This window comes from Lagopus muta, chromosome 9 (genome assembly GCF_023343835.1).
Source record: "Lagopus muta isolate bLagMut1 chromosome 9, bLagMut1 primary, whole genome shotgun sequence".
Classification (NCBI taxonomy): Eukaryota; Metazoa; Chordata; class Aves; order Galliformes; family Phasianidae; genus Lagopus; species Lagopus muta.
In genome coordinates this window covers 15,830,631-15,902,151 of record NC_064441.1, presented here as the reverse complement: position 1 = coordinate 15,902,151, position 71,521 = coordinate 15,830,631, and the positions used below count along the sequence as shown (strand labels likewise).

General features: G+C 42.0%; 1 protein-coding gene across 2 annotated transcripts; it reads left to right on the top strand.

Moving 5' to 3' along the window:
- Positions 1–11,346: 11,346 nt before the first annotated feature.
- ACSL3 (acyl-CoA synthetase long chain family member 3) lies at positions 11,347–54,890 on the top strand. 2 transcript variants are annotated; one of them, XM_048955611.1, is made up of 15 exons: positions 11,347–11,472; positions 28,398–28,819; positions 34,376–34,553; positions 39,092–39,201; positions 40,897–41,035; positions 42,671–42,821; positions 43,371–43,494; positions 43,724–43,795; positions 44,604–44,743; positions 44,879–45,051; positions 46,062–46,136; positions 47,085–47,276; positions 48,565–48,679; positions 51,211–51,368; positions 53,187–54,890. In XM_048955611.1, the coding sequence occupies exons 2-15, from the start codon at positions 28,469–28,471 to the stop codon at positions 53,348–53,350; spliced, it is 2,142 nt and encodes a 713-aa protein (XP_048811568.1). In that variant the 5' UTR covers positions 11,347–11,472; positions 28,398–28,468; the 3' UTR covers positions 53,351–54,890. The 2 variants fall into 2 exon arrangements, with proteins under 2 accessions (XP_048811568.1, XP_048811567.1); XM_048955610.1 differs by lacking the exon at positions 11,347–11,472 and adding an exon at positions 12,881–13,035.
- The last annotated feature ends 16,631 nt before the right edge of the window (positions 54,891–71,521 follow it).

Here is a 71,521-nt window from a genome sequence, read left to right as displayed (position 1 = left end):
AATCTGTAGGTTTCAGGAAAAAGTGCTGATCCAGTTTGCTTTGCAGACAACGTGGGCTTTGTTTGTTTGACTTTCAGATTTGGGGTCCTCTTCAAGCCCTGCAGGATCATTTCAAGACCTCTTCGCTTCTCAGGAAGTGTTCTTTCAGGAGATGGCCTTTTGCAAGGCAAGGCACTTGAAGTTTTCTCACCACCCAGATGGTTCCATACAGCTCCATGTGTTTTAGGAGCAGTTGGGAATATGTGTATTTCCGGAGCCATCAGCTGCCCAAGGTGCGGAGGACTTCAGTGCTGTGCCATCCTCAGCCCTAATTCTGCCCTAAAATCGGGCACTGGCCTTGTGAAAAGCTACTTTAGACAATGGATGATCAGCTCCAGAGGATTCCTTTTCCAGCTGCTGATGGTGTAAGAGCCTCCCTCATATCTGAACGTAAATTTCAATGGAAAAATAGATCTCCTGCTGGCTTTGGGATCCCTTTAGCCAGGGGCTGGTCTGGGACTCAGGATCAGGGTGGACTGGGGAATGGGGAATCAAAGGGCGTTTGTGACAGGTAAACCAGAGTTCAGTAACTGCCTTATGGTCAGCCTGGGCCCTTGTCCTGGTGTAAAAGCAGAGGGCAATAAGGTATTGTGTGGGGCCTGATCCCAGCGAGCCCTGAGCACCACATCTTCACAACCCAGCGCTGGAAACTCGGCCAGCCAGCAGTCTGCAGCTCCTCTCTGTTTGAAGAAAACCACTCATGGGTGTGAAAAGCTCCGATCTTTATCTCTTGTGGGTGTGCTGTCAAAATGACGTGGAGGAGGTAAAAACAGAAAGTGATAGACACCAACCTCAGCCTTCTTCTGTCAGTATTGCTGTTTACCTGCATGAAGAGGCAGCTCCCCAATTCCTCCTTTGGATGATAATGTTTGTTTTGAAAGCTGGCTTAACTACTAATTGGTATTTTACTTAAGAAACAGGAAAATGAAACACACTGTTTATAGTTAGAGCATTAGTAAAAAGCAAACTATGTAAGAAAATGATCCACGTGAAAGATCAAACCCAGGAAGTATTAATTAACATAAGATGACTTTCAGGTTTAGCTAATTGTTTCACTAGCTGGAATCCTGAAGACTTGCCTTGCTTCTACAACAATCTCTTCCACAGATTCTGGATGTCGATAGGCTGGCACTCCAAACCTGTGGGGAAAGGGTAGGTGCATGGAAATCCCCGCTTTTAAAAGGTTTCTTGTCCTGTTTGTCTGCAGTGCTTCACAGTGGCAGCTGGTTATTGGTGCTGACACATCTGTATGGCACTGCTGTCAGCTCTGCTGATATTATATGTGATGTGTCCTTTTCAGTATTCAAAGGATATTCTTGCAGTACCGTGTGACCTTATTGCTGTATTTTTTTTGTGTGGGATTTCATAGTGCATGATGGTAAGTGCTGGAGAAAGCAGAGAAGAGTGTGACGTTGGCTCTGTTTAGAATTGCTAAAAAGACCCTTCGTGCTTAGCACACAGTGGCATCAAAACTTCAGGTTCTGCCTGCAGTGAAGGTGGGATCGTGGGGCTTTCATGACACCAGCCTCATTTTAAATGATAGCTTTTCACCAGCTCTCCTGGTTCTCTCTGTAGGCTCCCACAGCCTAACTCAGTGTTGTAGAAAGCAACCTTGGGATTGCCATTGCCCTACTGCAGCCCAGACCAACCACACATAGGTGAATGTTCTGACCCAGAACCGTGATTTCAGCTGCTGTCAGACCATTCCCCTCCAATAAAGGTAAGTGAATGAGGCCTGAACAAATTAATTCAGCAATTCTCAGCCCTAACGTGGTGCAGTCCAATGCAGAGGCAGGCTGTGTCGGCAAGTCTGGGTGTTCTCACTGCTCACTTGTTGCTTGTGCCTCTTCCCCGATGGGAAGCCACATCTTGTTTCTGGCACTGAGCCATGCTGATGGGACAGCTGGGTGAACTTCTGCAAGGGGGGGAGCTGCACGGAGCCTGAGATGTGAGCCTGTGCCACTGGCTAAGGGAGAGCAGCATGGCACAGCCTGTTGAACTTGTGCTCCAGTTCAGTTTCACTTAGGAGATGAGCTGGAGAGAAGGCACATAAATACCAGCAGCAAGCACGCTGTTGGCAGGCAGCGGCACAGAGCACGGTGCTGACTCACAGGCGGCCCCAGGTGCCAGCAGGGCCGTGTTGGCTGTGGGGTGCATCGCTCACACAGGTGTTTGCTTGTGTTCCTGAGCTGGGCTGTGAATCCCTTGGATCAGCAGCAGCCAGGGCCTGGTGAAGCCAGCAGGAGCGTGGCTCCAATGAGAAAGGTGTAACTGTGCTTTTTAGCTAACTTGTGTTGCATCTAATTGAACCTGCTGCAGGGGAGAAAGGCTGATCTTAAGCTGATAATTCCGTGTTTAGATGTGACTTAAAATAACTGGCTTAGTGGAGAAGCAGTGCCTCCACTGATCCCAGTGAGAAGTTTTCTTCTGCCAATGCTGGCCACAGGTCCCAGAGAGCAGGGAATTACTGCTCTGAGTGACATCAAAGGCCAATTATCCCATCTTTCTGTCACCCACTGAAGAACCAAACTAAGACCAACAGTGAGAATTAGTGCAAGCCAACAGGAGCAAGGGAGCTGGGATCGGTCTGTAGCACTTCTCCTCCCAGTTCCAGCCACCCAGATTTGGCAGGATGTTGCAGCAGAGCTGAGGGCAGAGAGCAGCCATTGAGCTGCGGTCATTAAAGCTGTTGTGAAGAGGGGCTATTACCACAGTTAGTGCCAACGACATGGGATGTGGATGCATGAGCTTCCAAAAATGGCATCCAGCTTTCTGTGTCAGTACAGGACATTTGCAATTCTTACTGTCACATTTGGAAATTTTAGCTCCTGAAGGAAAAATAAAAACACAGAGGGGAGCTGGCAGTGAAGGCACGGGATGAATCTTTGCATGCTAAGCTGCTCTGTTGGCATGAACACATCTCCATGCACTCGAGAGCTACCAATCTGCATCCTTGTTACTCATCGTCATGTGTCTAACCATAACCTTGTTTTCAGTTACGTGGCAGCAGAAGCATGCACGTTGTTTTTCAAGTATGAAAATGCCTTTTCCTTGTCGTTGGTGTCTTCTGTGCTAATTTGCTGACCTCTAAACTTTGATCCTAGTCTAGTGCAACGTTGTGAGATCAAGGGCACTGCTGCCTTCACAATAAGTGATGGGGACAGGGAAGAAAAAGGGCAAAGGTGAGTGATAGCAGGGGTTGCAGCAGCTGAGATACGTGCATCTGAGTTATCTACTCGAGCGGGTAAAGTTGTTCATGAGGACTGCAGTTCTTACAGGGAAGGAAAAGCAGGAGATGAAGCAGAATTTTCAGGAGACCCAAAAAGTGCAGTCGAAGAGGAGGGGTACCTGGTTGTTGGCCTCTCTTTCCTTGGCACCAATTTCGCTGTGTTCTTTTAAAAGAGCTTTTGTTGGAACATAACACGTCTGCCTGGAATTGCCAGCGGCAGTTCTGCTGTCTGCGTGTTCAGCAGGGCACAGCTGCAGGCCTGCACAGCTGGCATTCAAACGCGGCTTCTCTGGCACTTACGTTAGTCAGTTCCCATGATATCATTGCATATATATATTTCCTAAATCAAGGCCTGGGTTCTGTGGGCTACAAGAATTTCTTGAAGGCCACTTTGTAAGTCTACAATTAAAGGAATATATATTTACTCACACCACAAACAATCTGAAAAAGTGTAGTAGTGTATTTAAGATCGCATTCCTTCCATTCTGGATTCTGAGCCTGTCAGAACGTCAGACTTTGTTTACACAAGCACTGAAGTCTTATTGCTGGTTTTTGGGTTGGTTTGTTTTTTGTTGTTGTTCCCAATGAAGACTGAGTGTTTTGGACGCAGTAATGTTTTTCAGCAGGGTTGGAGATCATTTGGTGCTTTAGAGTGAGGCGTGTGGCTACTCAGTATTACTCTATGAAAGATAATTGCTAAATGTAATATGAAATTAGCACATAAGGGCGATGGGGTGTAATCTGCTCCGTGCTGCATGATGCTTTGTATATTTGCAGAGCAGCACTAACCAACATCTCAATTCAGGCTGCAAGCTGCATTTTCTCTTGCTTAAAAAAATAACTGCTTTTTTCATGGCGCGATTGCTGTGCTGTTGGTTGTTACCTTCAGAGCTGTGTGCTGAGAAAGGGCTGGAGTAAAGAAAGTCTCAGGAGGTCATGTGTTGCTGCTGCAAGCAGTTCAAGATAGAAATATAGTTCAGTTAATCACCTTTTTTTTTCTGTTTTGTTCTTTGAAATATTTTATATTGCTATAAAATCTGTTATCCTTTACACAAGAAAAAGGAGATACATATTTAGGGCTTTTAAAATTCAGTTTAATAACTGTTCTCGGTGATCTGCCATGCTTTCATTGGCTTGGCAGGAACAAAGCAAAGGGCACCTGATGGCAGCTCTTCCAGCTGATCGTATCCCAAAGGCATTTGGATTTCACACACACATGAGATGTTCCACCGCGCGCTTTTGGTGACTGCATTCATTGTTCACCATTGCATGTACGTCACTACCAACTACAGAATCACAGAGTACTGCTGTCTTTTACAGATTTAAAACCTTGAAAAAGCGGTGCTTCAATTTATTCAGAGAGGCCTGTGTGCTAAAACAGTTTGCAGCCATCTCTAACAAGTTAGCACACTACAGAACTAATTGCTCAAACACAGGAGACAGAAGCGTAGAATGACTTTTTTTATCAGGTCCAAGATCTTATAATCCTGTGCATATCCTAATATCCTGTGCATATTTTCAAGGAATCAATAAAACTTTTATCCAGGCCTCCAGAACACGTTGTCCACATTCGGTTAAGAAGCATTCACCACCTAACGCTCCCCGGTGAATTGCAGTACCTCACTACAAGCAAAAACAGTGCTGCTCCCTGAGCTCGCGTCGAATGTGGAAGACAAGGCAGCTGACTCAGTAGGTGCAGCTGAGCTCTGCAGTCTCTCTCAGAATGTCTTCCAGGAGCAGAACAGGTTGTGTGAGAACTTGACCTGGGTGAGCTGCGCTAATTAGAACATTTGAAATTCCAAACTTTTGTCTCAGCTAGAGAAACGGATGAGACAAAATGTCTGTTAAAGGCAACCATAAGAACATTAAAAGAAGTGCAGATATAATGTGAAATGCTGTTAGTAACCAGGTGATGACAAGCTAAAGTGTGTTCAATTCTTCCCAAGCTGTCATAGCACAAAAGGTTAATAAACTAAACCCACACCTGCTGTGTTTCTGGAAGGTCTCTGAATGCCTGTACCGTCATGCTGTCAGATGGCAGCTGGCTGCGGAGGAACGCAGCACTCCTTGTCTGCGCGGTGTGTCTGAAGACAAGCCCAAAATGGATTTTGTGAGCAATTTATAGCTGGGAGAGGATGAAGTCACGTTTGTTGTTTTGCCAATGGTAATGTGCCTTTGGACTGGGGTTAGAACTTCTCTGTATCTCCAGCATGCAGCGATCAGCAGGACACACAGCTCGTGTTTAAGGCGCATCACCCCTTCGGGACTTCAGATTTCTTTGAGTCACAGCGTTCTCCCGCAAGTTTGGACTCCTGCAGATCTTTGGTCTCTTAAGGTAAATGGATGGGGAAACAAACCTTTAAAAGCATTAACTGCACATACAAGCTGTTGTTTCTGAGTTGTTATACGTATTCTCACACACTCAACTTTTATTTCTCAGAAATGCTCGTGTGCTGGAAATATCAGAAGAGATAAGAGGAACGTCGTGCAGTGTTTTGAAGAACACATGATTCACTATCCGGCAATGCAAACACTTTGTAGGGGTGCAGATCACGGTATGTGGATGTCCTCGTTTATCTGCTGGTAAGGAAGCGTGGTTGTAGCCTTCCTCACACATGAATTGTCTGCCTTAACCTTAATCCTCCTAATCTTTAGACCTTTCCTGTGTCAGGAGAGGATGAGTTCCTCATGTGCTCTCAGATATTACTGACCTGTTTTCCTGAAACCCAAGCCACCCTATATCTGAACTTGGAGCGTTGTATCACTTTAATCATGAAGAGATCAATCTGTCTTCCATTATTTATGCCTTCTCAGATTTACTTCAGAGTGATGCCAAGATGTAGGAGCATAAAATCATATTTTCATTATTGTACCTTCCAGTGTAAATTCTTGAACAAGACTTTTATCTTAAATCCTCCTGCAATTCTCTGAATATTTTCCTTCATTTCCTGATACTTTTTAATTTTACATATATACATTCTGATGTTACTGCGAGCGCTCAGCTCTGCATTAGTAACTTTTCAATATGCTTTTACAATATAGCATAGAATGCTGGCATGCATGTATCAGTATTGATTTAGAATTTATTAACAGTGATCCCCTTCTTCTACTGCAGAAAAACAACCTTAAAATTTATTGAACTTTGTAATTACTTTTTATTAGGAACAGAAAATCTATCTGCAATTGAAGTTCTATTTCATTGCCTGCTATCTCTGATACCAGATTTTCAATGACTAAGTAATCACAGTGAAGGAATGGAGTACATACATCAATTGAAACTTCAGTAAATCTCCTGGTATCATTACTGAGGAGTAACTTGAAGAGTGAAGATTCCCTTAAGCAGTAGATTGAATCATTTATCTGAGGTAGTCAGCAGGGAGCTCTGTAAATATAGAATTGAGCAGATCTGACATTCTACTCAGTGCTGCCCAGAAGAACCTATGGACACGGAAGTCCCTGAACAATCGCTGTTTTTACACACATGCAACTGACATAAATTAGTTCATAAGGGAAGGGCTAACTTTTCTTTCTCCCACTGCTCCCAGCACATCTCAGCTCGCCTACTCTGCTGCTGCGTAGCTCCAGCTTCCAGCTTGCACTCTGCATGGCCTGCAGAACTGCACACCTCTGCTGTAGCCCTGACTTAGGGTAGGATTTGCTGGTCAAGCTTAGTCAAATCCGTGTGATAGCTTACTTTCCTTGATTCTGAAAGGGGGAGGGTGGCTGCTCCTCCTACACTCAGCTCGCTGAAAGGCAATCATTTGAAGTTTCACAGCTTTATTGAAGCAGTGCTGCCCTTCAGTACAAAGGAAATCCAAGTGTAGTCCATGAACTTATTATTTGCAGACTAAATTTCATGGGTATTAGAACGATTGATTTGTTATGCCAAAGTGAAATCAGATGCACTTGTTAGAATTCAAACAACTCCAGATTCAAAATCAATTTCATACATGAACGCAAAACGCGGTTTGAATGGTCAGACCCTGGATGTATTGATCAACAGCACTCTGGTCTCTGTGAGTCACCCAGAGCTTGAGCTTTACAGCCCAGACCTGGCACTCACTGCAACAGCTTTCCTTTTTAAAAGAAACTTTTGTTTCTTACACATTACACGAGAGAACAACTGTCTGCTCTTAGAGAACTCCTTGTTTTTTCCAGGAAGAATTTCTCTATAATTGTATGATCCTGATGGACTCACCCTGCACAAATGATTTTGCAGCTTGCTTTAAACTTCAGGCAGAACTCTAAATCCTTTCAGTCCTACTTTCATAATTCTGTATGAATTTCCAGGATAACCACATTCACCATAAGGTAACTTACTGTTATTATACTTAGTCACGAGATTGTGTCTGAAATGTGCTGTGCTCCATCCAAAGCATCTGTGTTACTTACCTTCACCTAATAACCCGGAGAAAGAAAATTATTCATTCACCTCTGTTTCACTTTTCAAGTTTGAGTTTTTCTTGTTGGTAAAGATTCCCTTAATTACATGTTTGAAGCAATGTTATATAAATATGACGGGGGTAGCAGTGATTTCTGTCATGAAATTGTTACACAGACTTGCAAATGTGTTGGGAGGGTTACCTTGGGGATTCTGTTTGCGCAGAAGACATAACAAGTGGGGGACGCTTTCCCCAGTGACATCTTGGGCTACTCATCAAGTTACAGTGTTTCCCAAACTGTGGAGAGCTCAGTAGTTTTCCTCAATTAGTTTTCTCCAATAACCCAAAATATCTGACTTGCACAAGAGCTTGAATTTAAGCTCCTGTTTTGGAAACTCTTGGCCACTTTTATTTCCTGGTTGAAATCTTGCACTGTAAAATGCTTTTGCTTCATGAAAACATTGCACAGTAATTGACTAAAGAAAATCCACTAAATAAAGGCAAAATGTCAGAAGCCTTTGTAGCTTTCACTTGCTACAGCAGGAAGGCACACTTTGATTACTTGAGCCACTCGCTGTCTCATTACAAACAAGTTATCATCAACTCCATCTGTAACACTGCTTCATTACTGTGCTTATTCATTCAGAATTGTGGAAGAAAGCAAGTCTGCCCTGGGAGCGGCCTTTTCTCAAATTGCAGGTGGGCGCAGGGTCATCTGGACAAGTCTGCTAAGTCTTATCAATGCAGTTTAACAACCCAGATCTCCCAGAGCTGGGCAGGCTGGCAGTCACTGCTGTGCAGGTAACACAGGATGCTGCGGCACCCAATGCTGCCTTACCTGTAGTGGCAGCAGCTCTGCAGCCTTAAACCTGTGGCACGCCTGGGAGAGCCGAGGCTGCAGCAGGCTGTGGTGTGCCTGCAGCACCCATGTGCGTGGAATGCAGCTGGGACATGTGGCAGGTGTGTGCATGTGAATGCTGCATGGCTGCCCCTAAATATAGGCTATGGGCTCAGACCTGGGCTTGGCCAATTCCATCACTGTTGTTTTTGGAGCCTGTAAGGATCACCTTTCTTCTGCAGGCTGAAGCCCCACTGTTCATTGTTAGATGCTTGTGATTTCTCTTGGCTGACTTGGTGCTGTCAGAGTTTCACTGGCCTAGAAAATGACAGGAGGCTTTTGAGCAAGAAAGATCAAGAGCAGAAATAAAATGTATTTTTAATCCTGCCTCTATTTTCCGTGGGCCACGCAATTTCTCATAGCGTGGCAGTTCTGGAGCACGTGGTGACACAGAGCGCTCCTCGTGGGTTGTTGCACAGATTTACATGCTTTCCCCCAGCTGGAAATTTCAGTCTGGAGGAGGTTATCGTACTGCTAATACTTACATGGCACTCTGATTTATTGCAGTAGGTTGGCAATATATATGTAGTAACAGAAAACATAAGAGAGGCATTTAAAGAAGTACTGGAGCATTAACAAAGCTGAACCACGTCAAGTGATGATGAATTTTACACTGCACCCTTGATCACCCTGTTATTAATGCCATCAATCTCTCTCTGTGAAAAGTGGCAGCACTTATTAGCTCTGGCTACGACCACAATACCAAATGTTCTACTAAATAATTAATCATTTAAGGTATGATGCCACAGTTTGCCTCTTTCCAATTGAAGCGTATCAACTTACTCATTTGTTCCTTTATTTGGAATCAAAAAGCTTCACGGGCAAAAATGAGTCAAATGTACTGATATGTACGTGCAGACTATTCAGCATAGAGATCTCATGCTGTTTCTTCCAGGAAAAGCAAAAGCCAAAAATCAAAAGACAATCCATCCTTTAAAACACCACCCCCAAATTAATAGTTCTGGGAATGATGACCTTAGGAACATAAGCCGTCCCTGCTGCCAGAGCCCCATCCCAGATGGCTTCCCCTGCTTCTGCACCATCAGTTCAATCCTGTCCCCATTTTAAGAGGGCATCTGGAATGCCACACTACCAGGATATCCTTAGAGATGGAACCCTGCAATGCTGATTTGATTGTTTAATTAAAAAAATCGGGTTAAGTGCCTCCTTTGATAAACTGGTTATCGTCTGTAGCTAAGACAAAATAGGTTCCAAACAAACAGTTTAAAAACATTATCTTCTTTTTAGCTAACGTCCATTTAATTTAGAGTAAGGGTATATTAATTCGTTGTGCTCAATTATGCAGTGAGTCATGGAGAAAGATTACTAATTATGGGGTCACTGATTTTTCACAAGTTTGAAGGCACACAGAAGAAATATATTCTATCCAGACCAAGAGGTTTGTCCTACCCAAGTCCTTCTTTAATCGTCCCTGCTGGTTCACATAAGTCAGTTTGGTTTTAGTTTCAATGTATGTATCTTCTTGAAGTGCTTAATTTTGTTTGTGTTCCTCCAGGGAATTTTAGCTAAAAGCTTTCACATCTGTTATATCTGTGACAGTTTTTTCCCCCTCTGGCTTCTTCCTCAGTATCAGTACACAGCAGTCTGCTCATCAAAGATTAATGCCAACCTTCCACATGCATTTACCCATTCATAGACTCTCCTCTTTCAGTGTAGCTCTTTGTTTTTGTTAATTCCCACTGGATACTAGTTAGAATTGGCCACATTTAACAAGATAACATTGGTTCTCTGTTCTCTTTCCCGATGAGTCAGTTGACTGCATTTCCTAATCAGTATTTTCATAAGCAATCTTCCCTGCTAGTTACTACTTGCTATTCATCCTCGGTTGTTGATCAAAACATATGGCAGTGTTCCTTTCCCCTTGACTGGATGCCTGGAACTTTTAGAAGTGAGAATAGCTAATGAGTTTTGCTGACTGGAAATTAAAAACAATAAACAAGCATTTGTGAATACATCAGTGCAATCTGTAGCAGCCATTACGGATTTTGCAGCTACTCCTTAACTGCCTGAATGCTCTAGGGTGACACAAAAGCTTTTTAACTGCCTTTAATTGTGCTATTGTGTCTTTTTATATATATATAAATCAGCTAATATTTTTACTTGGTAGTTCTTATTGTTGTATGTAGTTTATATATGAAAGGTCACAACCTCCCACAGTCACCTTGTCTTATCACAGTGTCTTACCACAGTCACAGTGTCTTATACATTTTGTGTTTTATACAGTGTCTTCTACAGTTTGAATTTCCAATTAGAAACGTGGGTTATCAATCATTCTGTATGTGATCATCGGTTCCTATAAATCCCCAAGTTCTTTAGTTTTCCTATGGGTATTCAGCATAGAGTTGAACAAGAAAAGTGTTAGGTGTAAAGCACTCATTACATTGATATCCTCCCAATCCTCCACATCTTTCCTACGCTTTACCAAACTGTTTCAGTTAAAAGGTATGATACAATCAGTGAAATCAATATAAGCTTTGCCTGTACTAGATGTTAAACATCAGGAATCTATAAAGATGCTCAAGAGAATGCTGAATACATGTAGACATCTGTTTAAATCAATATGCTGTCATGTATACAAATATATATGTGTAAATGTATATTTAAACCTTTGGTGTCTCTAACTCCAAAGTTGCTTAATCAGCAGGGACTGCTGATAATCTTTCACCTCTGATGCTGAGCTGTGAGTGAGAAACTGCAAGGTGTGCAGGAACCAAGTTATCTAGCTTAGACTTTTGCCTTTGGCAGCTGTCAGCACTGAGCGGTACAGAGGGCAGTTTAAGGGATATCACTGCAGACTAATGGAATTGGACACAGTTGAGCCTTTTTAATCAGAACTCCTTAAAAATTGACATGAACGCTGGTGACTGAAAGCTTCAGGACCAGTCAAGATCTCCTCATTCTTTGTAAGTGTTTTTGTTGTTATTTGAACAGCTGAGTTCTGTCTAAATAATCTTAAGATGTGGTGTGCACTGGACAGATTTTGGGGACATCAGAAGTGCTCTTTGCTGAATGTCCTGCATGTAGGACATCCAGGTGGGGTTTGACAGTTGGTACTTCCAGGGCAAGGGAAGTACTTCAGTTGCTTTGGTTTCCATAACAACCTTGTGAGATAATCAGCTGCAGGCATGGAATAATCTACGTTATCCGCAGATGCTATCTCACTGAATACTTCAGTAGTGTTCAGATCTAGCAGTTTAATAAGGGTCGTGTTTAATTGCAAGTTGTGCATTTCATGCATTTCTCAAAGAGAGGTCTTTGCTAGGCACTGTAGTAATTGCCAGGAGCAAACACGTGAACAGAGGATTCAAACTTAGACTCAATGCCGAGCAGATGAGCTCTGCCCCATGCCACCATCCAGTGTTAAACCTCCCATTTCCCTTCACGTAAAATAGCTTTTGTAGCGTTATCCTGAAAATTCTTTGTCTGGAATGAAATGTCAAAGATTACATGGCAGTGTAGGACTGCTTCCAGTGTATTAATATTCACATCATATTCATTAAGTTTACTTTGTCTCTACTGACGTAAGTGAAACCACTGGCAGAAAGTGATGTGAATTCTCTCCTGTAGCAGAAAGGCCCATGTTTGCCATCCTTGAAAAACAGTTTCTTCTCCTTCCAAAAGTACTTTTCCTTTTCCTGTTTTTTCTTTCTTTCTTCTTCCAGCAAGCATGAAACTTTTAAACAGAACCTTTCTGTGCTCCTAACCCTATTTCAGCTATTTCAGCTAGTATCTTTTTTGGTTGTGTAGTTCATAACCTTTGTAGCTCAGTTATCTCCTGTGGAGAATATTTCCCACTTTTTAGAGGCCAATGGTCTTCTCTTGCATTTCAGTTCTAAATACTTGGAAGCATTTTTTCCAGTAACCGAGGTGACTTCTGTTGCTCCACGGATCAGAAGTGTCTACTCTGTTAATTAACTTCCAGCAACACTCGGTATGTTCCTGCCACTCTAGGGCTCCACGCACAACCAGAGATGTGAACCTTCTATTACAAAGGGCCATTTGCAGGATCTGGAGGTGTCCGCACGGACAGGCTTTCAGTAACGGCTGGCAGGAACCGAGCCCTGACCAAAGCCTGCTCCGTCAGCCACAGCCGCTGCGACAGCTGACGTCAGGCTGCCTGCGCCCGGCCGCTAACAACGCGGGCCCCGCAACCTCCCCGCGCCTCACAGCCGCGGGACCGCCGCGCAGGCGCGGTGCGCAGCTCGACCCCTCCGGCTGCCCGGCCCCGCCTCCTGGCCCCGCCTCCTGGCCCCGCCCCAGCGCCGCGCCGCGCCTGACCTGTAGTAACCCCGCTTCGCCTCCCCCCCGCCGCCATTCCTGCGGAGCCCGGCCCCGCGCGCCACCGCCCGGCGGCCAATCGGGAGGCGCCCAGCCGCATACGGGATGAGCGCGCCCGGCGGCGGGCGGCTGAGCCGGGGCTGAGCCGAGGGGTACGCCGGGACCCTCCGCCCGCGAGCAGCGCACCGGTGAGTGTCTGGCGGCCGGGCGTCCTCGTAGCGCCGAGCGGAGCGGGCGGCGCGGGGCCTGTAGCAGCTCCCGGCGGGGTGGCCTCACGGCGGCCATCCGGGCCGGAGTGGTGCTGAAGGTGCCGCGGCGGCGCGGCGGGTCGGGTAGGGCTCGGCTCGGCTCGGCTCGGCTCGGCTCGGCTCGGCTCGGCTCGGCTCCTCCAAGGGCGGCGTGCGCTGCGCTTTGTGTGGGGCGTCCGGAGCGGCGGCGAGGCCGGGCCGGGGCAGGTGGCGGTTCGGGGCCGGCTGTGCCAGCGTGGCGGGCGGCGGGCTCTGGCTCGGATTCTGGATCTGGCTGCGGCGGCCCCCGGCCCGGAGCTGCCCGCTGGGAGCGCATCGCGTGCGGGCTTCGTTGTGCGGTCCGAAACGCGCCGCCTGCGGGAGCCCAGCGGCTGTGCGCGCTGCCGGCCCGTGCTGCCGTACCTTCGCATTCCGAAGGGCTCCGTGCTGCTGCGGTGTGTGCCGCGGTCAGCCCGCTGGGCGCTGCCTTTGGCAGAGGTGCGCGGACAGGAGCGCGTTCCGGGGCCTCGGCCGTCGCCGTGAGCAGCGCCGGGCTCGGGCCGTGCGAGCTGGGCACGGAGCTTCTACAGTCACGAGGCAGAAACCGCCGGGAAAATTAGAACCGTGGGCTGCATGAAGGCAGCTGGAAGGAAGCATTGCTGGGTTGTCTTCTGAGCTTTTTGAAGCAGCACCCTCCCCAAAAAAGCCCCACCACTATGTAACTTTATATGTAATGGCATGTAATCAGAAATGGTGGGTGCCTAATCAGGTTTTGATGTGTCCTGAAAGGAAGGCAATAATCTGGGTGAACCCGTGAGACTTGATGTCCATTGCTATCTGCACCACAGTGAGCTTGAATGTCATATTTGCATGTCCTGCATGCCATGAGAAGGTGAGGAAAAGCATTGTTGCTCCTGGTGGTCACTTCATCATGTGTGCTTCAGGAGTGTCTGAAGCTGAACACTGTGACCCAAAGGCTTGCTTCCCTCTGTATGTTTGTAGTTGTGAGTCCCTAGAAACAAGAGGTAGAGCCAGATCTGATGCTTTGTTTGATATTGATGGCTGTCTGACAAACGGATAAACCTGGTGGCTCTGCTGTTCCCTGTGCTCAAGGTAGCTGAAAGGCATTGGGCACTGTGGTACAGGTCTGCTTCTGGTGACTGCTCAGAGCAGCTGGCTTCTTACTACTAGAAACAATGCCACTGGAAGAGAAGCAAACCTGCCACACTTGTTATAAAATAGCCTGTTTGATCCACAATAAGCTGTCACTTGTTTCTGAGAGTTATGTTGTCTCCAGGCGTCCCATTCTGCTCGGAGTGATTGTGAAAAGGATGAACCCTCAGCAAACAGTGACATCAGCTGATACAGGATATTTCACAGTTGTGTGTCTTGCTGGTGTGCTGTGATGTTTTCAGAGAGAGCTGGCTTCAGGCTGGGGCAGGATCTGTGCCTGGTGGCTATGCACAGGCCTTGGGCCGTGGGGTGAGCTGACAGGGCACAGGTGCTGGTTCCTCTTCTAAGAATGGTGAGGAGTGCTTCTGTCTCTTTACTCTGTCTTGCTTGTGTGAAGGGTCCTAATTACGTAAGGCTGCTTGAGCAGAGCATCTTGGGATGAGTGTGCTGGCACATGTAAGTTCTCAATTTAGGGTGCTTTTATAAAACTGTAATACTGATTTCTGTTTGAGGAACTTCTCAAATGAGGAGTTCTGGCTCAACTGGAATCGTTAGAGACACCAAAAGGGCTCTTAATGGAAGATTGATAGTCTTTGAAGAACTGGATGTGATGTCTTTGTGCGCTCTTATTTAAGACATGAGCTCAGCCCATGTTTACTGCTGGTCTGGGGCTTTTACTTTTCCTTTCAACAAACCAGTGAATAGTTTGAGCTATAATCATACTAAAGACCAAATCTTTATCAAAGGATCAGGAACAAAGCAGCATGTGTGGCTTAGGACCAAATGTGAGAGAACTATGGGTGGAGCATTCATGTTCAAGGAGACCCAGGTATGGAGTTGTGTTCCAGAGGAGAACATGAAGAATTGGGTCCTGAATTGTTTAGAAATCTGCTTTTTGTTTAAAAGTACTTTTTTTTTTTTTTTTTTTTTTTCCCGTGGAAGAGTAACAAAATCAAAACTTACCTTGACAAACTGCTGCTTCTCACCACAGTGATGAGACCAAAGGAGTAATGCAGCCTGAAGTGGTGCTGCTGGGCCTTACAGATAGGGTTCAGGCGGCTGCAATTACACTGAATCCACTTTTCCCAGACCATGGAGAAATCCAGTTGTTTTTGGAGAGCAGTTCAGAGAATTTATGTAAGATGCTGAATGGGGAGCTGACTGAAAGCCAGCTAATAAGAAATAGGAGGCAGAAGGATTTATGTGGAATTTAGGGCATCTGAATATGGCCCTAAGATGCGACTTAGTACTACTAAGTAAGGTGTATTAACACTAAGAAGACTTGGCTTTGATTTCTATCCATTTCGTGTGCTGTCGGTTACTAAGCAAACTCACCCTTTGCAGGGCTGTCCTGGTGGGGTGCAGCCCTGCAGCCCTACCACTGGGTCTCACCTGATGGCCCTGTAGCAGCAAATCATCCCCTTCCTCATGGCTCCAGAGCATTGCAGTCCCATCTCTTTCCTTGGAGTTTTCGAGATGTAATTGTGCAAAGCCCTCAGAAGGGAGGTCTCATCCCCTGGGTCACCCTGCTTTGAGCTGAGGGTGGAACTGAAGATCCCTGCAGTCCCTTCCCCTCATAGTCACCCTGTGTCTCCAGGTAGCTGCTGCCTGCATGGTGGATGTCTCTGAGCTGCCTTATTGAGAGCTGTGTGCCGTTCTGCAAAGCAGGTTTATTTCTTGTACTTGCAGGAATATTGCAAGCACTTCAGGCAATCTTAAGAGGCTCTCAAATGGCAAGGCGTTATTTGTTTAATTTTGCAGTTAGAGTTGAAAGAACTGCTCTCCATTCTGAGATCCTGATCTACATGGTGGCTTGCAGTGTAGTAAGGCCTGAAGGGCCCTTGAAGATTTCAGTACTCTGCTTCAAGGTGCACTTTTGAACATGTTGAAGGAAATGAGCTGGACAGGCTGTATCCCAATTGCACCTCCTGCATGACCGTTATTAAATCCAGGGCTACAGGTGAAACAAAAATTGAAATCTCTGAAGAAAGCTCAAATCTCATTCTGCATTTGCTTCTAGATCAACTAGGGAAATACTATTCAAAACTCGTGAGTTGTTTTGCAGCAGTCTCCATTGATTCTTGGGAAGGAATTGCCTTCACAAGTGCCTCCTTGTCCCATGAACGAGTCCCATGAGCTCGTGGGCAGTTGTAGTGCTGTTTGGTGTATGTAATCCCATAAGAGGAGGTGGCAGTTTGTCAGCACACGTGTTTTGGGAAGTCGTGTGTCAGTGTTTGTGAGGGTTGTCATTTAGCAAGCCATGCTACCTCATTACAACATCTGATGTGGGACAGACCGGCTTCTCAGTTTCATTAGTTTCCTGAAAAGCAGGGAAGATAATGCAAGGCTTATCAAAAGTTACTGAATTGTGGTTTTTCACAGTCAAAAGCAGCAATAACTAAGTGCAAGCCTTTCCCTATTTCTCTTAACAATTGGAAATGCGATACTCTGTTATTGAGTACTGTATAAGCATCATCCTTGCTTGGAATGCTTATATCCACTAGATTAAGCAGTGTAAGACCTGGATGGGGGAAGAGATGACTTTGTGTTGATTAAGCAGTGAAATAGCAGTGGTACTGCAAATCCCATGTCCTGTCCCATATCTGTTTGCTGCTTTACATTCCTGTCTCTGGAAAACACTTCATTCTTCTGTGATAAACCCATTGTAAATGGAAAGTAGAAATGCCATCTAGCAACAACTTGCCTGTATCTTCAGAGAAAAGTATTCTTCCTTTCTCATCTTGCTCTCCAAAGCAGGATGTAGAACTTGCTGTGTCTTATGCAGGTTGACAATTGAGAGACATGTGGGAAACCTCTGTGTCCATGGAGAGGCTTTACTTGGGTTCGTTGCTTCCTGAGCAGACACAGAGCAGTTAGTGCAGTGACATGCGTGTGTGTGTGTGATGACCTAAGTTTATTGGACCAAGCAAAGTGGTGTGACTTCTGAAAAGCAAAGTGAAGCAAAGCAAAGTGAAGGCACATTGTATTCTGTGAAACAGTGGAGCATGCTCTGCAGTTGTTAAATCAAACTTAGTAAAAATCAAAATGCACAGACTCATTCTCTGGGAACTTAAAAGAAAAAGTTAGAAAGTAGAAGATGTATGGTGAGCTGTTAACAGTTTGGTATGTGTGTAATTTTGTGTTTGGTAAAGAGGCTATCTGTTATCTGTGTTAAAAAAGTTTAGTGTGTGTGAAAGTTAGAAGGGAGCAGGGAAGAAACCAGAAGTTGAGAATGCTTTGTGGAAGGGTAGGAGTGGTGTACACAAGGATCTATAATGCTTCTCTTTTTGTGTCTCCAGACATCATAAGCATTTGTGGTGAGTATTGAGGAGGAGAGGGGGACGGTAAGGCAGCAGGCATAGGAAGAAGGCAGTAGCCTCAGCAGCGCTAGGGCAGGGAGCTTGCTTGCATGTGTGGGAAGATGTGAGCTGCATCTGCTCTGCTGTCATAAAGTTCACAGTGATTTTGGAAGTCCTGTCACCAGGGCTTGTCATGCATGTATAGCTGTGTGTTTAATGGTTCTGATGAACCGTAGAGTCATTGAATGGCTTGGGCTGGAACAGACCTCAAGGATCATCAAGTTCTAATCCCTTGCCACAGGCAGGGTTGCCAACCTTGCACTAGATCAGATCAAGTACTAGATCAGATTGCTCAGGGCCCCATCCGTCCTAGCTTTAACTGCCTCCAGGGCAGGTGGGGCATCCACTTCTCTGGGCAACCAGTGTTCCAGCAGTGCGCCACTCACCCAGTAAAGAACTTCCTCTTGACATCTAGCGTAAATCTCTCCTCCTCTAGTGTAAAACATTCCTCCTTGCCCTATCACTATCTACCTTTGTAAAAAGCTGATTTCCCTCATGTTTATAAACTCCCTTTAAACATTGGAAGGCCCCAGTGAGATCTCTCCACAGCTTTCTCTTCTCCAATTTGAACAAGCCAAATTCCTTCAGCTTATCTTTATAGGAGAGGTATTACAGCCCTCTGATTATCTTCATCACCCTCCTCTGGACCCTCTCCAAAAGCTCCTGTGTTGGGGACCACAGACTCAGATGCAGAACTCCAGCTGGGCCTCACAAGGGCAGAGCAGAGGTGTACCAACACCATCACTCCACCACAGAAGGTCACCAGACTGGTTAGGCGCAGCCTTCCCTTGGTGAAGCTGTGCTGCTTGTCTCGGATCACCCGCTTGTCCCTCATGTGCCTTAACATGCATTCCAAGTGGATCTGTTTCACCATCTTCTCAGGCACAGAGGTGAGGCTCCCTGGCTTGTAGTTCCCCGGGTCATCCTTCTTCCCTTTCTCCCAGATGGGAGTGATGTTTCCCTCTATCTAGTCCCTGGGGACTTTGCCTGACAGCCCTGGCTTTTCACATGTAACGGAGTGGCTCAGCAACCACATCAGCTATCTCCCTTAGAACACTGGGATGCATGTCATCTGGCCCCATAGACTTGGGCACGTTCAGTCTCATGAGGGGATCTTGGACTTACTCTGCCCTTATGGTGGGGGGAAGTTTGCTTCATCTTCCTGTTTTAAGGAAAGAGTGAAGAGGGAAACTATTTTCCTAATGGACAGCTCTGAGATGCTTAAAAATATATTTTCTACCTTGGCAGCTGTGATAACTCTGTAGATTTTATTTTTCTTGTATAGAAACATGCTTATGGAGATTTTTATCTGGTTTTCTTACAATCCACATAATTAGCTTTGCCTAATAATGTCCAGGATTTTCAAGAACAAGGTACAAATCCCAACTGAGTGCAGTGGGGCTATGAACTGCCATGTGAGTGGCCTAGCATGGAGGTTTGGCCCAACCAAGGCTGCTGGTGGGCAATGGAACATGGCCTTAGGGCCTTTCGCCAGGAACTTAAGAGGACATTCACAGGGACACATGACAGCTTCTGTTCCTAAAAATCTGTAATTTACCAATACAAGTTTTATTACAAAGAAAAAAAAATCCTGTCCACATTCTATGTTATGCATTCACAGTATCTAGGGCATGATAGAGTGGAGAGAGCTTCCAGCCTGGTATAGATGTTTCTGTATCTAAAGTACGAGTTTAAAAGTATAATGGTTGAAATTGTATTTTCATTACATTGTTAGCTTTGTTGTTCATGATGATTTGGGGGATTTATTTCTTTATTGAAAGTTGTGGTTACTTTGTTGTTTTTAAATGTTTGTAGCTCATGAACCAGATAAAATTCTTGATTTCTGATCTTAGATTCTGGAAATACTTAATAGCTTATTCTGGACTTCCAATTGTCAACATGTATTAATCTAATCTGACCATTTGAATAACGCAGGCAAAATAAGTTTGGCTGAGAATATACACAGAATTCCTTCAATTGCAGTTGGTACAATGGCACTTTTCTTTCTTTAAAAACAAGAATGTTGACCTTTTTAAAACTTGTGGTGCAGACTACCCAGAACAGGTACTTGAATGTTTCGATCTTGTTTATGTACTTGGGGTCTGAGGGCTCTTTGTTTTCGCTGAAGAGAGAATTCCCTTCTGCAAGAGACTCTTTACCTATATGATATTTGTGTACTGATTCGAAGGACTTGAATTAACCTCTGTGAGTAGCTAATTGCCTCCTCAGCTTAATCTCCTCTGGCCCCCAGCAGTGGGTACTGGATGTAGTCCTTTGACTTTCAGTGCTTGGGTTTGTAAATTTATTTTTAAAAGGTCATGAACAGGGAGCTGAAGCTGGGGATCATGCTCTTAGTTCTTATCAGTGCTCTTAGAATAAATGATATTTAATTTAACGAGTTCTTGTTTTGCCTTTGTTTTGTATTCTGGGGTTGTCAGGCATGCTCATCGATCGTCCTGCTTGCCTTTGCTTACAAGAAAGGGAGGGGATTATAAAAAGAGAGAAAAGGGTATTCACTCAGTTGTAGCTAAGGAAAAAAGTAGCCCTCATGTCCTCTTATGTCTAGGTTAGAAAATAGGGTGATATTTCAAATGACCATGGTAGGCATCCTCATACCTTACTTATATAAGTTTCAAGTTCTCCTGCTTTCCCTGGAGAATCAGAGCATCCAAGGGTTGCAGCAAAGCATCCTGCTTGTTTGTGTTTTAAGCTTCCCTGCAACAGCCCAATGTCACCTCTATGCACTTCTTGAGTGCAAGGGGTGCTGTCTGCTGTGGGGTTACCTGGACACAGGGCACGGGGGGATGGAGGGCAGAGCAGCTGAGGCAGCCTGCTGTGGAGCCCTGCTTGCACTTCTGAAAGTGCTTATCTCAGGGAGCTTTTTAGCCAGCTGAGATGTTGCAGAGAACAAGGCTCTGCATCTGTGACAAAGCCCTGAGTTCCTAGCTGGAACTAGCTAGTGACTAGTGACCTAATGTCATACCTGGTGTCATGCTTCTGCACGTGGCACACATTTTGGCACTCGTGCAAATAACTGTGTTCTGCAGCATTCGAGTGTATTGTAAGTTACGGCTTAGCTTAGTTTGAGCCTGCTTGAAAACTGAAGTTAAATAAGCCATGTGATAATTTAATATTAGGTTCTGAGGAGAAAAACAGTGTCGATACACTGCTGCTCAAGTGGACTATATGTTCAAATGTAACAGTATTTCTGAGAAGATGCAGCTTGGGAGTCAAGGGCAGTTGTCTGTGAAGTTCTATTTGGAGATGGGATTTCACAGTTATTAATGTATGCAGTCTAAAACGAACAGTCTTGAGGAAACTGGGATGTTCAGTCTGAGGGGGAGGAGGTTCAGGGTAGACCTCATCGCACTCTACAGCTGCCTGGAAGGAGGCTGTGTGAGTTGGGGTGATCTCTGCTCCCAGGTAACAGCAATAGGATGAAAGGAAATGGCCTCAAGTTATGCTGGGGATGTTCAGGTTGGGTATTAGGAAGAATTTCTTTTTAGGAAGAGTGGTGAATGAGTGGTGAAGAGTGGAGTCACCATCCTTGGAGGTGGTCAAGGAAAGGGTAGATGTGTACTTGGGATGTGGAACAGTGGGCCTGGTGGTGGTTGGTGGTTGGTTGGACTAGATGATTTTAGAGGTCTTTTCCAATTTTAATGATTGCGTGATTACGAAAAATGTACTTGAATATTCCTTATTCACAGAACTTAGGATATTGTCCTTTTATTTGTGTTCAGGAAAACCTCCCCATGTTGTGCTCTGCATTTGTATGGTTGCTGGAGTGAAGTACCGCTCCTTGTATGTCTTGCTTAACCCTTGTGAGAGGCTCACTTAGTGAGATACCAAATGCCCCGAGGCTTCTGTGCAAGTAATGCAAGTACAGCACTGCTTCCTGCATCAGTGACTTTCCAGTTTATGTGATAGCTCATGAGCATTGTGGTAGCTCTCCTGCTGAGTGGCTTGGGGGTATCCCTTCCTTACACTGAGTGACTGGTACAAAATGCAGCCTGAAACATGCAGTTGGGCTTTGGAGCAGAAATCCTTCGCTGAAATGTGATGGTTCCATCTGGGAACCTCACAGCAACTACTGCTGCCAGAGCAGGGATCTTCCCCTGGTCTGGAGGTGCAGTCACTGCAGCAGAACATGGGGGAAGAAGAGCTGATGTTCCTGGGGAATTAATTCATTACATTTCTTGCTGGTAAATTCTTGTAGCTGGCTGGACACAATTATGTTGGGAAAACAAAACAAAACAAAAAAAGGAATTAGAGCCTGAACATTTATTTGTTCTTCCAAATAGAAAGTGTATTTAAAATGTTGGCAGCTCAGCCTGTCCAGTTAAGTGGTGAAATGTGCCACTTCATCAATCCACTGTCTGATTGTGCTGTGGATATCTTTATCCCTTTAAAATGGATTCAACTCCTCTTGAAAGTGTAGTTCATCTGGCTGGTACTTTTCTTGTGAAGAACATCTTTAAAGATTTAGAATAAATCTTTACTTTTTCTTCAGGAATCTATAACATCATTTTGGTCTCTAGGTATGACTGTGTTGATTGACTTAAGTTTATTTGTCTGCTGCTTGCTCTTTAAAGGCCTTCTGAATTAAAGTTATCCCTAGCAGAAGCCCATGACGTCAAAAACAAATGTTAAGGAAGACAATGGCATAAAAACACAAGGTCTTACCTGACTTCAGGGCTGGCCATACGTTGTGGGTTTCTTTTTTAATTCATTAACCTATATTCCCTTAAAAAATGTTTTCTGTCACATTATGGGAAAAGCAGCTCATCTAAAAGTAAATGAGAACATCTCTGTGCATGCTGGAAGTTTCTGATATTACATTCTTATCTGACAGATATGACTGTTACGCAATGCACAGCCAGACTGACATAGAAATCAGTGTTCTGTTTCTGTATTTTGATTGTTTTTCGTTTGTTTTTCATCTATCCCCCCTTTTCCCCCTCCCCACATACACACAGAAGCCTGTTTCACAGCTTGGCATTTTAACTTTCCCAGAAATAAGAGAAGTGAACTCCGGCTGTGTTTGGCAGTAGAAAATGCATATCACACCGTTCTGATCCTTCCGTTCTATTCATATGGAAAGCAGAGTCTGCCTCTCAGTGGACGTACTTAGCAGGACTGTCTTAAACGATTGGAAAATGGCAGTAAGTTGAAGTTTGGAGCAGGGTAAACTGGCAGTGATGCCTGGGCCGTACTCCCCCTCTCCAGTAGCCAGAGCTGGGGATAATGTTGAAGCTTCTATTTAATTCTTATGTGGAGTTCTTACTTTATGTATAGTGGTGTTGGTGTCTTTGTTCAACTGCTCTTTGATGCATAATTTGTAGCTGTGGTTCAAAAACCTAATACTATATTTGGGAAGTTGTTGTTTACTTCTTTTTGATGTTTACTATGTAGATACCGAAGCTACTTGAGCATCTTCAGTTGTAGTAAGGTACTTAGTCCATCAAATTTGCTACCTTAGACTTGATTTTAATTACTCTTATTAGTGGAAGATTGATTGGCCAATCCATTTCATTAGGCTTATATAAGTTAAAAGCTTAAGGTAAATACATTTTAGTAGGAACATTGAGGAACAACTGAGTAGGAACATTGCTAAGATCAGAATTGCAGGGAAGGCTGTTTTTTCAACTGATGTTAGTATCTTCAAAGGATGTTTATAGGTGACAGTAGGTTCAGGAGTGCCTGTTTAGGTGTCTGTAGCATTGCCTTTCTGTTGATTTAGGTTCCTGCAATGATACCCTAGGCTCCAGAAAGCACCAGAGTTGATACAAAGGGAGGTCCACCCTTCTGGCTTGACAAGAAGGTTTAAAGTGGATCAATGAGCTAATCGGAATTGTTCCTAGCCACACAGGCACTAAAGTAGTGGGACAATGGAAGTGAAGAGCTGGATTTTGCAAACAAACGTTCTGTTTTTATTAGCAGCCCAGCATTAAATGTGCTTGAGCCACGTGGGAACTGCTGCTGTGGCTACCCAGCGCTGTCACACACCCAGCCCACAGCCTGCCGCCGCCTCTCCCCAGCAGCTGTGTGCTCAGATGAGCCTTGTGTGCAGGAAGGCCTGAGCTGCCGACAGGGCTGGGATTCGGGGAGGTGTGCTGAGCACCAGCTCTGCTCTCAGATCAGTCTGCTGGGCCTCTGCAGTTCTCAGTCAGCCGGGCCTTGGGACTCTGTGGGGTTTGCACCAACTGGGCTGTTGGGCTGTGTAGGGTTCCTGTCTGCTCTGCTTCTTTATAAGCAGTGTGACGGCACTCCTGCGGCAGCTGTGAGGAACATCAGTTTTCAGATAAAACTGTGATAAACTTATCTTGCAGAACAGCTCTTCTACTTAGATTGGCATGTATTTAGATTTCTGTTCGCAAAAGCGTTCATCACCTCAGCCTGCAACTCACGTAGTGTTCCAGGGGATTATTTCCTTGTGAAATAGAGGCTGCTAACTATTTCTGGGTGTTTGGCTTTCTGTCCCCATTTTATGCAGGTGAATACATGAATGTTTAAAAATAAGTAACAGCAACTTCTAGAACTCTTCATTTTGTAAAAACAAGTAGCTCACTTGCTGAATATCAGCAAAGAAACATTTAAAGTCCAGGTGTAAACTAGCAGAGGCTAGTTATGCAAAGTTTGCAAACAGTGCAAAGTGCTGTATAATGTGTTTTCCTATGTTGTCTTAATTTTCTTAATTAAGATATCAGAATATCTACATGTATTGTCTGATATTTAGTCCAATAAAGCCAAGCCTATTAATAACCCTTGTTAACTTTTCTGCAACTATTAATAAATTGATTAGTTTGCAGGATTCACTGGTGTGAGAAATTTACAATTTAAGTTACACACGTATCAGTGTTTTTGTGTGGATAATCTGAACTCCCTGGGTTTGAGTTTGCTCGTTTAGTTGCTGTGTGTGACAGAAGTTGGATGGAAGCACCTTGATTCTTAACCTCCAGCCACTGAAACGGTCTTGTGGAAGAGATAATCTGCCTGAGGAGTGAATGGCTTTGTAAATTATAATGTTTGCAGTCGGGGAATAGGTAGGAAGTGTTACCTGTGCTGCATATTTTAAATCTGAGTTGCTGGTATGCATTTTAAGTGCGACTTGTTTCCCTAAAGTGTGATAAATAAAGCCTTTGTCTATAGTAGATTGAAGTTGGTGTTTGTGACGATTACTGTTTTGTGTAGTCTTTTTAATCCAGGAATGTTTACGACTCTTGCTGAAGTCTATTCCATGCATAGATAAATATATAGTGCTGTGTATGTAATTTTTTTCAACTCCAAATGGTGGAACTGGTGGTACGAGCTGCTGAGTCTGACTGCTGCAGCGCCTTGGTTGTGCTGTGCTTAGGCATGAACCAGGACCAGCCTGCTGCGTGTTGTAACAGGGTTTGTTTTAACTTAATGTGGTGGGCCTGGACTCTCCAAGGTGATACAGTGCAGTGGTAGGTGAGCAAAAGGATTTGTTTATTTGTGTATATTACAAAACACAACTGAAGAAGCAGGGAATATCTTTTGTAATCGACATATGTAATTGGGATTTTCCACTTTTAGATCTTGCAGTTGCCTGTGACAGCTCCTGTTGAGTAAAATGAGACAGGAACATATTGTATCAGTTGATGTACCTGTGCCTGCCATAATAAAAAGTTGTGTAAGGTTTCTTTTTTCTTATTAATTTATGCTTTTATTGTAGTGCAACTGCTGTAAGCAGATCAATTAGTAAACACATTCCTGCAAGGATTTTATTTCTCATTCAACAAAAGTTTGCTTCTAAACCAAAAGGGCGTAACAGCATTAGTGTAAGAAGTGTATCAGGCCAAATCACTGCTTATGCACTAAGCAGATCAGTGCTGAGCACTGCCGTGTGCTGCCCCAAACTCAGCAGTGGGTGTGCTGGTTGCCTCTTCCTGGGCTGCTGGAAGAAACCCATGGTCTTACTCTTTGCTGCTCTGTGCCTGTTTCATGGAATAGCTTTACATATAAATAGAACTGCTGTTGGGTGTGTGCAGGAATGTTTGCTTCTGCGCTTTTTCTGTATAAATGATTTTGCATAAATGAAAAGCTTTCTCCTCCAGTGCTTAGTTTCATCTGCCAACTTTCTTGCATGTTTGCTCAGGGTTTGAACACCCCAACTGCATTAGAATGCGTGTGTGTTATCTGGGGGCCTGAATGTTTACAGCTAACCTGCTGTGTAGGCTGCTGACTTACAGATGTTTCACATATTTCATGTTTCTATTTGTCAGTGACTTACTTAAGAACAGTATGTGGGCATTGTAAAGGCAGTGGGTGCTCTCTCAGTGTATTGGCTCTCACCAATATTTACTAAACCTACTTAGGATCCCGTTCTTGTCTACTTTGCCTTCCCTGCCCCTAAATGTTGAGTTTATTTAACCTCTTCCTGTGAGTAGCTGTATTAAGAGAGTGATGACCACAAATCATCATTTCAAGGACATCTTCAAACAAACCTTACAAGATTTCAATGAGAAGAAATGAGTCTCAACTGATCTGTAGGCAAGAAAATGTATTTGGAAAATCTTGGTTTTTTTAATCTACAAAAAGTAGCATTTGAGGCAGAAAAGCTACGTTTTTGTAAACGTTAATTTTTAAAAGAATCCGTTTGAAATAGACCTTTTGTTGCAATGAAGCCTTAACACAATTAATGATTTGCAATTCAAAGAAATGAACTCCAAACGCGGGGTTTTGTGCAAGGCTTTGAATAAGCCACAAAAAAAAGAGCTTAAGATCAGACCTTGGTGCATTTATTTTTTTTTTTCCCCCAAAGAAAGTGGAAAAGCCTTTCTCATTCTGAATTGGGAATAAAGCTGTTTGAATATCAGCAAAATCAAAGGGAAAGCTGCTGTTCTAGAAGGTCTCAGTGCCTCCCTAAGCAAAGAGCCATGCAACCTACAGTGAATGTTTCTGGACAGCTTGCTTGTTTTTCAGATAGGGACTTTCTTTGGAGAAGAATTTTCCAAAAGGTATTAAGTCAGTTGTCTTTATTTCTTGCTTGTCACAGAGTTTGGTTAAATTCCTTTTCTACTGCGTAGCCACAAATAACGTCTTCAGCTTTATAAGGAAAAAGTGTCTTCTCCTGTCTGCCCTGAGATGGGCCAGACACAATTCCCATGGTGTGTTACTTCCTGAAAAACGGGTGAACTTCTGTCTGCTCAACTCAGAATTCAGCATGAAGACGTCACGTTCTGTGCTGCTATCAACAGCACCATAATTTTTCTGGACAACAGCAGCTTATTGTCTGGCACGTGGTTATTTCCATTTAAGTATCCTTCAGTGACAGCCTAAGAACATAAGTCTCTTCAAACGATTATTGAATTTGCCCTTTAGCCTACTTAAGATTTTTTTTTATCGTTGCTTGTTTTGCCTTTGATCTTAAAAATAATTTGTGTGTGTATGTGTATATATATACATACACTGTTCCATTTTAGGTTTTAAACTCCTTTCCCTCTCTGCTGCTTGCTCCACTAAGTATCTACAAGGAAGGACTCCTATGCTGGAGTTAATACTAGTCTCTGGGTGCTTTGCAGAAATACTTTTGCTTGGAGTTCTGAAAAACTGAATGATCTGGAGAAAGATGGAATTGATCTCATTCATCACATTTAGGATTGTGGATCGATTACAAAAGGATGTACAAGTCTAATGCTTGTGATAAAGTGAGGTGTCTTTCCATTACTAAGTTGTATCTTTTATGATACAAACTTTTTTTTCTACTAACTTTCTTTTTATTAGGGTTTTTGAAGTTGGTGGGTGTTTGTAAGACAGCAAAACTGGTATGGGATTGGCATTGTGGCCTGTGAACGGGCACTTGGTTCATTTAGTAAGAGCAGTCAAATCTGTGCATCTTGTGCACACACCAGTATTAGTTTTCTGACTTATGTTATTGCTCTTCATGTAGTTGTATCGATACATTTGAAGTTAACTGAATGATATGTAATTATAGTTAGACTGCTTTGCTTTTATGGGCAAAACTATTTTTGTAATGGGCAGCTCATTCTCTGTTGCAGAAATTCATCTTCAACCATTATGACAATTGTCTTTGATTTGCCACAGTAATTTTAATTAATTCTGTTGATTGTGTGGATCTTCTGGATAGACAGACTAATTTATTTACTGTGCATTAGAGCACGTTAGGGCATTGCATCATTGAATTCATTAGATATGATAAACTGTGCTTAAAAAAAAAAAAGTATATGGAGTATAGAGGTGTTGTAAGGACACCTTCTTGCACAATCTCTTCCTAGTGCTGTTGGTAGGATTTGGGCTGATCAGTGGTTGGGTGACCAGCGATCAGGTTTCCCTCATGCAAAATGGTTAATGTGACTTGTTTTCTTATGTTCTGTATGGAGGTCGGATGCTTACAGTAGAAGGATGTGCAGACTGCTGTTCAGATATACGTGCAGGTTTCTAATGTGATCGGAGAGAGTCTTTTGAAATTGTGAATGAGTTGTGTTTGTGCTGAAACCTTACGTGGTTATATGTGTAATTTATGAAGAAAAAAAAAAAAAAGAACTCAAGTCTTGAATTCCATAACAATTGTGTTTGTACTGTTTAACATCCAAAGAAATGCAAATACCAACAGTGCTGCAGCCTGTTAAATGCAGCAGAAGAATGTTTCCTCAGTATGGGTGGCTGGCGGTGTTTGTGATGGGGGATTAAGGCTCCTGGCCTGATTTCTGCATAGAGGCCTACTTCTGATACGTATTGTAATGCATGTTTGCAAACATTCTCTCTCAAATACAGTTTACTGTTAACTTTTCGTTTCTTTTTTTGCAGATCTTTCTGGATCCCTGTCTGATTGCTCCATGGTCTCAAACTCTCCCCTGTAACTGTCTCAAGGAGCCAAAATGAAGTTGAAGCATAACATCAACCCCATTCTTCTGCAGTTTATAAACTTTATTATCTTGGTGTATACGGTTGTAACGTACATTCCTTGGTACATATTTTCAGGCTCAAGGCAGGCTATAGCAAAATCCAAGCAGGTTAAGGCTAGACCTGTGAATAACAGGCCTGGGGGTGCATACAGGTCTGTTAACAGTCTGCACTGCTTAGCTTCAGTTCTATATCCTGGCTGTGATACACTTGACAAAGTTTTTAAGTATGCTAAAACTAAATATAAGGACAAAAAGCTGTTAGGAACGCGGGAAATCCTGAAGGAGGAAGATGAAATCCAGCCATCAGGAAAGGTTTTCAAAAAGGTAAGGGTTTTTGCAGTCTGCCTTTTGAGAACTTTTTATTCCATGTATTTACTTCCTCTTGGAACATTTCTGGTCCAGCAGAGCAAGTTGGGAGGAGGAAAAGATAGGTGCTGCCTTTTATTTACTTATTTACTTCAAGTAGTTGGCTGGTGTAAGTGGCTTAAAGTTCCTATTGTAGGTAAGCAAAAAATATTTCCCTTTGTCTTCTTCAAAATCATAATTAAAAGGAGTAAAGAAAAGTAGTCAATTTTCAGTGAGGTTAACCGTAAATTAAGAGTTTACAGTTTTACCCTGCATGTTCAGGTCTTTAATGGAATTTTTGCTTGAAAAAGGATTGCCCAGACTTTAATTGCAAAACTTTTATTTTCTCTGCCTTCTTTAAGGTGATTTTTTTCTGCTAATCTGTAATCGTAGTGCAGAGAGGGAGGTTTAATTTTAGTGTAAAACTGCTGTTTCAAGAGACTGAGGTTTTTGTAGTCTTTAAAGTTCAGGGTTTGTGTTGCTTTGCTGGTAGTTGATTTATGTTTGAATACAGGCATTTAAAAATGTAGTTTTCCCTAAAGAAGTGAACCAGAATACACATGTGCAAAGAAGGGTTTGAGTCCTTTGCTTCAATGTCCGATGTTATTAATTGCGTGCACTTTTGGGACTATTTTTGGTTAAGGTTGGTTTTCCTGCAGAAGAAAAAGTTACATCTGTAATAAAGGGGTCCTTAAACAATGCTTATTTTAAATTCTGATATAGTAATAAATCAGTTAATATCACAATGGTTGGCAAAAATGTAGTTGTGTTGAAGCCTTTACAGATTTGTTAGTGAAACTTCCTCCCAGTCATTAATTTTTCCCTGAGTTCAGAAATGCACTTTTTTTTTTCTTTTTGAGAAAAGGGTTCATAGTATCGTTTTTGATTCATGCTTTGATGCCCTGTAAAGAAGCAGAAAGGAGTTGGTGTTCTGCAAAGTAAAGGCTTCTGGGCACAGATCAGAATTTTTTCTGCCTGTGTTCAGTGCTCTGTTCTTCAAATATAATTGGTAGCACAAGGCTTAAGATCTTATGAGTTTTAGCCTTTCCTATTATGCAAACAACATACTCTGAATACTGGAAGGTTGAAGAATGTTGATGTTGACCTACTTAAATTACTTATTTTTTCAGCCTTTAGATTAGAAATTACCTAAGCTAGGTAATTCTATCTAAGCTTGACACAACAGTCCCTTATGATGGTTGATTGCCATGCTTGCCTTGACCCTGTTCTGTTCCAAGTTGTGGAATTAGCAAGTAGCTTTATTTTTTTCTCCATTAGGAAGACAATATTTCTTATTACCTCATAGCACATTTTAGCAAGTGAATAAATGTGAAAATTGTACAAGGTGTCTTTGAATGTCAGGGTTCTTCTCCTTTGATTTTGGTCTTTCATACCATGCATCTCTTCACTGCCCAGGTCCTCTTAGTGAAAGTTAAGGCTAAGGTTTATTTGGTACAGCTTTTTAAATAGGTGCATGGCACTTCTCAGTTCTTATGTGTAGAGCATGTAATTCATGTACCTTCTGGGAGCTGCAAAACTTGTTGATTATTTTTTCCCTTCCAGAAATTGAATGGAGTGGTGGCAATGGCTTATGTGCCTATCTGAGGTCATCTGTACGTCAGTGGCAACTCTGAATGTAGATCGTGGATCTGTGTACTGAATTGCATTGCCTGTTAGAAGATGGCTTTCTGATTTGCAGATTGCATTGGGCTAAGTTAGCCTAAGTAATTTATCGACTAAAGACATATCCCCTCAAATTAAAACAAAGCTTCTGATTCTTAACAGAACTAAGTGTATGTCCACTTTAAGCTAGAATTATTTAAAGCTAGATTTACATCTTTAAGTTTGTGTGTGCTCTTAATTTAGAGAGCAGTGATATCCAAGATAATCTGTACTGTTTTTGGAACTTTGTATTTTATATTATTGTTTGAAAGATCTATTCCAAAGAAGCAGAAATTCATAGACTTTAGGTAAAAACAATCAAACAAAACAAGCAGCAGAACAACAAAGATAAATAGTGTGAGTTTAGACACTGGGTCATTATGGTGGCAGGTGTTTAATACAGAATCCATGCTCTTCCTCACTTTATTAAAAATAAATAAATAAATAAAAATGAGGCTAGAGAGATGAGCAGTGAAGTACAAGAGGAGCCTTTCCTTGCAGCAGGGGAGTGCTGCAGTGCTCAGGGTGCCTGGTGCAGAAACCTGCTGCATGGGGCTGCAGGAAGGTTCTGGCTGTGATGGGCAGAACGAGGGTAGCTTATGATGATGAAAAACACCGTAGGTGCTCCTAGGTAATCAGTATTTTAGGGAGTGTGTGGTTCTTCATTTTTATTGCTGTTTCCAAAAATGTTCAGCTTCAAATTGTAGTTGAGATTCTTTGAGGCTTCTGAGCTGTTTGTCAGCAGACTGCAAATGGTCGGTGAGGTTGGGCAGTTCCATGACTGTGTGCCCTCTGTGCCTTTCAGAACGTTTTGTGGCACCTTCATGCTAATATATATATATATATATAAAATATATTCAATATATATATTGAATAGAGCTGCCCTACAATCCAGGTTAAAAAAAATGTTCAGCAAATACTTATTCGTTGGTAATTTGATAAATTTCCCAATATTAATTCAGTAGTGGTATTAAATATTTTCCAGCATTAAAGGGTAAGATTGAAGTATTTTTATTAACTTGCAGGTTGAATCTGGTTAAAAGCTGATGCACTAGAGGGCAGTGTCTTTCTACTTGTGCACTATTCTAAGGAAACATTGAGAGGTGCTGTCTCTTCTGGTTTCGTGTTTGGTTTTACATGTCTGTTTAATCGGTTCTGAATAATCTTGGCTCCTTGGCCCTTCTCTTGCAAACTCCCAGATAGTTACTTTCTTGGCATGTGTCAGTAGTGAGAGCAGGGAGAGGTTCTGAAAGCTGCAAAGTAAGGTGTGTGGGTGAATGTTCAGAAGATTATGGCACTTACCATCGGCCTTAACAGCTCTTTACAGTAGCAACTTTACACAAAAAGGGCCAAGGAAGGAGATGTGTTTGAAGATGAGTACTCAAACATCAGGAAGGGTGTGTGAAACCCAAAGCTGTGCTGCATCCTGCAGAGGAAGCATGCAGGGAAGAAAAAGGGAATGTATACAAAAGAGGTATGTTAATGATGGAGGGAGAGGATAGCAGAGAGACTCTGGGTGTGGGGAGGGAATGAACATGGGAATTCAAATACATAGAAGGCAGTAGCAAAAGTAAAACCCCATATAGCCTGATAGAGAAAAGTCTTAATGACTCAGACTCACTAGTGTTCTCCAGAAATGCAGCTTCCAGGATGTTATTTCCTTTCTGCAGGTTGTCTCCTGTTTCAGGAAAGCAAAGCACATATAGGGCCTTTTTTCACTGCTTTGTATCAAACTGGCTTAAACAGTGAGGATAAGTTATTTAAGAAACTGAAAGTTGCTTAAAGAAGGAGAAAGAATCACAAGTGTTATTCAGAAAGATCAGGTTTGTTTGTTTTCTTTTTTCAACTTTGGCAAGTTATACCACGGGTGGTGAAAAAGACCAAAGGCTGTTGATTTACTGGTTGGAAAAGCTACCAGAAGTGGTAACAAGAACCTGCTGCTTTTTCCTGTTATTATTTAAGAGCAGCATTCTGATACACTTCTGTAAGTAGAGAATGGTGGTAGAAAGGGTGTTGCTTTAAATTGCTTTGTACTGATGAGTTCTGTTGAGACTTTCCAAGGTGTTTAGGGCGGAAAAAACTTTCTCAAGCTGAAATTGAAATTTGAAATAATTGAAGTTTTAATGGATAGGAAAATGTGTGTGGTTTTTTTTGTTTGTTTTTGAAACATTAAAATGTTCCCATTCCAGAAGCCCTTTGGTGTGTTAAAGTGGCTGGCATGCCAGGTCCCAGTCATTGGCGTGTTAGCAGCGAGTCGGTGCCCAGGCACTGTGCCCGTGGGGTTGCCAGCAGCCACGCATGGCCAGGCAGCATCCTGCAGTGGTTCTCTGCTAGGACAGCAGGGGAGTTGCTGGTGATCCTCCTTCAGTAAGGGTTTTGGTTCTGGGGCAGCCTACTTGTCTGTGAGGCTGTTTCTGTAAACAAGATGGGGAATCTTGAGCAGATGTGTGTGAAATCTGTTCATTTTTCGGTGGTAGTGCTGTTGTTGGCAAGTATTGGTTTTTTGTTTTGATAAATGATATTTTCTAATGAAAATGCTTTGGAAGTTTCCAAGCATCTTTCTGTGTGTGCCCCGAGTGTTGTTTCCCTAGATGTAGGCATTAATGAGGAGTATGGATTAAGGCTGTAGTGAGTACAACTCAGCAGAAAATTTCAGCAGCTTGAAAAAGTGTGTTGATAAAAGAAATGTATTGGAATTTTGTTTTCTTTCTGTTAAAATTCAAGCGAGCTTTTCATTTTGCTAGGAAGTCTGGAAATACAGCCTTGTTAGAAATGTGGTTACACGTCCAAGTTAGATGTTCCAATCTGTAACCTCAAAACTTAGATAAATCTGAAAAACAGAATGGGGCAATGGGGGAAAAGTTTGCTTATCTGATTTTGTTTTGTAGTGTTTGTGTGCATTTATTATTAATGCTCTCTAGCCAAAGGAAAGGTCGAAAATACTTGACCAATGAAAATGGTGGTGTTCAAAATTGGCAGGGTGCTTGTAGCTAGATAAGAAAGGTAGACTGAAAATAGACTGAAAATGCAATACTAAATGTCTTTGTATTGCATCTACGTGTGAAAATTTCTAGGATATCCTCTAAATAACCTGTTACTTGGTGAGAAAATGGCACTGCAAGGTACAAGCAGACACAAAGGAACCTGCTAGGTACTGAACTGTAAATTCAAATCCAATTTTACTGTGCACCAACTTTCCATACGGAAGGAAAGTGTGGTTGCTTAACTTTTTCCACATGGCTTTTCAGTGCTGAGGCTTGCCAATAGTTTCCCATCTTCAGTCCCACTGCTGTTTGGCAGTAAAACATGGCAGTAAGATTGTTCCTCTTCCCCTGACGTTTGTTTTAGAACAAACAAAGGGAATGGAATTTCATAATTTGTGTCAGAACCCACGGATACAGTGCTTTCTGGATTCCAGTTTGTTAGTCTTCCATACGATCAAACACCCATTTATTGTATTTGTGTAGGAGAATCTTAGTCCAAATGTCTAAGAAAGCAAATGCACAGAAAGACTTGTATTAGCCAGAACTTGTCACACTCTATTTGAGGAAAAAGCTTTGTGAAACCAAAGGCATTTGGGTCAGATAATCACAGCCTTTCTTAGGGCTTCTGAACTGCAAAATACAGTGGGAATTGTGTGTCCTCCTATTGTGAAAACCAAAACAGGCGGTGATGTGCAAGGAGATGTGGAAGCTCCAACACAAATACTGCAACAGCTGCTGTAATTTTTGGCAAGAATATTTTCATTATTAATAAACCGGTGTTACAATTTAAACAGCTTCGGACATCTGCAGCTTATTCACATGGGTAAGGTTGCAGAGGACATATGTTAAGGCTTTTTGTTTTTTAAATTGAATTTATTATTCTTGTTAGGTCATCCTTGGCAAGTACACCTGGCTTTCATATGAAGATGTGTACATCAAAGCTGTTAATTTTGGAAATGGCTTAGCAGTGTTGGGTCAGCAACCAAAGACAAACATTGCTATCTTCTGTGAGACTAGAGCTGAATGGATGATTGCAGCACAAGCCTGCTTTATGTGCAACTATCAGCGTAAGTATGAATCTTTCCTAAAGATTTAATTTCTTTTGGTCTAAGAGGATAGAGTGAAAATAAACCTCTCTCTTCACTGTACACACTAAGAGAAGTTTATATAGGACACTGAGGATTTTTTCCCCCTATAAAAAATAATAATAATGCTGTGTAAGAAAGAGATTGTAATTTGTAGTTACTTTGCTGAATTGAGAAACCTGTAGCATTTGCAGCTGGGTTATGGTGTCAGTAAATATATCTTGCTCAATGAATTTCTGAGAGAGATTTATTTTCTTCTAATCTCAAATCAGTACATATTCTCAAGTTCATGAAAACAAACAAACAAAAATCGCACATGAATTCATTGACTCAATTTAAGGAGTTGACGTCAAAGTTTAAGCTGTGCAAGTTTTTCTGGATATTTGGCAGTTCTTCAGTTGTGATTTTAGTTAGTTTATTGTATTGTTATCTCTAAAAGCGAAAATGAATGGGTGAGTCTTGAACTTATTTTGGAGAGCTCTTTCTAATTAAAAAGCTTCTTAGTAACTCCTCTTCCCAGGTATAAGGTACTCCTCAGTTCAAACATTAAGCTGAGCTTAATATTAATAATGAGCTTAAAATATTAATAATGAGCTTAATATTAATATTTAGTATATTTTCTCATTTTGCTTTTTGTTTGCTCACAGCTTTCTCATAGCCTGTTTTGTCATTTAGTGCATTCTAATTTAACTGGAATGCTTATCTGAGACTTTGCTCAAGAGCAGCCTGGTGTCTCTCTTTTACTTTTCTCCCATGTTTAGTTTTGGCAAACTGTTTAAAGTCAGTCTCTCTCTCATTGATGGTATCTGCATTAATAACCCCTAGTTCCCGATCCGTTAGTCCTCTGCTGTTTCATTGCTGAGACCACTAACAGTGGGCAAAGCAGAGTCTGTTCAGGGAGGAAGAGGCAGAATAGGACAGACTGGCTGGAGCTGTCCTTGCACAGCTTCACTTTGCAGCACCATACAGAGAGGGGTGCAAAGCCACTCTGCTCCCTTCTCCTTGCTTCAGTCACGTGAGAGGCCACGGCAGTGTCTGAGTTCCACCAGTGGCACAAAGCCTGCTGCATGCTGCAACGTGGCCTGAGCCTCAGTGCAGGGTTTTGCATAGGACCACTGAGTTTCTTGTTAAGAAATCTATTGAGTACTGAACTTGTTTGGTCTGGGGATTATTGGCCATTTCATCAGCGTGACTTAATGTGTCCTACACCTAACGGTAAGTCTGTGGTGGGGACATCCTCAGGGGCGCATTCCTTATTTTCACAAAGGGCACTCTAAAAGCTGTAGTTCCCCATGGGCCTAGGCCTCTTCTTGCCCATGCCATGTTTGTTCTTCCTTTATAAGTACCAGGTCATAAAAGCCAGATGTGCAGAAACTTCTGGTTTAGTACCTAGTTACAGAAAAGGAGTGTATCACACAGACTTCTCTCAGATTTTGGAAGCAAACCTAACATAATTGTTTAAAATGATCCCTCTGTGCTATAAATATCAGTTTGTTTATTTGATTAAACCACAGAGTTATGAATCCGTAGCAGTTCTCACGCGGTTCTGTGTGATTACCTTCTGTGTTGAGATACCAAAATAAGTCCAAAGGAGGGCTGTCAAGATGGTGGAGTGGTTGGAAGACGTGGCATAGGAGGAGAGGCTGATAGGAAAACATCTGTTCAGCATTTTATCCCATTCTACTGCTCAGTTCCTTTTATTACTTTTGGGATCTGCTAGATTCCTAGTGGTCATCCTGGGAATAAAATACAAAGGCTTGCATCAGTTATCTTCACATTGGAAGTGAAGTACGCTTATAAATACTAGGAGGATTTTGTGATTTGGGAAAAAGGAATCTGAGATAGTGAGTGCATGGATGTTGCGTGTAGAATGTTACGCATATGTTTTTGATTTGGTTATATTAGTGTTCTAAATTCCTGTGTTGAGACGTGCTTCAGCACACTGTCTGATGTGATGTTTAGCATCTGAGCTGTGTGTCATCTTACGTGAACTTGGCTGACTTTTCTATTGGCAGATGATAATATCATGCAGTGTTCACGTAATCATTTTGCTCAATTTGAATGAATTATAGATTCATTCTAGATTCATTATAGACTTCAGTTTTTGTTGAAGTTATAGTGTGGCAAGGCATTACTAAATTACTTAAATTAACACCTCTTAGTTTTCAGATACCACGTCAGCTAACTGCAGCCGCTCTGGTAGCGTGGCATTCTTTGAATGTGGAATGTGTTAAACCTGATGGTAGGTGCACAGCATTCACATTAACAGACCAGGTTCACAGGCCTTGTACTTGGTATTAGAGAGGAGCCTTTTGTACTTCAGAATTAGTGAGATTCATTCCTATGTATTGCCCATACAAGTGGCTTGATGATAAGAAATACTGTGTGTTCTTGATTGTCATATTTACGTCTTTTTGAAACTATGTAAGTCTTGTATTTGCCAGAGTAGAGTGGGATTGGTAGTTGAAAAATAGGGAGGGGGGTAAAAAAAAAAAAAAAAAGATTTTCTACTTTTCTACTGGTGTATCCTCTCTTCAACTGTAAAGAGTTGTTCAGTGGTGTGAGCAGATGCAACAGCTGGTGTGTATAATCAAATAAAGAAGTAAATAGGAAAGGTCATGGTTTTGTTTTTCAGTTATACTTTCCTGAAACTTGAGCAGAAGTGTTTTTGTCAGAATTGGTTTTGCTGAAGCCTGTAAAGGTATACTTTACTTTTTCTTTCTGAGGTGTGATGGGTTCAGCAGTCTAGTTAGGTTGAAATAAATGGTGAAAAAATCCTATTGCTTTAGGACAAGATTCTGTATGATTAGCTGGCAAAAGTAGTGTTACTGCTTTTTTTTTTTTCTTTTTCAGATTAGATTGTTTTCTGTAGCAGAAATTGTAAGATCCCCTTTGCATTTAATACTCAGTTTTATTATTGTACGTGAAAAGATGAACACAAAAGATAATCCTGCTTTGGTCTGTCTTCAAGGGAAAAACAGGAGGGATGGGAAGGGAATACTGGAACCACTTTCAGAATGCCTGAAAATGTTTTAGGTGCCAGTGCAGAGAAGTGACTCAGTCACCACTTGGTTTGTTTCTCCTTGTGACATCAGTACTCCATCTTAAGTACTCCAACTTATAAGTGGTGTACCTCTGTTTTTTTCCCTTGATGCATTTGTTCTGTGGATGAGTAATTATGTAAATGGTTATTTCAGAGGTTTATACTTTTCTTTCCAAGCAGCACAGCATCTCCGTTGTGCTTGTTGGCCTGGGGAGGCTGAATTTCTGCGAGATGTTTATATAACAGGGGTCACCGAAGTAAGGAGGGAGAGCTCGTGGGAACTAGTGGAGGCACTCTGCTGGACTTTGCTCCCACCAAATTAAAGAAAACACAGTGCATGTGTGTTTGCCCTGCAACAGTTCTGAACTACGATAGGCTGTTTGAACAAGGAAAAAATAAATAGAGGTCAACTATTTACTTCTCTGTGTAAGAAATGCCTGGTTCTGAGTTCTTCCTTACTGTGCTGTACTGAGTGAGTAACTCCATACAAAAGAAATACAAAAGAAAGTCAGATACTTCATGTTATGAAACTTAGAGCACTGATGTTGCTGTAATTAATAATTGTGATATCTGATTCTATAACATTTTTGAAATGTGAGCTATACTAAATTGTTGTACCTCTGTTTAGTGTTATGCTTGGGGGAAAAAGACATTACCTTGTTTGTTTGTTTTCTTGAGAGCCATTCCTCTCTTCCTTTTAGAGCTGCCTTTCCTCCCAGATCTCTTCCTTCCTTGTCTCGTGCAGTTCCCATAAAAGTGGCAGGAAATGAAATTGGGTTTTTTTAAAATAGTCAGTGTGAAATAAATGTGGATTAATCCTCCATCACTGATGAGCTGCCCTTACATACAGGAGACAGTTTTTTCCAATAGTCAATTTCCAAAGTATTTAATTTTCTTGTTATTCTGTGTTGTCATGATGTCAGTTCAGTGTCTAGTGATTGTGGTGGTTATTAAATTGATTATTATTTATTTGTATTTATTAAATTGATGGGAGAATTTGATAGTCTCAGACATAATACTGAATGTAGGTATTAATCTGCTGATAATTTCTTATTAGCATTCGGTCTAGGCTAGTGACAACACTTCTGAAAAGAGGAGCCAAGTAAATATTTGCAGTTTCTTTCTTGTGTGCAAGACAACTGTTTAAACAATGGATTTATTGAGTACAGATGCATGATTAAAAACCATGAAGATACAATAGTAGATCTAGAATAGGATAATATGGTTTTAATATGTGTAACTAGAGCTTGAGGAGTAGTAAAGTCACATATGCATTACTTATTCTTTATTCCCACTCTAATTGAAAATTATGCTGTATTTAAATCATGTCATATGTATTTTTAAAGCACAAAACTATACCATCTTTGTAATAGCTGACAAATACTTTGCCTAACTTAGAGCAGGTTAATCTCAGCCATTTATTGTAAACTGTACTTGAAAGTGTAAAGATTCACCAGTTTCTTTTTTTTTGTTCCAGTTGTTACTCTGTACGCTACCCTAGGAGGTGCAGCAATAGTACATGGGCTAAATGAAACAGAGGTGACCACCATCATTACTAGTAAAGAGCTGATGCAAACAAAATTGAAGGTCAGAAAGTGTTATTTGTATCTTTTTTCCAGTATATCTGTTCATTATTGTTAAAAGGTTTGGTAGGTGTATGATGAAATGATGAATTACCATTCTGTAGCGCAAAGACTTCTTATAGAGTGAGGTCTTTGTATCTGTCTTCATATTCATAAAAAATGATAGCTTTTGGATTCAGGCTCCAGGATGACTTCTGAGAGCAGGATGAACTGTCTGTGCTATTGAAGAGCTGCAGTCCTGTCTGAAACAGCACCTCCACAAGAACTGTGTTTTCTGGGTGAACTTAGAGCCTATAAAATCAACTGTTGAAGGAAGAGGGAGGAACAGAAAAATGTATAAACTGTATATGAATAACTGTATGTGATTATACTCCTGCTTTATTCGTGGATGTTTTCCCAGCAGAGAATTGATGACTTACATCTCCAGATTGGTGCTTGAAGAGTCAGAGCTGTTTTGTAGTGCAAAGAAAGCCTATAAAACATTAGTATAGCTTTTTTTAATTAAAAAAAAAAATCCCTCAAAATGTATTTTGTATTTAACTTTATGATTTCATTTAAACCAGTAAATCCTTGCAATCCATTAAGAATAGTTCAGAGTCTTAATGTCATGCTTCAACCAGCAGGGGTTCTAGGTGCCTTGTTTCAAACGCCAGTGTGCTGCATCGGTTTCTTAGCTGTTTTCATAAGGAGGACTTCTAAGATTTGATTGCTCCTTTCTCTGTAAGCTTTGATTTTTGAGGGTACGACTGAGTCAGTGTCAGCTACTTACTGTGGCATGTCAGTTGGCCAACTGCTGTGGAATCTACAGGCCGGCAGGACACACAGCTTAGGTAACTTATCCCTGTGTTGTTACTGCCAGGCCAACAGGCTTATGAAACAAATGCCACATGGTAACTTTGTGATGGTTTGTTTGTTTGGCAAAGCCCTGAGTTCAGGATACCTGCTGTTTTTTGAGACCTTACCGACTCAGGTGGAACAGGTGGAACTATGTTTTTGTATGAGTTAAGCTACAGTGTATGTGAGGAAGTGGATCTTTCATGTAGGGCAGTTGTTTAATTAAAAAATTGTGCACTATTGCTGCATTTTGAATGAGAATTTTCCAAACTTTGTATTTCTTTCTCTTAAATTACTGGAATGATACTGTATATAGTGCAAGCTGGCATAAATAATCATTGTAAGAAAACAAATTTCTTCTGCTAGAGAGTTCTGTCGTCTTTCTTTAGAACTTTGTAGCTATTTTAGAATTCATAGTTAGCTTGAAATACTTAACCAGTACTTAAGCATTTTCTGTGTTTTTGGCTTGGTGCCAGTTATTTCAGATAGCACAGTAATCAAGTGGTGACCTAAGTATTATTGTGAGCTCCATGATGCCCAGGACCTTTTCTTCTGGTGTTCTGTGAGAGTGGATAGTCAATCTCTGCTAATCTTCGTAGTCTTAAGTGTGTGCTTCTCTTGAAATAAGACCCTGATTAATAAATTGTTGGAGAAATGTTTGGACTTACAAATGGAAAATTCAATTAGTCCTGCAAATCTGAATGTGGAAAGCTTCAACCTTTGCAGCCATGTAAGCTAGACAAGTTTATGCTCTGTATTTTAAATCCTCAAATATTTTATGCCTTTTTTTTTTTTTAATGTATGCAGTAGATAACTTTTTCTCTTGTTTGCTCAAACCTCACGATTGACGTGTGAATTTCTACAGGCAATTGTTTCTCAAATTCCACGGCTGCGACATATTATTACAGTGGATGGCAAACCAACAACGTGGTCAGAATTTCCCAAGGGTGTCATTGTTCACACTATGGCTTCTGTGCAAGCTATGGGAGCCAAGGCAGACAGTGGTAGGTTACCTTTTCTTTCTGTTTAGTTCATCTGTCCTAATTTGATCCTACTTGGTTTACTGTTAAGTAAACTTGGAAAAATTGCAGGTCTCAGAAAACTGTGCAGTTAATAAAATGCATTTAATAAAAATGGTCTTTTCCCCAAGCAAGCACCACACATGCTGAAGAAAAATATTTAGGATAAGCATTTAGGCCAGGGCAGAAACTTAAAGCACATTCGTATGGTCAGTTGTATTTGGGAACAGGTTATTTAAGCCACACAGGGAAAATTATTCTGCGTTTTATAGCAGAAAGCATCAGTAAATTGCTACCATGAAATTTTGTGAATCTGACAAATACGAAAATGTAAAATGGTTGCCTAAATCTGATAGAACTTGGTCACTTCTATTATATTTCTGAAAGTATCAATCTACAATCTTGATTTCTTGAGATCTATTTCTGACCTTCGCAACATTTTGAAAATTAGAAGATGGAACTTTAGGTGTTTTAATTGACTTGTCATGGCAAAATTTTTATTCAGCTCTGAAGAGTAGTTGTGTCTTAAAGTATCTCAATATTTCATTGTATTCAATGCTTCTTGTTTTCTGTGTTTTCAGAGTATTTTAACCACTGAAAGCACGTGAGTGTTGGGATTAGTTGTGTTTTAGGAGCATTATGAGTGATCAGCCCATCTGCTGCTGAGGTTTAGGGGAATGTCAGGTTTGTTGCTGACATGATGGCCCCTCAATTCTTGTAAAAAGGTGTCTAATCCTTCTTCCTCCAGTCTTTCAGACATTGTGTGCTGTAAACTATAGTAAAAGAACATTACCTTTGTTGAGTTAGCCACTCATAAGCTATGGAATACTACAAGTAATTATTTATGCTCAAGACAGTTCTATTCACATATTAAGTGAAGGAGCTTATTTTTATCTTGTTTCCTCTGTGTTGGTCACTGTGCAGGATGGACAGGGTTCAGTGAGTGTGAACTTTCAAATAAGCTTTCAGTGTTCTCATAGAGTGTACATGTTGTGCTGCGTGTATTGCGCATTATGCAGCGTTTCCTTTGAGTACACAGTTGTTTTCATATTTTCTTGTTTTCAGTGCAAGTATTTGAAAACAATAATCCTATTAAAGCTGTTGAATTTAAATGTTTATGGAAATTGGAGCTCATGTTGGCCCAGCAGAACCATGCCCTGACTGCTACAGATGAAGCAGTGTGTTGTTCCTCTTCTGGGAAGTGCACTGCAAAGTAGATTTGTACATGGGGATTTACCTTGTACAAGCTTGGAACCAGTGCAGCTTACTTTTTTATAAGCATACGAAGCTGAGAGGTGTTTTGGAGAAATGAAGATCTGCCCATTTCTCTGTCCTCAACAGGAATACAGGAAACGGAAGATAAAATGTTGTTTCAGTAGGCTGGAGCAATCACTGGAAGTATTACTCAGCTCATGCAAAAAAGTTCCTTCTCTTTGTGAAGGCCTTTAAGCATGACCACAGTCTTGTCAAATGAAAGCAAAATGTAGTAGCAATAGTTACAAGTATTATATTAGAACAATTGCTCTAGTATGTTAGCTTGTAAGATCTTCAAATCTGGTAGGCCTTCCATGCATTGTATGTTCTTTCTTTTTTTTTTTTTTTTTTTAATGAAAATTGCAGGAAACAAACAGCAGGCCAGGCCTGTACCTTCTGATATTGCAGTGATCATGTATACAAGTGGATCCACAGGAATTCCCAAAGGAGTTATGATCTCCCACTGCAACATAATTGCTGGTATAACTGGAATGGCTGAAAGGATTCCAAATCTGGGGTATGTGCCAACTCTTACTCAAAGATGCACGTGGGTAGCTGCATATAATTATTGTGTAAAATATGAAGTGTCTTTGACCCATCAGATTATGCACTGATGTCTGAGCATCTTCCAGTACTGGGTTAAATGCTGTGAGTGTTCCATGTGCTATCTTTCTCATCATCTGTACACTGGAAAGACTGGGACGCAAAGCCCGTGAAGCTGCCTTGCAGTGTGGTTGAAATCTGCCTTCAGCAGTCACTTCTTTAGCAAGTGCTGCATTCTGTGGTTTGTTTCTGCTTGGTGCAGATTTTAATATCATCTGCAGAGTTGCCTGTGCAGCTTTAGCACAGCTAACGGTCTTGGGATGTGTAAACATCACACTTCATGCATGCTGTAAACCTACAATACTACTTGGGCAATTTTTGAGACAAAGCCTATCATACTTGAAGTATGGTCATAAGCTCATAGGCATTATTCCTCTTACAGTTCTTCTGAAAGCTCTGAGTAAATTTGGCTTAGTGACTGTAATGGTATGGTATAAACCTCTCTCTTAAAATTTCTTTTTAGGGAAAAAGACATTTATATTGGCTACTTGCCTCTTGCCCATGTTCTGGAGCTGAGTGCTGAACTTGTGTGCCTGTCTCATGGATGCCGCATTGGTTACTCATCACCTCAGACATTGGCTGACCAGGTATGGTCTTGATGTAAGCCCATATGGAGAGGGAAGAAAAAAAAATTACTTGTGTCAGTTCTTGCTTATAGATCCCAAGAAACAGGATTTTGGCAGTTATGACTGATATACTGAGGTAGTTTAATTGTTGACAAGAAAATTAAAACGATCATTTGGAAGATGTGCTATGTCATTTTGTTTCTTAAAAGTCTTGAAATGTGCCTGCTGATGAACTTGTTCTTCATTTTAGTCCTCTAAAATCAAGAAAGGAAGCAAAGGTGATGTTACTACACTTAAACCAACTCTAATGGCAGCTGTGCCGGTAAGTTGCTGAAGGATATAACAATGTGTTAAAAATGTAATTCATAATTTAAATTTTATCATTAAAGTAAATGTAAAATAAAAAGTAGAATCTTGGATGTGAAGGTAGCATAAAATAATGTTATTGATATTTATTTTTATATGATGATGTTTATTCTCAATGTAAGTATCATAAACTTTGAAAAAGTTTAAATAGGTGTGGGGATTACGCTGCCATTTTAGTTATCTGTTCATCATAATATGCTTGTATATATGTATGCACGTACTATGTATTTACATGTCTGTATACTTCCTTCACAAAGGCTGTTTATAAATCATATATATATGAGATATAAAGACAGAGAACCAGACATAATGATACATACGTGATTTGGAAACAGCCACCATGTGATGAAAATAGCCCTAGGCACAGACTTACTTTGTGTCACTAAATCTTTTCTGGGAAGAGAGGCTGTATTTCCTGTATTGTAACCTGTTCAGGACAGTATTTGATTGTTTAGCAGTGGGCTAGATTTCACATTAGTTTGTGATGTCAGTGCAAGATGGTAGTGAAGAGAGAAATGGACTCTGTCTTGTGTAATACTTCATAGCAGGTGGGTAGTTGACAGCAGACAGAGTGGGATTGAACAGTGATCCTGTTCAGATTTTTGCTCTCATTTAATTTTAGTTTTAGTTTTGTTATGTTTTACTAATGGAAGAGGAAGCAGCTGGGAGCGGTTGGTTGTCTGAACTGTACTGTAGTGTCTAGATCATTTTCTTGTATTGGTTGCGTGATTTCTTTTACTTTGAGTTGGTCTTTCTTTAACTAGGAAATTATGGATCGAATCTACAAAAATGTCATGAATAAGGTAAATGAAATGACGAGTTTCCAGAGAAATCTATTTATATTGGCCTACAATTACAAAATGGAACAGATTTCCAAAGGCTACACGACCCCGCTCTGCGATAGGTAATTGTAAATTTATTTTCAGTGGCATCAGAAAATGTGTCTCAAGTCTTGCCATGTGAAATAATCTCAAATACAAAATTAGATACTCTGTTGTTTTGTTTTTAAGCAATGAATATTCTTATCTTTGTATTTTAGCCTTATTTTCCGGAAAGTACGAATGCTGCTAGGTGGAAAAATTCGCATCCTGCTTTGTGGAGGAGCTCCACTCTCTGCAGCGACTCAGCGATTTATGAACATTTGTTTCTGTTGCCCTGTAGGGCAGGGGTACGGGCTCACTGAATCAGCTGGAGCTGGAACAATCACAGAAGGTTGGTGTTGGTGGGTTCTGCGGGGTGCTGTGATCCATGCTGCGTGCTCTGCACTGATAAGCTTTGACAGTGCCTTCATTTGGTTTATGCCTTAAAATAGAATTGGGGAATCCTGAGAATTTCTCTGCATCAAAAAATTAATGAAACATTTTAATTTTGACGCGTTGTGATGGCCTACATAGAGAATCAACGTTCTCACTTGTGATAGTGTGAATGGGATCTTGGCAGCATTGTATTTACTGGCTGAAGTGAATATTTCAGTGAGTGAATAGAAACATTAGGAAGATAGTAGTAATAAAAAAAATGGAATGCAAAAACCTGTGCCGGATTTTAACTTCATGATTCCATTTGCCCCTTAGTCCTAAAATTTCACTCATTCTGTGGTGGAAAAACCACTCAGAGCTCCTGTTTTTGGTTTTTTTTTGTTTGTTTGTTTTTTGTTTTTTGGCAGTGGTAAGATGTATCTGAGTCTCACTGCTAGATTATGCTCGATTGTAGAACGTGTATTATGTTCCTTGATGACCATAGATTGTGGTATGTGGTTTTTGGTAATAGTTTCTTCAGAGTTTAGGGAAAGTAATGGTGGAATTGTAATATGAGTGTTGCCCTTTCCAGTAATTCTGTCTGTGAAGGTGCTCAGGTGCAGAAGTGTAGGGAATGAAAGCAGGAAAGTGGATCAAAAAGTAGAATCTTCAAGTTTTTATGAAATGTCATTTAAAAGTCATGCAAGTACTATTAAAAGCTGTGATGCTTTCTGCAGTGTGATCCATGTGGGCAGCTTATCATCAGAGCTTTATTGTTGTGGCTGGAGCTACTTCGAAATAAAGACATCTGTTCTCTTGCAGGATAAAAGCTTTATGCTTATTACCTTGTTTGTTTTGTTCTATTGTATACATTAAACTTCAGGAATAAAATAAATGAATAAAGTAAACAAAGTACATGACAACATACATTTTTTTCTACTCTTTTTTTTTTAATCTGGAAATTCCTTCTTTTTTTTAACATTGTAGTTTGGGACTACACTACAGGGAGAGTGGGAGCACCTTTGGTTTGCTGTGAAATCAAGTTAATGAACTGGGAAGAAGGTGAGAAGTTTTTTATGTGATTAAATATTTGTGTATTTGCAAGAACTTTAAGCTAGTTTCTATTGGACTTTGCTTGGTAGTATTTACTAGAAGATTATTTTTCTTCTTAATCCTACCTTTACCTATATAGACAAAATCTTCAGGGAGAGCAGTTTCTATGTTTGAAGCCATTTTTTATATTTAAAAAAATATATAGGCAGAATCTATCAACACATGAATAGTGTTTTGACTAGGTTACATTTTGGCTTTTATTCCAGTCACTGTAATGCAATTTGGAGAAGCCACCCATACAGGAGAGGGTGCAAGTCTTGTGTTGTCTCTTGGAGTAGTTGGATTCAGTAGGCTTTAACTAAAGCACATGCATGATATCTTCTTTGCCATTAATAAGTTTTAAAATAGTCTTCCTAATATTATTAATAAAAGGCAAAACAGTGACGTATAGAAAGGAAGTGTAGTGGAAGCTGTATAAAATACATTTAATGAAATTTGAATGTGTTTAGACCATTTCCTCTGAGGTAGGCTCTTATGTATTGTGGAGTACCCCTGTATGGTACTTAAGGGAATTTAAGGAAAATGTGAAACCTCAGATTCTGGTGGGTTTTGTTTCTAAAATATAAAGTGAAAATTCTCTTTTTTTGACATGAGCCTGTAGGAGGCTGATGGTGTGTGTCAGTCCTGGCCAAAAATAAAAACAAAAATTGCATAGGCATGGCATTTTTCCTCCACATATGTTTGAGTTTCACTGTCTGTAAGCATGCCTGTTAAATAGCTGTTTATATGCGGGAAGGAATTGGAACAAGGTGTTTCTTACTGAACTACTTACACTGAGTTTTCAAGTGGTAACTTTGGCTAAGGGCTTAGTAAATTTATTGGTATTTGAATACAAAGTGGTAGGGATTCTTGCTTTGGAATGTATTTTTAATTCTTGGTAACTGGAACAATTCTCAGGTGGATATTACAACACTGATAAGCCGTATCCTAGAGGTGAGATTCTTATTGGAGGGCAAAATGTGACTGTAGGCTACTATAAAAATGAAGGACGAACCAGAAAGGATTTCACTGTTGATGAGAATGGGCAGAGGTGGCTCCATACTGGAGATATTGGAGAGTTTCATCAAGATGGATGTCTAAAAATTATTGGTGAGTTCTTAAATTCAGGTAAACATATATATGTATATGCACATCTGTTTTTCAGGGCTGCTCGTTGCTGTAGATAACAAAAAATCTGTATCTTCTGGCATACAGTTTAAGGTCTTATGATACATCCCAAGCAAACTCTGATACTGTAACAAACTCAACTGTGTGTTTTAAAGATAATTTTTAAGATAATTGTTTCCTATTAAAATCTTAACATTGATTCTACTTTGTTAACTTGACTGAGTAGTAAGTAGCTAAATATAAGCTAACTTGACTCAAACTGTCTTAGATCTTATAATTTTTTTTTTTTCTTTAAGAGTGGGGTCTGATTAAGTGAAAATATTTCTCTGGTGCCATGTTTTCAGGAATTAAATAAGTTGTGTGTGTGTGGTTGTTTTTTTTTTTTTAGTCTTTCCATTCTTTAGAATAAGTATTTTCCTTTATTCTAAAGGAACTAGTGGAAGAATATACTAAGACAAAGGTGATACACGTAAACCTGTGATAGGCTCCTAATTTTTTAACGTCTATGGGTGTCAAAATGCTCAATAAACTACCAGTTGTCTCTCTTGAAGTTAGAGAGTGATTCAAGCTGCTCTTTAGTCCTGAAAACTAAGCTTATGTGTTTTATTACATGAACAAAAGCTTTGGTCCCATTGCAGCTGCCCTTCGTTGGTCAAACAGGTAAAAGCTACAGAGCTTTGCCTGACTGTACCAAAAAGCGTGCAGATACAACAAGTAAGAGGCAATCTTGGCTGCCATCATAGCCAGGTGGGTCTGGCCCTCCACCTTTTGGCCTTCTTTGGGCTGCATACAATAAGCTCAAGTAATTTTGGCTTAATTTTCAGTTTCACTTGTTGTTGTGTTTCAAATAACAGGTAGTCACTTTTTCAATATGGGTTTAGTCTGAGAATAAACAGCCAAATGTCACCAAATGCTGCTTCTCTCCTGCCTTAGACATCTGGTTGAGAGAGCACAGCGTGTGTTTCTAGTCAGACACTGGTTTTTCTGTAATTCTAATTGTCTTCCATTATTCACGTGCCAGTACTGTGATATAGGAGGTGCTGATTTATAGGAAGAAAATCTGTGCAGATGAAATGTGGTTCATGTTGTAGTGAGGGATAGGTTAATGAAATTGAAGTCTGTAAATCTGATACGAAATGCTTCCAGAACTAACTCCAAACATGAGTCAGCTTGCTTTCTGGCGTGTATACATACATCTCAGAGAAGTATAAAATCAATGTCAAAATTCAGTGTTGCATAACTAACATTAGATTTCTTTCTTCGTCAATAGATCGTAAAAAAGACCTTGTAAAACTCCAAGCAGGAGAATATGTTTCTCTTGGCAAAGTAGAAGCAGCTCTGAAGAATCTTCCGCTGGTAGATAACATTTGTGCATACGCAAGCAGGTGAGAGGCAGCTGGTGTTTTGATATTGCTGTATTCTTTTTTAGAGCTCTTCCTGAAGCTCTAAGCGAAATGTTTTGCCCCTCAAAGTGTGGATATTTTCAACTCCTATTTAAAACACAATGGAATAGTGTTCTTTGTGAAAACTAAAACATCTGAATGATATCTCTTTTATTTTTCTTTTCCCACCATTTGTTGAAAAATGCCAGAAATAAGTCTTTAATTTCCCTCTTTCCCAGTCTGAAAAGCAACTGACTGCTTTCATGATTAATCAAGCTCTTTAGAGTTAGTCCTTACACAAGCCCTAGCACATCTTGCTCTTTGCTCTATTTAGCTGTGATCTGTTCTTCAGAGGAAGGGGGGGAGTAAAAGTAAAACCAATGGCCCACAAGCTGACTTGCACCCATGCAGATCACCAACAGAAACCCTGAAGCTTGAATTGAAAGCACTGTAAATACTTTGCAGACTCACAACTAACAAAATAGTGATAAATGCTTTCAATTTACTTTCTAACTGTACTACTAAATTAGGCATATAAGGGCTCAAACATATCTTAATTTTCTATTTCTAGAATTTCCTATCTATACATAGTATAGACTTACATGTTTAAACATACTTCAGATGGTCTTTTTTTCCTGTTGTCATTTTGGAGCTTCTCAGCAATCCAAAATGCTCTGTTCAGTATGGGCCCTGTAATTCCACTTAACTTTGAAGGCAGCTGGAGCAGACAGCAGGGAATTGCTCAGTAGTAGTGGATAAAAAAATAAGCTTCTGGTTTGTTCACCTGGTTCTGTGTTATTTTGTAACTAACAGTGATCGTGTGACATCAATTTTGACAGTTTTGGAAAAATAGGCATTGGAGACAACACTGCTGAGAAACTTTCACGATATTTAGCTTTCATTGTGGGTTTCACCCAATGGGCACATCTCAGATTTGGCTGCATGAAGTTACATGCATGTTCTGAGTGTTCTCTGTAATTGATGGACATAGTCTTCTACAGATGGTCATTTCTGCAATGCTGGGATTGGAGTTCATTATTAGAAGTGCACTGTCAATTTTGTTGCTGATTTTTCCAAGGTAAATGTGACGTCTGCAGTGTACTAGAATACTTCTAAAAGGCCATTAAATTTCAGTGATTCTCCTGCAATTGACACATCTACTATGTAATACTTGGCAAAACATCTGTGAATGCATGTGAAGTAATCGTAACTAATTTTTGAAATGGCCAAGAATAAGAATATCTAAAACAGGTTTGTCTAGTCAGTCTGAAGCATTTCGTAAGTAGAAGAGCCATCTGTTTTACTGCTCAACCTAGCAAAGCATATTCATTTTGTTGATAATTTCTTCTTCGCTGACCTGATTTTTATTATATAGTAAGATCACTGTAGTCAGAGTACTGTTGTTATCTTTTTTGTATGCATATAAAGAAACACCAGCTGGTAGTAGTTCACTAGGAATTGATATTGATCACCAAATGTCATGCTGTTGCACCCAGGTAAATACGTGGCATAATGAAATGTGTAACCAACCAGATGCACAGTGATCTTTTTGCTTTACTAAGTGTTATACAATTTCTGTTCTGGACACAACACTTCAGAAAAGGTGGACCACCTAAAAAGAGTCCAGAAGAAAACTGGGAACTGCAGCTGATTGGAGCTCTGTGAGGCATAACCAATGAGGAAGGGATATTGCTTAGACTTCTAAAGAAGTTTAAGAGGGGAAAAGGGACAAGAAAGTTGAGAAGTAAAAACAGAACAAAACAACCAACCAAAAACAGTTGCAGTTTGTGATAAAAGGCTTTTGTGGAAAGGAGAGAAATGAGTTGCATAGCAATTCTATACAAAAGGTTCTGTTCACGTTTTCCTTAAGCTTTTCATCATCTGAAAAATCTCGATTACTTGTTTCAGGGACAGTTGTTTCATTATTTTCCAAAGACTTTGAGATAACGGCTTTGAATGTTCTAGACTTATCAGAAGTAGACAAAGATTGCCAACAGTAGAGAGCGTGTGGAGAACCACTTGAAAGAGAAAGAGAAGTTACTTCCCCTACAGAAGCAGGCGTTCTTTGAGATGTGTTGTGCATATGCTTATTCCACAATCTGCTCTCCAACCCCTCTTCACTGCAGTCCTCTGCTCCTCTACAGTAACTGGATTTCTGCAGTTGAGAGGAAACTGAGGTAGGGAAGCTGCACACCTGTCTTCATCCCAAGATGCAAAGCATGAGGAGAGGCAGGGCGCATTGACATCGTATGGGTATGCTTCCCCAAAGCTTTGAGCATGAGGCACAGTGGAATATGCATATGGACAGCACACCTTGAAGCAATCCAGTTGCTGTAAGGTAAGTAGCTTCTCTTTCTACTTCTAAGTAGGCAGAGGTGATTTGCGTGCTACTTCAGAAAGATAATCAGGTGAACAGAAGTCAGTTGTTAAGAGCCATATCCTTGTACAAACTGCAATATCCTCAAGCTGTAATGTTATTTTTGATGAGTCATTAACTTCACAAAATTCATACTGAAATACATTATACTTCTCAGTTTCCATTCTTACGTCATTGGATTTGTTGTGCCAAATCAAAAGGAGCTTGCAGAACTAGCTCGAAAGAAAGGATTTAAAGGAACCTGGGAAGAAATCTGTAACAGTCCAGAGATGGAAAAAGAGGTACTGAAGGTGCTAGCTGAGGCTGCCATGGCAGGTGAGTGGCTGGATAATTGTTAGTAGATTTGTGGACAGAAAGTGTCTGTGGAAAGGATAAGCACACGCCCTAAAAATATTTCCTTGTGCATGTGGATTTCATTGTGTATTCATAGAACATACACAGAGTGAAATTTCCATACAAAAGTAAACAGCAAAGCATGAGTGGGTCAGAGAACCAGATTAGTTCTGGTTCATGTTGTCTTGTAACTTTTTAATGTGGCCAGTACCCAAGTAAAGAATATACTAACAGAGCAAATGCAGCAAGCACAGTTTGGTTCCCTATGTCTTTGTGTCTAATGCTGTTCAGGATTTTCTGTAGTATCATCTTGGCCTTCTGCTGCTAGTCCAGAAGAACGTGGGTCTTCTATAGACCCATAATATGTCTGTGTTGAGTACTAGACAGTCTCACGTGCTACCTGCCTACATGTAGGTGACTGAGAAAAGCCCACAGTGATGTGGGCTCTCCCGTCTTACACTTCAGGGATTTCCTAAATGTAAAGCAGTATCTTTTTTTGATTAATGCCTCAGTCATATCTTAAAGTTATATAAATATCAGTATCCATACTGTCTTGTGGCAGGGTTGCTCAGTTCAGCGATGTTAAAGGTGAAGAAATGCCTCCTGTGTATTTTATCCCTGCCATCTGCTAGGGTCATTTGGTTCTGCTGAGCTCTTGTGTTGGAAGAGGCAGTGAATGGTCTCAATGCAGTCGGATTTTTTCAGTGCCTATTGTGCTTCCCTCTCAGCTGTGTCTTTATCATGCTAATTGCTTGTAATCTACTTAGCTGTTCTGGTTGTGGAATTATTCAGTGGCACAGTGATATTCTGTTTCTCCTTACATAACAATTTCTGCTTTTTTTCTTTTGACCATTACTAAGAGCCAAACTTTTGTCATATAACTGTGTTATTGCCACAGAATGTTTCTTAAATAGTCACAGTGGAGGTTAAATTTTTCTTATGCGTCCTCTTCTACATCTTTCTTCAGTGTTTTCCACTGCTGTGTTTTGCAGTCATTCAGTACTGTGATGTCCTTCTGTAGCTCTTTGCATCTTGCCTTCATTTCTCCCCTGAATAATTCTGTACTTCCAGCAGTCTGTCCTGTTAACCTTCACCTCTCCTTCATACTCATATTGTGAATACCTTAAGCTGTGCAAGTAGTGTATTTGCACATTTGTGCTGCTGGAACATAATCTTATGAGGAATACAGACTCAGTAGAGCAATAGACTTCTATTTTCTTGTCCACATCTCTAGTAGATCTTTCTTCAAGGCACAGAGCATACAGGGAAGTTCTTCTAAGCAGCTGCTGGGATGTACAACATTGCTTCTTTTTTTCTTTTTGAGTAGCACTAACTATTCAAAGAAGATTCTATTGTTGCAACTATTTCATTAAAATGGATGAAACAGAATATTTGATTTAATCCTGAGGCACTTTTTACATACACTTTTGTGTTATTTTATATGGTTTTGTTTTTCCCTTTGGTATCATAAGGTTTAAAGTAAGCACTGAGGCTTTTCTGAAGCTAGGGAACAGCACAGGCAGCCAAACATCTGAGGCTTATTCCACTATTTCTGTGGGAACTGGAAAATGAGCACTGGTAGATCCTACAGCTCTGTGTATGATCTCTCTGGGGTTTTTTGAGCCTGACCATAGGGAATTTGTGGAGCACTTCTTCAGTAATATCATATGCTTCTCTGTGTGAGAATACGGATCCTCACTTTTTCGTATTGATTATATAAAGTTGTGTCCAAATGCTTACGTCGTGTTTGGTATTTAAAAACGGTTGTGCGACTTTTATTATTATTATCTTCTTCTGTAGCTAATCTGGAGAAATTTGAAATACCAGTGAAAATCCGTTTGAGCCCTGATCCTTGGACCCCTGAGACTGGATTAGTGACAGATGCGTTCAAACTGAAACGCAAGGAGCTCACGGCGCACTACCAGGGGGACATCGACCGGATGTACGGGACACATGTCAAATAAGTACTTCTCTGCACCACGTTGCTACAGTGAGCTTGGATCAAATAGGAAATACTTGAATTGCCTGTCTCAGCACTTGAGATCAAACACCAAACCACCATTCCTCATTTGAAGCCTAAACTGTTATTTCTGATAACATCGCCCTGATGACCAGCGAGTTTAGTAAAATCTTACGGCAGCAAACTTGTGTCTGTCTCCTTTTTTATCCAGTTTTCTCTGCTACCTTGTCAGTTCTTGGATTTTCCTGACTGTTTTTGGGAAACCATGATTCTGAAAGCCTCAAGTTTTTAAACATTTATAAATCCTGTATAATGTTTTATTTGTATCTTTAACATTTGGATGTATATAGGGAGAACTTGGCCATGTAAGAAATGGTGATACTGGGGGCCTTTTTTTTACCTAACTACTTCAAGATAAGGTACTGATGTTGTGACATTCTGTAAATTAAAAATGCTTATAATGACGTCACTGTTGAACAGAGGACCAGATGATTTGCTGCTGTGGTATTTTTCTGTGTGAATCTGAGGGAAAAACATTTGACGTTACAGCTTGTTTAAAACATCCTTAATATGTGCCTAATGGTTGCTTTTATTTTTGTCTGAAAGTGAAAAGATGGTCATGGCACAGCTCTGCATAAAGGTGGGTAACTGTGCAGGTGTTAGTGAGCATCTTTTGTATTAAGTAACACTTATTAACACAGCAGAAATGAAATGGAGGAATAATCTCTCAAATACAGAAGCCCCTTCTTGAAGTAGCTCGTGATCATTCCGTACAGTAGTTGAACTGCATGGAGCTAATAAGAACTCTCAGAATTAATTTCAATTAATGCTTTGTACGTTTAACAGTGTCTAGCAGAGAGACTGCAACAAATCCTGTTCTGTTTTCTTGTTAGATTTGGACAACAGTGTGGGTTTGCTGTTTGGTTTGTACAAGTATGATAACAGCCCTGTTCTGTGCTAGCTGCATCCCAGATCTTACTGGAGAGAGGGGAGGCTGAAGTCCTAATAGCAGTTATGTTCTCAGTTCACACAGTGCCTAGCTGCCCTTTGTGCCATTACAAATCTCCCTTTTAATGTTGTGTTCTTCTATTCAGAGGTTTGTTTTTTGTTCCTTTCAAACACAGATATTTGAGCTATTTGTCAGCCAGAGTTGTATTTATGTTACTTGTCTAATCGTTACACCAAAATTCTTACTTTGGGAAGGAGTCTCAGTTTCTGTTTTGCTGTAGATATGTGAATATTGTTTGAAGAGTTACCAGAAATCTCTTCATCTTCAGTGACAACACTTAGATTTGTTTCGGATTTGAGTTTTATTCTCAAAATATTTCTAGAAAGAAGATAATCAGGGTTACATCAGTGTGAAAAAATACACATCCCTCAACTTTGTGATGGAGCAAATACAAAAACGGTGTTAATTTGGAGAAAATTCTTGCGTGTATCATACTGGCAGTGCTAAAAGTTGAAGTCTTGTTGCTACCTACTTAATAGCATGTTATGGCAGCATGTGGCATTTCTGAACAGCAGAAGGTTGGTTTGGGGAAGGGAATTCCTGCTGCTAGCACTCAGAGTTTTGATGTGGCAGTTGTGGAAGTTCCTCAATGTGTGAATTCTCTTTAAAAAGTATTCTGAAATGTTATTTCAATTAACACTTTCCACTGGTTACAGAAAGCAGTTTCAAAGCAGTTGAATGTTATCCAGTAGGTTTCAGGTTTGGAAAAATGATAAGGTTTGTGTTCTTTGTTGTATTATCATCAATTTCCTCTCCTATGAAAAAGATGTTTGTGGTGTAACAGGTGAAATGGAAATAGAAAAAACAAACCAGAACTGCTTTTATAAGAGTGATGCCTTTGGATACCTGGACAATAGATGATTTTTTCTGACAAATAGGTAAAGATTCATGTTGGAAATGAACTGTCAGGATGTGGGAGTTTGCCAGGACTGAAGGGAAGTGTCAAGGTGTGTCTGCCCTCCATCAACAGGTTCTTAAGATGTTTGCACTCAGCACAGGACATGCATTGCTCAAGTGGTTTTGGTGAAAATTAATAAACCACTCCAGTACTGTTACTGTGTGTAACACTTGGTGCATCGTGCAGCAGGTTTGATTTATTTGCTAAATTCAGAAGGAATTGGAAATTGTTACTCCAGAGTTTACATGCAGTTTTGGGTAAATTGTGTAAATGAAACTGAAATAATTTGGTATTAGTAGTTGTCTTTTTTTCTCTGATTGAGTTGCAGTCTGTATTTGATTTGATTTTATTTTTTTTTCCAGTTCAGGTTTTTTATGTTTAACGTTGATATCAGTATACATAGTTCCTCCTCCTTGCGGAATCAGATTCATTGCAGAACTTATATGGGGTGTGAAGTTGAAGTGGTTCATCAATTTGAGCTTCAGTGCTGAAGTTTTGAAAGACTTTTAAAATATTTGGATGAGCTTAAAAAACTTGTGAGTGTGGCAATGTAACGCTGCTCTGCGTTCTGTTCTTCCCTGGAGGCCAGTGAGTGCTGCGACTGGTAGGAATTTGGGGCTGCCACCACATTTGCACCATGTGCACTGCACTGCTGAGCAGAAAGACAACTGGGGGGAGTTTGGAATGCTGGTAGAACCAGTGTAGATGCACGGTGCGTTGTCACCAGCCAGCAATTTGCCTGGTATCTTCCCATTTTTCAGACTTCCTATGGCCAGTGTAAAAAAGAAACAGCAGAACCACCCGAGGGACATAATGCAAGTGTCCCAAATGCTGTAGGCAGCCGTAGAGTGAGCTATGAGAAGTGCTTGGTTAGCAGTAGCAGTCTTCATCCTGTGGGGAATTCTGCAACGAGAAGAGCTGTAACTTTTGAACAATCTGAATTCAAACTAAGAACAAAGGGTATATACCTCACCTGAGGGCCCCAAATGGACGGTGGAATTTTTAACAGAGCTTTGTAAATACAGATCTTGCAGAATTTTGGACCATTGGAAATGGTAACTACTTTCTCTGTTGTGAGAATTTATGTAGCATACAAATGTATTTCATTTATAAAAAATCTTGGCTGTCCAAGAAATTCCAAGGATGCTGTGAATGTCCTGTAAGTCCCATAACCACTTAATGCATTTATCAGGACTTCAGACTGAATTCAATCTGGTCATGATAAATGTTCTTTGTGGAGGATATTGATTCGTGGAACAGATCAGGAAATTAAAAAATAGTGTCAGCAAAGGCCTTTTGAGTTTACTGATGCTGCTGTTACTGCAGTTTGCACGTGTAAGAGCCATACCTCAGTGGGAAGCTGTAGCTTAGCAGTAGAATATTTGCCCGAAGTGAAAGCAAAGAACAACGTGGAACTGAAGGTAAGAACATAACGCATATCCCCATGCTGCGGTTTGGTGGCTAGGATGTGGAAGAAGTCGTGTGGTTGAAACCATGCACAAAAACATCCCATAAAGCTTGTGAATCTGTCTGCAGAAATTGCTGTGGGGCGAGTCTGTATCCTGCTAGAATGTACAAGCTTTCATTCTGCACCAAAGCTACGTGTCGGCCACGCGGTGCAGCCTTTTTCCTCATGTGGTGCAGTAACTACTTTGGAGTTGGTATTGATTTGTGTACATCTGTTCTGGTAAGAGGAACTCTTTTCAACTTGTGTACACCTTGGACTGGGCTGAGAAACCAATTGAACGACCAGTTGTATATTTCTGTAATTGGTTAATTAATTTAAACTCCTTTTCAATGTGATCTTGGTTGTTACTAGGACCTGCCTGAGCATCGTATATCCTAATTGAGTTATGCTGTATGAATTATTTATTTGTAATTGGATATCATGTTTCAAAAATAAAATTAATTTCACAAATCAGGCGCCATATGTCCAGTTTTTAAAGCAGGTTTTCATTTTTATCAGTCTGATCCTTGATAACGTCTAGTTGTAAATCAGTGGATTGACTAACAAATGAGAATGTGGCAGTTGAAGAATGGGAGTTAATTAGTTGAAAGCACATTCAAAATGTTGCTTTACGGGGGAAGTTTTGGCTGGGATGTGCGCTCTGCCTGTGCTGCTCCTGTGTGATATCTGGATGATTTTCTGTGTTAATAGCCATGCCCTTGTGTTGGCAGATGGGGAAGATTCTGGTTGACCGCTCAGCTATTAGTGATATCCATGTGTTGGTGATTTATTTTTCTGCATGTTAGTATTGCTGCTGGTTTCTGTCTCTGGACAAGGTAACGCTTGCCCTGATGCACACGGCTTGCGAGCTCAGTTGTAAAGCAATGACTTGCCATTTCACTTCCCACTTTTGAAGAGCTCCAGCTATGCTAAAACCTTACTTACAGCTGCAGGTGCTGACCGTTCTACTCTCCAGGTGTATTAGCGCCTCCATTTGGTGTTCAAGCTTTGAGTTTGTGGGCTTGAGGGCCAAGTTGTGAAGTGATGTTAGATGTTTGCAAGTGGACTTCTGAAGATCTTGAGCAGATAGATCAAAGACTGTGATTTTGATTTCCCAGACTGTTGCTGGTAATTCAGCCTGGAGGCAACTCAATATATACATATTTTTTCCTCTTTCCTCACAAGTTCCTCAGATGCATGGGGTTGTAGTGCTGGCTGAGTGTTAAGCCGCCTCTGCTGGGCTGCTGATCTTTGCTTCCTTATCCAGCCATGGGAGGGCTCCAGCTCCCTCCTGGGTTTCAGTTCTTCTCAAAGTAATTGGCATCTTTCCTTCAAATTACTTTTTTTTTTTTAATTCCAAATTCATTTAGGTTCATATAACACGATTTTATTTTATTTTTTCCCCTTAAGCATCCACAGCTGCTAAAATGCCTTTAGGAGGATCTTTCTAAATAACATAAACCATCCTAGACTGTTGTAGTGGGTAATTTATGATAGCAAATGATTTCAGAAAGGATAAGTATGTGGCCATTTAAGGAGTTCTGCCTGTCAGAGGGAAAAATCACTTAAGGAAATATTGGAAAGGTATTGCGGAAAATAATTATTGCAGTAACATTATAGCTGAAAGTATCCTGAAGTTCTGAATTGTTACTGTTTTCGACATGAGGAAGAGAAGCAGAAGGAGCAAAAGGGGGGAATGGCAGTACCCAAATGGCTGAAAGGCAGCGGGTCAGCTGTCCTGATCTGTGAAAGAAACAAAACTTTCTTCCAAGACTTAGGAACAATGTGTTTTTTAGTGTTTCTGCATGTCGCAGAATCATTGGGGTTGCAAGGGATCTCTGGGGATCAAGTCCAACCCCTGCAAAGCAGGTTCCTTGTGTGTGTATATACATGTATACACTTTCTCTTTTGGCCATAGAAGTTGAACAAAGGCCAACAGCTGTGCTCGTGTACCACTGTGTGTGAGCAGCTGGGGCGCTGCCTGCTGTTCAGTGTGCAGCAGGCTGCAGCTGGGTGGATGGCCACATGTGGCTGGAGGGGGGAGTCTTCCTGCTGTCCATTCCAAATGTTTGCTGGGTGGCAATAGCTGGGGAAAGGCAAATGACGTGGAAAATTGCCACTGTTATCCCCGGAATTGTGCATGAGAAATGGCTGTTAGAAAAGAAAGCACCATTTCCTGTTGTGCGCACAGGCCGTGCTCTCTGTGACTGTGCATCTCTTCAAGGGTGTGCTGTTCCATGCGAGTAACAGGAACAGCTTAATTTAGGCTTCGGGGTCATGCAGTGCTGCTGAGCTCAGGAGCAGGAAAATAGCCTTATTTTCACCTCTAGCCCGTTAATGTAGCCTGCAAATACAAAATCTTTGAATTGAGTGGATTCAGATAGCTCACACCTATTAAAAAAATAAACACAAAACCGTGGAAAAACAAAATGGCCCGAGGTGTATGGATAACCATTTGGGCTGCAAGAAGGCACCATGGGCAGGAAGGAAGAGTGATCAAAAAAGCTTGCTTTCTTTTGAAATGCTTATGGTGCACCTTTTCTCACTGTATTAGAACAAACTGGTTTTTCTCTAAATCTGTAATACTTTCTATTAGTGGTGGTAGGGTGGTTAATTATTTGCAGGTAATTGAGAAACAACTTGATAAATGTAAATGGTTTTAATGGAGAAGTTTGTGTGGCTTTCAGGTGCAACCCCAATGACTGTTTTGTACAGGCCTGGTAAATGGTATCTTTAATCCCTCTGAAAGTTATTGGTACAGATTGGATGCTTGCTTCTTGAGGCATGTAGAGAGGGAGAGAAGGAAGATGGCATCATTTTGAAGAGTGAAAACATGAATAGCAAAAGTGAGTGGCTATTGTATCAAGCAGCCATGAAATTCACTGTACGTCAATCTAGAAAAAAGGCCTGGATGGGTCACTAATTAATGTAGGCTTTGTTTTCAAGGTTTACCTTCATGTCACTGATCAGATACAGTTCAGTCTTCTCCAAATAAGATTTACATCAGAATTTTTTGCTGTGAACACACTATTTTGATTCCGTTCCTGGTATGCTGTGTATCTGTTGGCTTAAAAGCTTAAATGTGTAATGCGTTTGACTTGAGAATTACTCAAAAAGCATCATCCAGTGAATTTTCCACTACTTGATGCAGTTGGAAGTTATGTTGTAGATGCTTAGCAAGCTGTAAGGAAGCTAGTTGTTAAAAGGCACTAAGAATTTTATGTCTAAACAGTTCACTTCTCTGGAATCTCACCCATGTTTACTGAGCCAATGTTCTTGGAAATGAAACGTGTTTGCTTGATTCCGTTGAGAGTCGTGGCTTAGCCTGTTCTCTCTCAGGCTGTGTAACAAAGGAAGGCTGAGAGCGCCAGTGAGAATGCCAGTGAGCAATCTGACCTATTCAGCAATCGCATCCTTTCTTTCCCCAACAGCCAAGGTTGCATAAGAGGCATATAACAGTAGAGAAAAAGGTTGATTTTTTCCTGAATACTTTTTGCATCAAAAGGGACTGATAAATCTGTGATTTATTGTTACTCCACTAAGATACATCCATATGCATGTGCACACCTGGAGATATCCCAGTTAATGCTGTGTTGGTGGCTTGCAGCAGGCTGGAAGACTTTGGTTCATCTCTATCTGATGCAGACCAGCATGGAGCTTCTGGGGGACAGGAGCTGAAGAGGAGTCAGGAGCATGCCTGCCTGCTGTGCCTCTGCTCCCTGTTTTGCCAAGGATGCCATCATACTATGCCTCTTCCAGAAGTGTTTTACTTGTTTGATGTCCCAACAAATGGTGTCCTGTGAAAACCACACCTGGTGGGAGGGTACGGCCCCCCTCTGTTCCCTGTTGGCTGCTAGGGGCCTCTGCCCTGCCTTTCTCTGCTCCTCGCTTTGCTGAAGGTGGGCTTCCTACCTTCCTAGCACCCTCCTCGCTCCTGCTGCTGCTAAGCATCTGTCGCAGCCTGCCCCATGCACAGCCGCCTTTCTAAACTGAGCTTCCCCAGAGCTGCTTGCTTTTGCTGTAGAAAATACTTGCACCAGAAAATATGGTGTTGCAGGGAGCGATCCCCAGCAGAACCTCCTCCCTGCGTGTTGCTGTGAAACATGCAAGTAGGGGTACAGCAAGTAGAGGGCAGTCTAACTTTATCCCTTTGCACACAGCGTGCATTTAGCAGCGCTACTGAACAGCAGGCAGCCAGAGAGGGCAGTGCCTCCAGTCGCACTGTTCCTGGACATCCTCCGACACGCGGAGCGGCTGGGTTTAAGTCCTAAATCTCCTCCTCCCCCTCCTCCCTGTGCACACCTGTGCTGCTACGACAGCCACAGCAGCCCAAAGCCTTCTGCAGTGCGGTGCAGGGAAGTCCTGTGTGCTGTGCCCTGCGGGTCTCCTCCCTTTGGCCCTGAGCTCTCAGTGCTGCCATGGCCGGCGCAGAGCACAGGCGAGTCAGAGCCATGCTGCTGCCACTGTCAGTTCACACAGGGGATGGAGGAGCTGCTGATATCCCACAGATGACTTTACAGATTTATTGGTTTACCACGAAACTGAAAAACCACTCCAGCCCCATTCTGGTGCCCATCGAGTGACAACAGCTGTAGCCAGCTGCCCCTGCCTGCCTGGCCAGCATCCCTCCCCGTGTGCCCAGGGGTCACTTGTCACCTCTCCAGCAGCTGTGGCTTTGGGGAGATGGCACACAAGAGATTGCTGCTTAGCAACAAGGAGGAGTGTCAATGAAAAAGGCATGCACTTCTATTCTTACTCTTATTAGTCCATTTTTAAAGTAATTGCTTTCACTTTCAGCATTTGGCACAGGTGGGGGTACGATAACTGTGTGGTCCTCCTAACTGTGTGGTCCTCCGTAGGGCCAGGGCAAAGGGAACAGCCTTTGGGAGCTTCTGTGGCAGCTGGTGTGGCACCTGGCCCTGCTCTGTGGTCCCCTCAGGCGGTGCTGGGCTGTGTGCTGCTGCCTGGACCCCTGGTTCCTGCCTAGCCCCAGATGATGGAGGCAGGCTGGTGTGCAGAGCAGGCTCTGTGCTTCAGGGCATGGCACTACTCTTTTGGCTCTGGGGACTCAGACCAGCAGTGATTTTCCTCTCCTTTTGTGGTTTTAGATGCATGAAGCGCTTTTTAAGGCCTAAACCAATCTGGGATAATTGAAATCTACTCTTAGGACTGCAGGCATTTGTATTCTAATGACTTCCATCTGCCTTGCTTTGTTTATTTACTTTTTCTGAAAAGCTGTAGGGCAGCTTTGTCGTGTTGGAAGCTTCCAGCCCTTCAGACCCAGCACCACAGAAGGCACAGCCAGCCCCCAGCGCATGGCTGCCCTACTGGGCATTCCCCTTGCCAGCTCAGCTGATGCTGCAGAGTGCTTCTGGGCTTCTTGGGATCTTTGTGTAGTTAAAGCTTCAAGCATTCAGTTGCTTCTCCTCTTTGCTCGTATTTTTAAATCTGCCTGCTTCTCCAGGTTTCACGTGGTGTTCCCGGTGTGCTTTGGGTCTGAGCTGAGCTGCTGCTGACCGCTGCTGGGACTCTGGTACTGAGTGATCTCCCCAGAGCTTTTCTCCTTTGGAAGCCTGGCCACGTATTCCAGCTTCTCTGTCACTATGAGAGCAGCCGCAGGCGGTGTTGCTGATCTCCAGGCTGGGAGCACGGGGCTGCTGCATGCTTTCCCATAGCAGTGCCACGGTGCTCGTCACCACGTGCAGCCAGCTGCTGAGCAAGGGCTTGAGCCAGAGCCCATTAAGGCAAAGGGGAATTTTCCTCCTGACATCAGGAGATTGTGGATGGAGCTCTGTAAGCGCTCATTATCCGTAAACAGTGACTTCATACAGCTAAGGTTAAGCTTTAGAGGATGCTTCAGAACAGCTTCCACCATTAAGTATTCCAGTTTTGATTTTCATCCCAGTCCCACTTGAGAAACTCATTAGTATCTTGTTTGCTGTACTTTTTTTTACTGTGATTTTTTTTTTTTTGCTTTTGTTGCTAAGACCCCAAACTCTAAAGACTGATAGTCTGCTCAAATGCTTGCATCCTGTCTACATCTGATGAATTACTCAGAATTAGGAAGCACCTGTGGACTCCAGTGAAGCTGACCCGCACTGACTGAGCATGCAGGACTCTTCTCCACGCTCTGTTCATGTGTGCAGCCAAGTGCCAGGCTGCAGAACTGCTGCCCAGCAATAGCGTGATATCACAGGTTTTTCTCTCATCCCAGACCTACCCAAGGTAACTCTGACTTCTGTTCTCAGCTCTGCAGGTGCCCCCAGCTGCCCTGCCCCATGCAGTGCTGTGATACTGCTGTCCCCTCGCCCTTGACTAACAGGGAGCTCAGCCCTGCAGCCTGGGATTCCTCTTCTGGTGGCTTCCTCTTCCAAGCACACGTACATCAGGTATAATCAAACAATGCTAGGTTTTTTGTTATTTATTAAATACAGATGTGTAATTATTTTTGCATTCATATGAAAGAAGCATAATTATGCCACGTTCCTCAGGTGGCTGAGGATGGGCACTGCTGTAGGTGAGGTTCTTGATATATGTGTGCAGCAAACATCTTGTGGGGCTGTGCAGCTGCTGGGGGAGGGCAGTGCTGCAGCAAAGGGAGTTGGTAACACAGCCCAGCTCAGGCTCTGGTAATTAACTCGATTTCCTGTGCCAGTAAACTGGAGCATTGGTATTTTCAAAGCATGCTATCTCTACTGATTTCCTCTGCTCATCTGTGTGACAATCTCAAGTGGGAGTTGTGTGAATATCCTAGGGCACATCTGAGCATGTTTATACCCTGAAACCAAAGATTAAGAGAACACGGATGTTAAGTATGAAGGATGGCAACAAATATTCATGCTATTCAAACATCCTCTAAGTGGTGTTTGCCCTCAGTGATGCTGCTGTGCTGCTTTCCTCAGGCCGTGCCCCCCAGCCTTGGTGATGCGAGCAGAGCAGTGTGCAGTGGCTGTGGCCCTGTGTATCCCTGTGCTGGGACTCACTCTTCTGGTTGGCCCACTCTTGTTTTTTCGCATGTAAGGACCGGACCTGGCTTGCCTTGGCCCCACAGGCACCCATCACAGAGTAGCAGTGCTGTTTCTGGTTAAATGGTCTATTTTAACAGCTTCTGGAGTTCCCATCACTGCGTGCTGCAGTCTGACGTGTTTGTCCTTAGCTCCTCTTGGCCACCAGTGAGGCTGGGCTGCTGCCAGGTGCAGGGAGCCGGGCACAGGATGTGCTTTTGAGCCCTCCTGTGAGCACAGAGCTTTCTGCTCTCCTTGTTGACCCACAGAGTGTTTGCTTTTTTTCTGAGGAGCTCCTGTTTGTCGGTGTCACTTAGAGGAAGGATTTTTGCAGATCATTCATTTGTTAATCCATATAACATGTTGCATAAATACACACACACATCCTAAACAACTCACTCTGTGCCTTAAGGCTGAGGAGGGCTTATGCATGTTGTACGTAAGTGGTGTGTCCAGCTTTGGTGTAACGTTTCTGCAGCTGCATGTTGCCCATACAGTGGAGCCTTCAGACCCCAGCCAGCATCTGTGCAGGGGCTGTGAGCAGCTCTGCTGTGGGGCTGGCAGGGCTGTGTGAGGAAGGGGTGGGGCTGGGGGTTTTCCACCTGCTTTTCCAGTGAGGGCTGCAAGGGTGGAACAGAACAGCCCACAGCATCCGGGCTGCACGAGAGGCTCTCGGGGTGCCAGGTGCCATCAGGATGGCTGCTGCTGCATGCAGCCTGCTCCGGGGTGAGTGTCTGAGTGCTGCGTGCCCCAAATGCGGAGTCCCCTGGGATGCGGGTGGCTGCTTGCTCACTGCTCAGCACTGCTTGTGCTGTAACTGCCTCCTGGGAAGCTGCTGTCCTTCTCCCTTGGGAAGGCAGTGATATGTACTTAATAGTGATGCAAGAGATTCTCATTTGCTTTTCACCTATAATTAGCGCATACAATTTGTTTCCAATTTATTATTACAAAAATGCAAATCTACTGTAGTTTGTGCTCTCTTTTGTTAACAAGGTCCTTCATTTTGCCATTCATTTTCAGCGCTGCATTAAAACTCCCCGATTTAACCAAAACACTCCCAAAGCAGCACACACGTGAAGGACTGTGGCACATTCTCTCCTTAATTAAGCCGCTGCCAAGCGCTTGGAGCACGCTCCCTGCCCTGTGCAGCATCTCGCTCACTGCGATGCCATGGCAATCTCATCTCCTGAGCAGTGCTGGCTGCCCAGCCTGCCTTGTAGCCACAGCAACGTGTGGGACGGTGGCACCAGGCTGGGACACGGCAGCTCCACCGCAGCTGTGGCTGCTCAGCACAGCGCGTGCTGCACATGGGTTTGTCCACGTGCCGATGGCCCGACCTGCTGGAAGGCTGACCTGATCTGAAGCGAGGGGCTGAGAAACATTACAGAAATGAAAGCCCGAATAAATTAAAGGGTAAAGCCTTGTTTCGCTTTACTCACAAGACTTCTAAAATCTTTAATTTACTGAATTGACTGCTTTCCTGAGCTAAATTACAGAGAGAACAGTTTATTTGAAGTATATGAGAACTGGGCACCTGAGTCAGTGCCTGCATTTTTAAAATTATTATTATTATTATTATTATAATTATAGATTCATCAGGCCCTGAAAACATTCAATAGAAAAAAGATACCCCAAACCTTCTCAAGGATGACTTGTCACATTGACAATGTCCCAGGCTTCCCCTCGTTATCTGTGTGGGCAGAGCAGAGGATCTGTGGGCTGTACAGGAGGGGCAGGGCAGCAATCAGCAAACTTTGCACCTGAGATCTGGAGGTGCTGCAACGATGTCTGTAGTTGGGGCAGGTCTGCAGTGTTGCTTTGGAGCACCACATCACAACATTAGTGGGATGTGATGTTATGAGGCTGGCAACTTGCAGAGCTGAATTAGTGGGAATTTCATCTGTGGTGGGATTTAGGTATTAAGCCCAAGGGGGACAATATGATTTACCTTATAGAAAAACAAACAAACCCCGAGTTTAGTGGAAACAGTCCCTGCGAGGGTTTGCTGTATCCCACGGAAATGAGAAGTACTCAGGGTGAGCCCGCGCTTCCCGGCTGGCTGTATCATGGCAGATATCCTCTGTCCTCAGAAGTGGAGTGCAGTGGGTGAGGGGCTCTCCCAGGCTCATGGGCCCAGCACTCCACAAGGCACACCAGCCCTGTCTGCCCAGCACCATGGGGATGGGGCTCCTGGCTGGGAATGGTTCTGCAGCTGCCTTTTAGCTGTTTTTATTCCAGATATGTCAGTTGGTTCAGCAACAATTTGTTGAATATAGTTAGTCATCAACTCTCCTTAACCTAGAAAGGTGTTTTCGTCACTTATGCTGGTAGCTAATCCTAATGCCAAGATATACCCACTGCAACTGCATCTACACCCAGTTTTTTTATTTGAAGCTGTTGTTGACAAACAGATGACTTTGGATGAGCCTTCTCTGTGTGTGGACTCCAGTCCCAAGGAGGGGGAACAGGTAGTAAGAGCTGAGAACCTTCCAGGACAGATGCCCCTGTCTTTGCTCCAGAATGAGCAACCATTGGAGGAAACCTCTTGGAGAAAAAGTAGCCCTGTGATCTGATGTGCATGGTAAGTGCATCTATACGTGGGAATGCCAAAGAGGAACTGTAAGGTGCATGGACAAGTGATACACATGGGTGGTGCTGAGCAACGTGTGCATGTGGCTGAGTGCTTCTTGTCTTATGGTGTTATCTAGATTGTCTTTAAACTCCTTTCTCCCTTACAGCTGAAGGCAAGCTGCTGGGTTTTTGAGGGCTTTGATGAAGCAGCTTTGGCAACCCAATTTGTGAAGGATGTTGATACTGAAAATGGAAAAACATGGGAGAAACCAAAGGGGAGGAACCAGAGGCATGGGTGGAAAAGGTGGTGAGAAGTGGGAGGGCCTTTAATCTCAGAGGAGGTGAGCCTTTTGCTGGGTATGTATGGGCTGCATGAGGCCATTCATTTGAAAATGGGTATCAGCATGACAGAAGTCCTCGTTGTTTGGGATCCTTGCTGCAGGAAGCAGCAAACGGACTCCTTGTCTGCAGTGCAAAGGGATCAAAGTCCCGCTGTGTTGAACCCTTTCATCTGTGAGCTCTGTGTTTCCTCCCCACGAGGGAGACTTCTGGGAGCAACCACAGCACACCATGAGCTGTGTTTACAAATAATGCACAGTTATGTCACCTTCAGGAACTCTTTAATGTTTCATTTGAAAAATTGATTGTTAGTCCCCTGATACATAAATATTTGTATGTTTGTATAAGTCGAGGAATTCTGTGAATACAGCTGCATCAAAATTTTTTAGTTTTGTAGCTGAAGGAGCATTAATTAAATTCTGTGTGTCTGGAGATGTTTTGATGCATTTTCCATCAGGAATGGCAGTGTTATTTTCCCAACCAAACAGCTTTTCTAGAGCTTGCAAGGAAAATGCAGGATCTCTGGTGTCTGTGCCGAATTCTTCACTTCCTGTCGCTTCTCAGATTCAAGTGAAATACCAGCTTAATGCCGAGAGCAAAAAGACCACACAAGACCACATGTTGTTTACTTTGGGCTGATTATTCACATGTTAGGAGCAGCCAAAAGAGGAGACTGTTTTCCCTTCATGCTAAAAGCATAATTCCATCCAACTAATGGCAGGCTTCCCTTTAGCAAACACTGTCAGGAAGGGATGAGATCTCCCCACCGAGATGCCCTTCTTTCTCTCCTTTACCATGCAGAAATCTTCCCATCTGAGCAGACACACGTGTTACTGTTGCCTCCTTTGTAGGCTTTCTTTCCCCTTTGCTGTACACCTGAATTTCATCCAGCTGGTGCTACTTACTTACACCCTGGCCTGCTGTTTGGAGCCTTTGGTTGTGCTTTCCAAAGCAGACTTTTGGAATAAGAGTATACAAATAGCTGTTTTGAGTATGTTATGCTCTAAAAGTAAAAGTGCAGTCAACAGATGCCAGGCTGCAGTAAATCAAACCGAAGTCTGAAAGGGGCTGCTGCAGGAAAAGGCGGCGCTGAGTGCATTTGCTGTCCCATGAAGATTCAGGTCAGCAGGGCAGAGAGCGAAAATGAATGGGCTGTGGCATTTGATGCAATAGCTACAGCACATGTGGAGGTTTCACAACAAATACTCGAAGGCAGCATTACAAACGCAGGTGATGGTCAGTGCCTGATGGTGTATGAAGCCTGAGGGCCCTGAGCATGAGAGGCAGAGCGCTTGACATCTGCTATCCATGTGAAAGTGGAAGATCCGTTGCGTGCTGTAGGTCACAGTGACCTGGGACACTGTGCTGATGTGGCTGCGAAGCAGCATGGGCTGCCTTGTGCTTTGTGAACAGATTTTCCAGGGCTAGAAAAAATAGCACTAAAGAGGAGTGATGTGGCTTGCTCCTCCCAGGCTTTGCAAGCCTTCAGCTGGGCCATGTGAGTGCTCCTGAGAGGGCACTGTGTGTTTCCTTCTTTCTAATGTGCATGCAGTGCTGTGGGAGTGATGATCTCATTTCTGCGTGCCCAGTTTTCCTCAGGAGAGATGGATGATTGCTGAGACACCTGTGCTGCACTCCTTATTGTGTGCAGCTCTAAGCTTCTAAAGGAGCAAAATTGCTTTTGAGGTGCATGTGTGCTATCCCTCCCTTTTTGACCATGCTGCCCTCAAGAGCTAATGGAGATTGATGTGTAATTTCTCTTATATATCGGCAGGAACTTTAACCTCCAGGTTGAAATCAAGACAGAGCCCATGTGGGAGATTGGCCTGCTGCCTTGCTCCGTGATAGAAGTTGTTCACGCTCAGCAAGTCCTGCATTCAGTGGGAGTTCAAGGCATGTATCTGAGGCAGGGCTTATGTCTCCACACTGGGCTCCTTACTGCTCTTGATATCTGAAAGTTGAAATGAAATGTTACGTTTTAGTAAGAGCGTCTCACTCTCGTGTCTTCTCAGTTTCTGTGCATGACTTCGGGAAAAGCCCAACCCAAAGTGATAGGGAATGGCATGGGGCAGTGGGAGCTGCTGGGTGCAAATCCCAGCTGAAGTGAATGCTACTTAAAGAATGTCTCCTGGCATGAAAGAATGCAGGTCTTCCTACATGAGCTTCAGCTGGATGGCTGCATGTTTGTCAGTGTCTCTGAAAACTTTCCCTCTACATTGTGCAAGCATCTCAGCTCTTCCCAAGATCCTTTAATTTCTGGTCTGTCTGCAGTCAGGTGACAGCTCAAGCCAAGCACTTGAATGTTTTCAGTGCTTCTTCCCCCTTTATTTCCTATGCTTCTCGACTAATGGGACATGCTGAGCTTCTCATGGGGAATCTTGAAATGAGCAAAAGAAATTTTGGAATTGAGAAAAGATCTTCATGCTACCTGAAAAGAACTTAAAACAACAGCAAAACAACAACCTCTAGATATTTGTTCATCTACAATTTGATTTTTTTCAAAGGCTTCAGTGTAAATAAAGGTGCTAGTTTTGAGCCAGCCAGAGTCAGGGGCAGTTCAGAGGGAGGGTGAATGTATTCTTATTGTCAGTGAATTCCTTCAAACAACTGTTTATCAAATGTAGAGGAGTTTGAGTTATTTTTAATGGTGTCCAAAATTTGGTAGGCTGCTAACTTTTTAAAATCCCAAACACAGCTGATCACTTACAGTGCAATTGAATCTGGTATTTGAGACTCTGGACAAAGAAAGCTGCTGTTCTTCATGGTGTTCAGAAATATATTTTGAAGTCATACAAACCTACTTCTTCTGTGCTGCATCAAAGGGCAAATGTAAGGTAGCAGGTGATGTGTATTTCTTTCATCATTTAGAAATATGTACTGATAAAATATTTGCAAATATTTTGCAAAATATATAAGCTACAACAAAGAGAACTGAGAATATGATGACTGACTCAGATTCTTGCATCAGCCATTGAAAATTCCTATATAATTTCTTATTATTGCTATCATGAAGAGTTACCCATCTTCACTCTGTTTGCAGTTACTCATAGCTGAGTTAAGTCTATGGGTTGAAAAATGTCTGTCTCCAAACTGTGCAGCTTCTACAACTGATGCCTTGTAGTAAATGCTAACCTTAGTGTAAGCTGTTATTCCAGACAGCATTGAGGTTTTTCTGTTGCTTGTGATCTTTCAGGATCAGAAGCCAGTTTACCTTAGAGGTCTCTGTTGTGTGCTTGGAGGGCAATTGCAAAAACTCAGATGTCATGTTTCGGTTATCCCTTGCCATGCAAGGGTTGCAAGCACTAGGGCAAGCTGCAACATTGGCTGAGAGGTTCTTCTTAGAAGCTGTATTTGCTGTTATTGATAAAAAATGAGAGTTGCTGCTGCTCTGGGTGCAGGGAATGCCTGCAAAACTTGACGTTTCATGATATGTGAGTCTGCTATGAATTGTAAGTAAAACTTGAATTAAGCAAACTAAACACTGAAGTTGGTGAGAAGGCTGAATTGTGCATCTGGACTTATGCTCACATGTTGCTACCATTGAAGATTGTAAGGTACCAAGGCAGAACTGCAGCATTTTATTAAATTTTCCACAGTTAACATCTATGCAGAATTGTTTCACAGTATCACAGAATGGCAGGGGTTGGAAGGGACCTGAAGAATTCGAATCCAGCCCACCTGTTATAGCAGGTGTCCTACAGCAGGATGCAAAGGTAGGCATCCAGATGGATCTTGAGTATCTCCAGAGGAGTAGACTCCACCACCCCTCTGGGCCGCCTGTTCCAGTCTCTGTCACTCTTACCATGTGAAATTCTTCTGCATGTTAATATGGAACTTTCTGTGTACAAGTTTTAGGCCATTTCTCCTTGTCCTATCTCTGCACACCGCCGAGAAAAGCATGGCCTCATACATTTGCCTCCCATCTCCCTTCAGACATTTATAAACGTTAATTGGATGCCCTCTCAATCATCTTTTCCCCAGGCTGAACAAACCCAGGTTACTCAGCCTTAAGTTTCCATTTGGAATCCCGCTGGTAACTCAGCGCATTGCTGATTACACTAAGAAATTGCCTCCTTCCTCTATAAATTACTTGCATGAAGTATATCAAAGTGTCATCTATTTCTGTAACATGAGAAACGAGGAAGAGTGATGGAGGATGACACTGAACCTAGCGCCGTGTAAGAAGTGTAAGATGCCAGGCCAGCCGTGTGGTAATGCTGCTGTGCTTACACACAACAGATATTACCTTCTCAAGTAGTGATCAGCAAATGCATTACAATGCTGTACCCTCACAACACATATAATTTGTATGTATTATTGAATCCATTTTGCAAGTGAGTGAACTGAGGCGTGGAAGCTTGTTACCGAGGACACACATGGCTTGTGTCAGGCTGCTGTGTCTTTCTCTCAGAAAGAGAACACAGCTAGCTGTTTTTGAACTAGTTCTTTTATTCCAAAACACTCATAAGCTTCACTGAAAATTCAGTCTGAGTTGCATGGAACTTGAAAGAAGCAGATGCCATGCCATTACTTCAAATAGAAGTCAAAATGCGGGAGGAAAAGAACAGTCCATCTGTCCTTCCCCTTTTCCCTTCTCTATTTTCTTTCCATGCTGTTGAACTCCAGATGATTATTTCCAAGATTGCACATGCTCAAAATCTCTTTAGAGTCATACCTTTGACCTACGAAATGGGCTCTGCTTCCCATAGGAACTAGCTCTCTAATGGTTGTATCTTGTATCTTCAGTCTTATTAACTCAGTAAGTGGAAAAAGCAAGATAAATGCAGCATCAGACCATGATTATGACCGTAATGAAGGGTTAGGCTTCTATTTTCCATGGTAGCCTGCAGAAAGTCATCTGAGTCTCTAAGGACATTTCAAGTTGTCTTGATAATGGGTTCTGTCTT

Bases quoted from the DNA above. Each gene is read 5' to 3' on its own strand.
- ACSL3 (XM_048955611.1), top strand. From the start codon at position 28,469: ATGAAGTTGAAGCATAACATCAACCCCATTCTTCTGCAGTTTATAAAC. The intron at 28,820-34,375 runs GTAAGGGTTTTT...TATTCTTGTTAG, and splicing joins CAGGAAAGGTTTTCAAAAAG to GTCATCCTTGGCAAGTACAC. The intron at 44,744-44,878 runs GTAATTGTAAAT...TTTGTATTTTAG, and splicing joins ACGACCCCGCTCTGCGATAG to CCTTATTTTCCGGAAAGTAC.